This window comes from Acipenser ruthenus, chromosome 27 (assembly GCF_902713425.1).
Source record: "Acipenser ruthenus chromosome 27, fAciRut3.2 maternal haplotype, whole genome shotgun sequence".
Classification (NCBI taxonomy): domain Eukaryota; kingdom Metazoa; phylum Chordata; class Actinopteri; order Acipenseriformes; family Acipenseridae; genus Acipenser; species Acipenser ruthenus.
In genome coordinates this window covers 22,457,730-22,529,818 of record NC_081215.1, presented here as the reverse complement: position 1 = coordinate 22,529,818, position 72,089 = coordinate 22,457,730, and the positions used below count along the sequence as shown (strand labels likewise).

General features: G+C 37.2%; 2 protein-coding genes across 2 annotated transcripts; one reads left to right on the top strand and one right to left on the bottom strand.

The window, feature by feature from the left end:
- The first annotated feature begins 26,864 nt into the window (after window positions 1–26,864).
- LOC117431934 (reticulocalbin-1-like) lies at window positions 26,865–36,155 on the top strand. The gene is made up of 6 exons (XM_034053222.3): window positions 26,865–27,380; window positions 28,488–28,681; window positions 29,306–29,484; window positions 31,486–31,546; window positions 33,935–34,134; window positions 35,507–36,155. The coding sequence occupies exons 1-6, from the start codon at window positions 27,160–27,162 to the stop codon at window positions 35,612–35,614; spliced, it is 963 nt and encodes a 320-aa protein (XP_033909113.3). The 5' UTR covers window positions 26,865–27,159; the 3' UTR covers window positions 35,615–36,155.
- Window positions 36,156–37,976: 1,821 nt separating this feature from the next.
- LOC117431918 (uncharacterized) lies at window positions 37,977–69,596 on the bottom strand. Its single transcript, XM_034053181.2, has 3 exons — window positions 69,453–69,596; window positions 54,033–54,280; window positions 37,977–38,520 (listed from the first exon to the last, which is right to left on the bottom strand). Exons 2-3 carry the CDS (start codon window positions 54,260–54,262, stop codon window positions 38,142–38,144), a joined length of 609 nt encoding a protein of 202 aa, XP_033909072.2. The 5' UTR covers window positions 54,263–54,280; window positions 69,453–69,596; the 3' UTR covers window positions 37,977–38,141.
- Window positions 69,597–72,089: the final 2,493 nt, after the last annotated feature.

The window sequence follows — 72,089 nt, the reverse complement described above, 5'->3', positions numbered from 1 at the left end:
TTCATTTATCCATGGCGTACTAAATCAACACATAAAGATATAGGGAGATTCTTTTTTGGCAGAGAAGATGTCACTCTGCCCTTTATGAATGGATTCACACAATCCCCCGTTTTCTCAAAACACGATGGGCCCTGCAAACATCTGCGCACATCATCATTTGAAGGGGAGCCAAAGTAGTAACATTTAAACTTTCTTGTCTAATTTGTATAAAGTAACACGGTTCGTTTTCAAGGAGAACGCCACATTGTGTGCGGAACGTCTTAAAAGCAACTCAAAGGCGCCAGTTCTTAAAGGTTCACTTCCAACTTTCTACTCTTGTTGGAGAATTTGTTACCTTGTCGATTTTTTTTCCTTTTTTTTTTAACTAAAGGACTAACGTATTTTACAACCTTAACGCGTTGTGTGGCGACCCTCGGTGTAAGTAAAGGTTTCAGGCACAATTTTTGTGAAAATCACAAAGAAACAGACTCTAGCTTGACTAACAGCAGTTTTTTCTTTCTCGCCTCTATACATATGTAAAAGAATGCCAATAAAACGGTGGAATAAAAACGCCACTGCTAGTAAATCTTGGATAGACAAAAAAAAAAATCCACTTGTGATTCTTCAAAGCTGCTGAAAGCTACCAGTTTACCAAAATAGTCTCCCGTCAATACCACTGATTGGAAAATAAACATTTTTGTGGATAAAAAAAAGAAGAACTCACTCCTATTGTCGCAGCTTTCCTTGACCAAAGAATCCTACTGTAAAATGCCCTCTAAACCTAAACAGTTTGTACTTCTTATGCATCGTGAGCAAGACGTGTTGTTTTAATATTAGTCAACTGACATCGATTTACAGAGCATGGCATGTTCACTTTTAACAGACCTACTCTCTTTTTCAAATTCAGGTTGAAACTTCAAAAATTAAAGGACTATGATTTGCAAAACAGCTACAGAATTGTTGTTTACAAAGTTTACAAAGTATATTTATTTGTGTTGGAAACTGTTGAGAATTATGCCCGACTTAAATACGAGAACATTTTTAAGCATAACAAGAATGCTGAAAGCAATACAAATAATCATTTAATTTGAACATTTTATAATCTCTCTTTGTACATTGATTTCTTCACTTTGTAGAGAGTTGTTATTTAAAATAAGCATCCCTTTGTATAGAAATAAGAAAGCGACAGTGGTAACGTGCAAGAGTTGGCCTATTTGTTAACTATGGGGTGCACTTTTAATTAATGCCGTTTAAGAAATCAGATGAATTAACAGAGAATCGGTTACTTGGTGGGGAAATAAGCTATTTCGTGTGCTGTTTCTCACAAGGGTTAACATGGGTTATTTCTGAATAAGATTCCAAACATGCAGACTGTGTGTGCTGTACCTAATCATATTTAAAACGCGTCTGTGTTCATCTTGCAGAACATACAAGAAAGAAGTCACTGTTTTATTTTTGTTAATTTCTTAGTGAACCATCAACCAAATGAAATGAGGAGGCGTTGGTGTTAAAACTGCAGTACATGATTTCTCGCTTCTTCATATCAGTTGTCCACAGTGTAGAACATGGACTCCCTCTAGTGGTCACAGAATAATTGGTTCATGGGTCTGGGCAGTTTTTGTTCAGCACTGTAGCCTAGTTTATTCTTTATGACTTCTCGGCACTAAAGACTACTATGTATTGTATATTGTTAAAATTCTAAGTATGGTTTCTGAATTATTTAGTAATTGCAGATAAAGGTCTGCTTCATACAAGCTACTAAAATGACACTCATCAATAAGTGATGTTTTCATAAGCAGTATATTTTTTAAGTTGAATAATTAAGTAGACTGTCGCAAATAATACTAAACAAAACATAGAGATACTACTACTACTACTACTACTACTACTACTACTACTACTACTACTACTACTAATAATAATAATAATAATAATAATAATTTGTTAAATGATCATGCGTACGTTTTTTAGAAACCACATTCTTCTCACTTTACTCGCATTAAATTAATCGGTAATCACTTCACCATAAAATATACTAATCTATAATTTGTAATAGCAACCGGCTAGCTACTGACTATCTTTAATAGGCAATATCTATCAAATACAGTATTTATCTATTCATCTCTTTTTTAGACGTACAGGGGCATATTTACAAAGCGTTTAGCATCGTGCTAACAAACAGAAAATAAAACATCGATGTGAAAAAGATTCAAACAAATAACAAGGGAGATTAATTTAACAGCTCCTACATGCACCACAGTTGTTTATTGCTAATTCTGTTACATTATCAATTTGTGTTTCTTGTTATAAAAAAGGGGGTTATCATGGTGGTCAAGATATTGTGAATATGGCTCATCATAGTGTCAGTGTTTTGAATTTGAACTGAGAGGCCAAGCAAATACCCGCTGGCTCCTGAAAGCCTAGCGAACCTTCACCTCACACACTGACCAGTGGAGATGCAGCACCACCAGTTGGTCACCGAGACACAATCACTACCAGTAATCAGTGTAATACGAGGCCTGGTTTTCAGTTCTGTAGTTCAACAATAGTTTAGTATCTAATATATCCAATTTATTATATATATATATATATATATATATATATATATATATATATATATATATATATATATATATATATATATATATAATGTATGCTTACCAGTAAATATAGACTTTCAATGTGAATGGTGAATGGTTGTTTTTTAAAACACATATATGATCCGCGTGGAGTGGGGTTGCGGGGGTTAGGTCGGCCAGGGTGTCCTCGGCTCACCGCGCACCAGCGACCCCTGTAGTCTGGCCGGGCACCTGCGGGATTGCCTGTAAGCTGTCTGAGAGCTGCGTTGTCCTCCGACGCTGTAGCTCTTGGGTGGCTGCATGGTGAGTCCGCAGTGTGAAAAAAGTGGTCGGCTGACGGCATACGCTTCGGAGGACAGCGTGTGTTCGTCTTCGCCCTCCCGAGTCAGCGCAGGGGTGGTCGCGGTGAGCTGAGCCTAAAAATAATTGGACATATCAAATTGTGAGAAAATAAAAAAAAAAAAAAATTGGCAACGACTACATTTAATATATATGAAGCCCTAACAAGACTGACGGCCGTCCCAAATTTTTTAGGTGTCTTAAGTGGGGCAAAAGTCGTTTGGCCTACATGCTTAGCGTTCAGTTTGCGCAATTGTTTGGGGAATTTTATTTTATTTTATTTTTCCCCCAAAATTGGTGCAAACTGTACAGTAGACTTAAAAGCTTTAAGATTGTGTCTGAAATACTCAAACTGGTATTGTGAAATACCAAATGTGAAGGTATTAAAGCCATTAAAATGTGCTTTGAAGATTGGAATACAAACATAATGTTAAATAAAGAAACAAATAAAATAATAATAATTTTAAAAAAAAACTATTACATCTACTTACCATCCCTACCTTTATACTTCTCCCTGCTTGGGGGTTTCCAAAGTCTTTTATTAGATCTCTCCCCATCAATTGTTTTTCTATGGAGTGACTGGCAGGCTTTACACACAGCCAACACATGTACAATTGAGACAGTAAACACTGTAAGAACATTTGGATGGTAATGCCCAGTCAATTACATTTCTTTCAAGACCACTAAACACAAATCTGGCTTGTATTTTAACAAGACTGCCTTCGTATTTAATGAGGGTCAGAAAAGGGTAGAAACTTGCTTTAAAGAGGCATGTTTTCACACTTTATATTACTGTCCTGTGTGACAGATCATGTTATGAGAAGCCTCTCAGGGGTTCTGTATGTGTTCTCCCCATCATTGCCAGACCAAGGCAAACCTTTCCTTCTTGTCCACAAAGTTGGTTAACTCTCCCGTAAAGTTCTGTTCCCTTGTGTATGAAGCTAGCAAAATCGTGACTCTCTTTTTGCATATCAGTAGAGTTCTCTGGAACCCTCCGTTTGCTGAGCTTTTGTAAGTAACCATTACATAATGTGTAGATGGGTTCCATAATAGGCTTTTAAATCGTGTGTTTGGAACCTTTTAACCATTCTTTGTCTGGTCTGTAGCTGTTAAAGATTCCACTGACATGATCACATCCCTCTTCGAAGCAGAGCAGGGGTTTTGAATCTGGTTTCATGCATTAATCTCAATCAAGGTCAATAAACTATTGGCCTGACTAATTAAGTCTCAAAAATCTAGGCTTCAGTTCTGCAAATTTGTACTTTACCATGCTTCTCCCATTAAGCATGGGAGTCATTTAGCTGGTACGGTGCCATCACAGTATGAAGATCGAATTTGATAATCTTTCTTTCTCTGGTTTTAAAGATCGTATTTGGGAAGAACCAGATCGTATTTGGGAAGAACCTCCTGCCAATGCTTCTCCTCCAGTCCACAATAACACATGTTTACTCTGTTCTTTGATCTCTGTACGCTGCTGATTAAGTTTGGACTTAAGTTTTAATAGTGTTGTTTGTATATTGTAATTGTCTTTTTATACATTGTTTTCCAGGACCCCCTAGTAAATGAGGCCTCGTTTACAATGAGTAAATCTTCTAGTTAAATAATAAAAAAAAAAATGTGCATGAGTTGTGTTTTATCATGTTTTTCACCTTGCTTATAGGTTCTGAACTTCCAGTGAGATGCCTGCCTCTTTTGTGCAGGGGTTAAGATGCTTGTTTGTTTGTTTGTATGTGTGGTTGCCAGTTCGCTGCCTGTTACATGGTTCTTAGCCTTGCTGTGTTATATTTTTGCAATGGTATACCATGGTGGAAAACCCATATATCACAAATACCAATGCCATTGATTGTGCTACTTATTTCTCTCACTTAACACTGTTTTGTAGATACCATTTTGATTTAGTATCTTTTATGCTCCAAGTGCCTGTAAACTGTCAACCTCAGAGCCATCTTCACTGCATTTTTATGTTCTCTAAGACAGGTGCTTATTTATTCTGAGATCAGCATGATGTTTGGGTGCTGCACACTGTGTAACTCTGATTTATTCCTTCTTCTACATTGCCCTCGATTAATATTATGTAAGGATCTTTTTGCACACTCTTAAGAGCCATATAAGCAGTTGCAGCAATTATTGCATTGGAGAAGCATTGTAGAGAGCATGTCAGTATTGCCATTTATTTAAAAGCCAAATGATAAATCTAGCAATGGATCCATGTCAATGGGACATGATGGTAATAAATAATGCTCATGACCATTGCAAACATCACAAACAGGGACGGTAAGTTAATACAGGTGACTGTTCTCCTTGCTTCTCCTCGTTTACATCTCGCATTTGATTAATGCATCAAGACATTTTCTACTGTCTCCTGCAAACCCTCCCGGGCTAGCCTTTTTTCAAAACAAGATGACTTATCTGTGAAAAACCAGAAAACCAGCAAAATCCATCACATTACATAGTTCTGCTCCAAGGAATTGGAAGTCTCAAGTTAATGGTTACCCATGTAGTCTTACCCTGATATTAGTTTACCCCAGCAAATTAGCATTTGCAGTTTTCCCATGCTTTCCCAGTGGTTATACTATGGATTTACCACAGTTCACCATGGTTTGCCATCATTTTTAATATGCTTTACTGTACCTCTCTGGGCTTAAAAATCTGCGTTTTGTCATGATTTATTACACTGTGCTATGCTTTTAATATAGGCAACTTTTATAAGGGTACTTACCCATGTTTGAATAAGCCCTTCATGTTAAACATTTTATACATATAAAATAATTAAAATGCTGTAGTTTGGAGGTTCTGTTTTTTTTCTTTTAATTGACTCCACTGTTCATTCATCATGCTTACGTTGTATTAAGTGGTTGAGTAGAGCAGAGTTATGCTTCAATCAGCTCAAGTCACTGGCGCATGTTGTATTCTAGGTTGTCTGTTTAAGGAAACTTTGCAATCACCAGGTACAAAAGACGAAGGCAAACCCAATGTATGCACCTAATACAATCCCAGATGCAGAATGCTTGCTGCACACTCATCACATTGTGACACTGACAACAAACAAGGGCAAAACAACAAAAATGAAGCAGAAAAAGAGTCTTGACATTCCAGACTCTTGTTGAAAACGACATTTATTGCAGGTACAGCACTCCACAAAAGTATCTGCAAGAAATGAGTTTTTGCTTCAAACACTGGTTACATTTAAGTTGCAAACTTTGGGTCATCACTATCAGACTATCATAACTTCTTTTTTGTTTATTTTAAAGAAACATTAATTATGTGTACATAAAAAAAAAAAAAACACTTTAACAATGTTGACAATATAATGGCAACATATTATAGTTAGATATAGGTTGTTAAATACTGTATGATTAGGTGTGGATAGGGGTCATAATTGTAACATGTATTGATTAATATATTAAATATGCTTGACAACTTTTTTTCTTTTACGAAATATTCCAGGCAAATCAGATAACAAATTTTGGGGCATTGTTAAGGGTGTGCGTTACTATAAATGGGGTTGAGTTGTCTTGCATGATACAAAACCTTTTCAACTCCCCTACGATGTTGATTCCTGAAAAAAAAAAAAAAACTGATCTGCTGTTCTTTTAGAGTTTTTAACAAATTACAATGTCATATAGCAGATTACAAAGACTGGAAGTGTTACCAATTCTCTATGTGATGCTATTTGGATAACATACAGTACAGAAGTTAGATGAAGCCTTCACTTACTTGTGCTCATTCAAACCTGAATTTGCCATTCCTTTGCTACCTGATAGCTACTAATTGCTGCAACTACATTTCTGAATTGCAAATGTTCTGCACTGATAAAAACTTTGATTGCCTGTCAGCCACACATAAGGAAAAGATCACCAGTGCTAAATGAGGTGTTCCATGCTTGGATAATAATGCCTAATGAATTATTCAAAAAAGAATGCTTGAATGAAGCAAACAATTTGAAGGGTTAGTAACAGCCGTAACAGTTCAACAGCCAAAAGAACAAAAGTATCATCCTGTAAATTATACTAATGATTAAAAAATGTGTATTAATTCTACATTTGGAGCAAAAAAAAAATGCCAGTGTGATTTTAAAGGTTAATCATTATTTTCCCCATTAATGAGCTCATTTTGAAAAAACGCAATTAAAAGACCTCAAACAAATGTGCAGGACATATTTAATAATGTATGTATTAATTTGGTTCTGTGTTATGTTTGCAGTTCATATTTTCTTAATAGGATTTTTGAGTACAGCATATGCATTCCAAAACTCAAGGCAGTCTTTTAAATCTGAAGAAAACAGCGTACTATATAATAAAACAAAGTTCTGTTCTTTTCCTACTAAGATAATTTCAAAATGCATGCATCTTGCTAGCTGACATTAAATAGAAGACGTGAACATCAAAGATTGTTTACAGGATCAATTTATATCTAACTACTAAACTACTGTAACTTAATTAATCACGACAAGGACGTATATATGTATAGTTTACTGTGGTTTGTAATTGTAACTGAAGTATGCTCTTCTGGTATTTCAATATGTCCATGTCTGTGGATTCTGTTATGTGCTGTAGTTTGATTTAAGTCTTTCATTGCATAAGAGTAATTTCAAGAAATCTCTGGGACCTCGCACAATGAGCTGTGCTATGCCAGTTAGCTTTCCTGTTGAAATGAGATGAAGCATGTTGTTAAAAGCATCAACAACATTCACAATCAGCTGTGCATCATCCAAACTTCACGTATCATGTAGAATCATTTCAAATCACATGCATTATACTGGCAACACTAGTCACTTCCTATAAAGAGAACAGAATTCTATGTTTGTATTTGTGACTCTTCACCTTCCAGTGGTCCCTGAGCAACATAGAGGACTAGTAAAATGCAGTAAGGACTGAAACTTGAAATGTTGGCTTCTGACAAAGACTAGCCATTCTAACCTCGATGCCAACGGGCATGTTGTGTGCTTTGCAGTGCTCAATAAAAAAACACATCTGTCATAATTCTTGCAGCACTAACTAACTTCACGGGAAGACCTCCCAGAATAAATAGTTTAATAGTTTCAGTGACTCATACTAAAATACATTTAAAATAAATGGACATAGATATACATATTAGTATATTTATTTAATTCACACAAAACATGGTTTGTAATAGCATTAATACCCACATCACATCATGACCTCACCTTGAACTTAACCTCTGCCCCAAACAATTATCTAGCAGTTCTGCCCACCGTGCTGGACATTACTGGTTAAGTAACTTAACAAGTAAGATAAAGATGTTTCAATGTCAAAATGAGATTCGTGGTGGATAGACTTTAGAAAAACATTGCTGACCATCTGCTTAGGCATGCTCACTCATTGATGACTAATGCTTTCCCAACCCTGAGGACTACATCCCTCTGGATCTCTTTCGCTGTCTTTTTGATGTCACAAATTTAGGTTGATAAACACATGTTAATGTTCATACAGTAACTAAATGGCATTAGAGCTGACCAGTTAACACAAGTGATTTTAATAGAACACTGCAGTCATCAAAGCTACAATATGTTTCCTGTAACGTTTGAACCTGCAAGCTTTACAAGTGTGGAAGCGGAACTGCTGTTTAAAAAGCTAGCCGTCAAAACCCTCTTCTTCCTCTGCGTAAAGAGAGAAATCTCTTGATGAGAGTTGAGGTATTAGTTTGTATTGAATGAAAAGCTCTTTTCACGCAGTAGCAGATCACATTGATGTTTTCTGGCTGACAATTTAAGTGTTGAAATACAAAAGAAAATAGTGGGTCGCACTGAAACCTTGCAGTCGTTAATTATAATGCAAAGTATATAAAATGTGTATTTTATTGTTCAATATGATTTGGGGTATTAAAGGACAACAGTGGTGACCTATTAAGTTAACTTTCAGTTAGTATGGTGCATTTTACATGGACACACAGTGGGGCTTAAAGCAAGTAGAAAACAGCAACGGAAATGCAAGCAAAGGTTTCATGCATTCAATGTAATAGAAGGAATATAATCAACTGTACCAAGGTTTTGGAAGGGGCAACGCGCCAGATGGGAGGTACAAGGGGAATTATTCATTTAAATTACATATTTTCTGCTATACTAAAAGGTTTGCTTAGTTATTGATTTCAGAGATGCAGACCACCACACAGAAATTATGGTGTATCCATCCTAGCAGAAGTAAGGTAAACAATGGTCTGGTTAATAGAGTGTTGGGGGCTCAGTAAGTAGTACTGGGGTTCAAACTCAGCCTGCGGATAACCTGGACATAGTCAATCCACAAGGTGATCTCTACCCTGAAGCACTGCACACAGAAAAGCTAGTGCATTCACCATAACATGTTGTTTTCCTCCTTCTAAAATCTATTATATGTACTTTAGAAATTAGCATGTCAGATTTTTTTTCTGGATTATCTTTCATTTTATATATTACAATATGTATGTATGTATGTATGTATGTATGTATGTATGTATGTATGTATGTATGTATGTATGTATGTAATGCCCACCCTAGTAATAGGCTACTGTACTCTCAATTAAAAACAAAAATACAGATTTTTTTTCTCCAAGAGAAGCAACTTACTTGGACATTTCAATATGTCAGGATATTATCCCCATTAAGCAATGAACCTTTATGTAATAGAAATTTTGACATTAAGTGTCCGACTCTAATCTCAGAGTCAAATTTAATTAAACTGATTTTTCAACTGCACGCTGCTAATCCAATCAATTTGGTTTTTAAAGATCTTGAAAAACCTGAGTTTTACATAAAATAAAGCAGTGGCTTGACAGCTGCAGCAATTACAGAATATCAAAGTGACAGTAATTGGTATTCGTATCTACTTCTTTTTCTTCTTTTTTTATTAGAAAGCAAAAGACTTTGTACATTTGTGTTCTATGATACATATCTTTTCTGTATGCATTTTTGGTTTTAGTTATAAATGATTTCAATACTGTTGTCTTTTATTTTGTTTTGTTTTGTTGTCTTTTCCAAAAAAAAATCTTTAAACAAGAAAGAGGGGTTGGTAAAGATGTGAGGAGATTTCAGGTTTCCCAGCTCAGGTCATCATGAGTTTTTGCAGCCCTTGCCAGTGCCATATGCACAAAATGAAAGTGTAGCTTGGAACAAATGTCGTTTTACCTGCCAGGCAGCATATGCCTTGCTGCAACTAAACCCAACGGGCTTTGGAAAAATCAGAGACAGGTGTGCAACTGTTCTACTGCCTTCTTCTAAAAACACCATTCAGACCCAGTCCAAAATACTGATACGTTATAAATGAACCCCCTTCTGCCTTTCACTTTCTTCCTCAGGTCAGTTAATTCCTGGCAGGGTTTACTATGTTATTTTTCTTAAATGTTTCCCACCTTGTTTGCAGCTGTTTAATTTTCTTTGTTAATCACAGATGTAATGAAATCATTGTATTTAGGTTTTTTTTTAATCACTGCTCAGCTGAGAAAATCTCTGGAGACACCAATGGTGGTTGAAGCCACATCTGTAAGTACAATGCTGGGTAATGAACTGAACTGGATATTGATGCCTTTATTCCAGCTTCATATAATATTCACTTTTTTTTTAAGAACATTAAAACATACTTATGTGTTTCCAGCCTTAAAGAAACATCAGTAATTCTGTATTTTAAACTCGTCCACCAATGACCAATGGTCATCAAGAGCTGGATGTTTGCGTTAATGGTTCTTTCATAACACAATCAACGATCTGTGTTTTTTGGTTGTTTGTTGTTGCTAAAGCATTTAACACTGTGACCTTTGAACCCTGTTTGCTTTATCAGCTTGCATACTAAATCAAAAAGCAGGTGACTTTAATGGTCACAAATGAACCAAATATATATATATATATATATATATAAAAAAAAACAACACAGGCATGCAAGCAATGTGGTATCCAGTTAGACAGGGCAAAATTATCAATATTAGAGCGATGGAACCATTCTGAACGATGACAAAGATCATGAAAAGGAAAGTGAGGGGTAAGACTTATGTCTTGTGGAATGTTTATTGTTTAAAGGCACCTTTGAAGACATTTTGCTAGATGGATTACACTACAGAAATAGTTAACACCTTAAGGTATCCAGATTCAAATAATAGCAATTAAGGAAAATATACGGCAAGGTAACTAACTATTGTTCCCCATTTTTAAATAATGTGTGTAGATTCTGGCAGACTGCTGATGCAGTAGGCGGGCAATGCAGAGAGTGCTGAATATAATGCACACCACAGCTGTACCTGCACTTGTCAGAGTGCCAGTCAGTTCTATGCCAGTCTGTTCTGTATTCCTTCCCGGACATTGGCCATCTGCTTGTGAGTTTGTCAAATGCACCAGAAAATACAAACATCTCAACTTATTGTAAGCGACACACTTTAATTAAAATCTGGCTGTGAAGTTTCATTTGAAGTGGTACCATAACATTTGTGCACATTCCAAATCCATCAACAAAAGCAAAAGGGTTTTGCGTAATAGGAAATGGGAATGCAGAAGTATCTGCATATGGTGCATCTGTCCCTGATACTTCCAGCGGTATGAGAAAGAAACAACACTCAAACCCATGGGAAGACTCTGGGACAGACAGCCAAGTAAACGGAATACAAGGTACAAGTTCAATACAAAGCAAGAAAGCTTTGAAACAGAGTAAAACATGCCCTTTGCATACTGTTAAAAACAAGACAAACGTTCGTCAACACAACAATTAAGTGAAGCTGACTAAGTTGTTATTTTTATTTTAGTTTATATACATTATTTACAGTGTACTAAGCTTTTTTTTACATTTCATTTCATAAACGTTTTATCCAATAGTGTCTTGGGTTGTTTTTTTTTTGTAAACTTTTACCCTTGTAGTGTACACTGTTACAAATTATGTAAAAGTACTGGAAAATGCAGTAGTATAATTGTAACACACTGTACATTTACAAAATAAAAATATTGTTAACTAGTAAAGTTTTATGAGCATGACCTAATATAGATATAATAGTCTACGGTTTCACTGCTGCATTTTACATCATTTTGCTGATTTTTTTTTAACAGTATAAAAAAAAGAATAAAAAATTGTTAAACATAAAAGTTTTTTTTTTTACTGAAACCAAACCTACTTGAAATTGATTTCTCAATGTCATTTTTCTGGAAAATAAACAAACTTACAAAACAAAGGATTATAACATTACTCAAGGTAGAGATGGCAGGATTTATAATAAAGTATAAAGAAATTTTTGGCAGGATGGTTTACACTATTATTTTGTGCATAAATAGGTAATAATAAAGAATCAAAGTGCCAGTACAATATAATTGTACAACATATGTGAATGCTGTTAAATGACAATGCTTATTAGATAGCTATGTGCACCAAATGCAATTACAAGGGAAAAGCAATATGTAATATAACAAAATGTAATGATAATGATATTCCTCAGCAAAACATATGCTGAATGAAAATTCATTTCAAGCAAATCTAAAATGTCACCCAGAAACTACCACAACTACTGTAGCCATGAGGGACTGATAATCAAGTCAAGCACCACTGACTGTGAGCAAAGTGAATTGTAGATCATGACTCCTCAGCAGTGTGTGGTACCACTGCAAATTTGAAATAACGTCTTCATTAATCAGATCTCCCATTTGGCAGGGGAAATAATGTTCTTTGCTACCAATAGTTTCCCAAACACACTTTTAACAAGACCCAATTTGGTATAAGACTAAAGAGACCGAAAATGTTTTTATTCTACATGTTTCTAATCGTGACTTTATATGTTTTTGTTTTTGTTTTTTTTTGTTTTTAGCTTTTCTTATCCTGGGAAATAAAAAAATATAAATCAAATTTTCTTAATTAAGTTAAGATGTTCACGTTTAAAAAAAAAAGGCAATTTATTTTCGACAATTCTGTGCAAAAAAAACATGTGCTTAAGGAAGAGAAAGCAAGTGTCTCTGTTGATTTGTATTGACTTGTACACATGTAGCATAATACTGATCTCTTAGGCTTATAGACATGTCTTACCTTTGACTGTCTCGTGGTTTATCCACTTTGATTTAGAGGATTAACTGCTAATCCAGTATCTAAAGTAATGCAAAAGATGACGGTGGCTTTCAAAATGTTGTGTGACCATTTAGGTGTAAGATCTATGTGCTTCAAAGAAGATCATCAATAATGGCAATTGTACAATTAACCTTCATGGACTCATGACTTTTCAGTGGGGAAAAAAAAAAGTTTGAATAGTTGTGGCAAAGTGCCCCGCCCCTGTGTGCATTTGTGTGTTCTGTGTTGTGTATATGCGTGCGTATGTTAATGTTGGTGTATAGATTGGTACACGGGATATAAACGGGTCTGTGTTTCACGTGTGTTTAAAGTGTATAATTATATTTAGGCACGAGGATGGCACATCACTTCACGTGCAGATAAAATGTGTATAATGTGTGGCACGGGGTTGCACGTAATGAATTCACGTGCTGGGATTCAAGTGAGTAATTAATTAGTAATTGAATCCCAGCACAACAGTATATATAGATGCACAGTTTCACTCAGTCGGGGTTGGGTGTTCGGAAGAGGAGAACGGGTGAGAGAGAGAGGAGAAACTAAATAGTGTTAAATCATAATTATAAGTGTTTTGTACTCACCGTGTTTGTTTGTCTCCGTGCACCGTTTGTTAAGTGTTTAGTCGTTTTGTCTGTCTGTTTATTTTGGCGTCAAGTGCCGTGTCCTGTTTTGTATTCCATTGTTTAAACCTTTTATTTGTTAATAAACGCTGAGTGCAGCCATTGCACTCAGCTCATCATCACCACCGTCTGTCTGTGTTTGAATTCCTTTCTGGTCTGACGCCACCCACTCTGGCCGTCTTTGTGACACGTGGTGTCAGAAGTGGGATAGCCGCGCCTCCAAGCGTCAGACCAGGAGGGGTCTGGAAAAAAAAAAAAAAAAAAAAAAAAAAAAAAAGGTCAATGGCAGAAGACGCCATCAAACTGCGGGGCTGGTTCCTAGAGAATGCTGGGCTGGAGGCCCAGTCTCTGCCCATAATCGTCCGGGCCCTGTGGATGATGGACAGTGAGAGATGGGAGGCCTATCAGGAGGAACACACCCCAAACACCTTGGAGGAAGGTGTGGAGTTTCTCCTCAGCTACCTGGAGGCAACGATAAAAGGAACAGCAGCCCAGGTAGCAGGCCCACCAGCAGAGGGTGAATGCCTGCTGTCCCCATCTCCACCAGCAGAGGGTGAGTACCTGCTGTCCCCATCTCCACCAGCAGAGGGTGAATGCCTGCTGGTTTTGCCTCCACAGCCCAAATGGGAGGAGCCTGAGCGTCCACAGCCCAAATGGGAGGAGCCTGAGCGTCCACAGCCCAAGCGGGAGGAGCCTGAGCGTCCACAGCCCAAGCGGGAGGAGCCTGAACGTCCTACGCCTGAGTGGGAGGAGCCCGAACATCCTACGCCTGAGTGGGAGGAGCCCGAACGTCCTACGCCTGAGTGGGAGGAGCCCGAACGTCCTACGCCTGAGTGGGAGGAGCCCGAACGTCCTACGCCTGAGTGGGGGGAGCCCGAACGTCCACAGCCCAAGAGGGGGGAGTCGGTGCGTCCACAGCCCAAAAGGGAGGAGTCGGTGCGTCCACAGCCCAAAAGGGAGGAGTCGGTGCGTCCACAGCCCAAAAGGGAGGAGTCGGTGCGTCCACAGCCCAAAAGGGAGGAGTCGGTGCGTCCACAGCCCAAAGGGAGGCAAGTCGGGGCTTCCACAGCCCTGGGACCCAAGCCACCAGCAGAGGGAAAATGCCTGCTGGTTCAGCCCCAAGAGCCGGAAGGGGAGGGGTTACAGGCTCAACCCCCTGAAAATTTTTGGGGGGGAGAAGGGCAGGATGCTGGTGTCCCCCAGCAGCCTCTCGCTATGCTGCTGAAGGCAGCACGGCGCGCACATGCCCAGCCGCCACAGCAGAGGGAGCCAGCACCGCCAGGAGCAGAGGAGCAGGAGCTGCCTCTGCCTCCGCCACCACCACCGCAAGGAGCAGAGGAGCAGGAGCTGCCTCTGCCTCCGCCACCACCACCGCAAGGAGCAGAGGAGCAGGAGCTGCCTCTGCCTCCGCCACCACCACCGCAAGGAGCAGAGGAGCTGGAGCTGCCTCTGCCTCCACCACCGCCAGGAGCAGAGGAGCTGGAGCTGCCTCTGCCTCCACCACTGCCTGGAGCAGAGGAGCTGGAGCTGCCTCTGCTGCCCGTACCTCCGCAGGGAGTACGGTGGCCGGAGCCCCAGAAAGGGGAGCTGCCGGCCACGAAGAAGGGGGATGAGGTCTGGAGACCACTTTCCCCAGCAGCAGTTTCGCTGCAGGAGTTCTTGTGGCCGGAGCCCCACAGGAGGGAGCTGCCGGCTATGAAGAAGGGGGAGGTCGGGGGACCACCTGCCCCCGCAGCTTTTTCGCTGCAGGACGGGACCAGCATGCTGTCAGCCGTGCCACTACTGGCAGGGGAGCTGACAGCATGTCCAGCCATGGGCCCACTAAAGCCTCCCTTCCCAGCCCGAGACTTTGGCCGGGACTGCTGGGTATTTAAGGGGGGAGGTGGCCGTTGAGGCCATGTGTGCTGCGCACAAGGGGGGGTATATGTGGCAAAGTGCCCCGCCCCTGTGTGCATTTGTGTGTTCTGTGTTGTGTATATGCGTGCGTATGTTAATGTTGGTGTATAGATTGGTACACGGGATATAAACGGGTCTGTGTTTCACGTGTGTTTAAAGTGTATAATTATATTTAGGCACGAGGATGGCACATCACTTCACGTGCAGATAAAATGTGTATAATGTGTGGCACGGGGTTGCACGTAATGAATTCACGTGCTGGGATTCAAGTGAGTAATTAATTAGTAATTGAATCCCAGCACAACAGTATATATAGATGCACAGTTTCACTCAGTCGGGGTTGGGTGTTCGGAAGAGGAGAACGGGTGAGAGAGAGAGGAGAAACTAAATAGTGTTAAATCATAATTATAAGTGTTTTGTACTCACCGTGTTTGTTTGTCTCCGTGCACCGTTTGTTAAGTGTTTAGTCGTTTTGTCTGTCTGTTTATTTTGGCGTCAAGTGCCGTGTCCTGTTTTGTATTCCATTGTTTAAACCTTTTATTTGTTAATAAACGCTGAGTGCAGCCATTGCACTCAGCTCATCATCACCACCGTCTGTCTGTGTTTGAATTCCTTTCTGGTCTGACGCCACCCACTCTGGCCGTCTTTGTGACAATAGTATATTACTATTTCTTGCTCAAAGATGAAAAGTAGCTCATACTGTATCATTCACAGACCCCTTTGTGTCCTGACATTATCTAAAGACACAATGTTGACCTCATTAGCGGCATTCCTTAACATTAACATCCTTGCTTCCACACCCTTGGACTCAATAAGTTGCCTGCACGCTTGTACTATTTAAAATGATAACACAAAATTACAATGCAAAATTGAGAAAACGGATAGTAAAGATCAAAAGGTCTTGTAGATTTGTTTTATGGTGTAACCATGCTTAAAAGACTGAGGCAGTTAATGCCTTTCTGGTGTTTGCTGTTACTGTACTAGTCACCACATGGGACTTCTGATTCTATCATTCATGTTTACCTAAAATACCAACATCACATCTGCTCCCGCCATATTGGATTTGAATATTTTAGCTGAGCATTCCAAACCCAGATGTGCTTCTATGACATGCACTTATAATAACCTTTATTGTGCACAAACACAACACAAAACATTAAGCTGGGGGCCAATAATAATGCTTCTTGAAATGTGTGCTCTTGTATAATCAAATACTAATACAACAAAAAGGACCTTATTATTTGTTCTTATTGTTCAGCTAAACTCTTTGCTGATCCAGAGTGCTCATTGGTTGTCTGGCTGTTTGAGCAGCGTTAGTTTTTATGTGAAACAACAGGCAGGTGATACTAAAGCCAACTTCTCAATGGCACCTCACTTGTTAGTCTTCATTACTTTGGAGTGTTGTAAGGCAGTCATGATGAGTTCAGTATTGCACATATGGTGCTTCTGCAGACAGTGCCAGCTGGCGCACTTTGCCACAATGTGGATAGTTCAATTTGCAGGTTTTCATGTCAATCCTAGTTGTTTTATACAGACAAGAAATAAACAAACAAAAGTTATTGCATTATATATTATTGCACACAATTCAATTGACTTTTTATCTAATTTTTTTGGGGGTGGGGGGCGATTAAGGGATTGAGTAAATAATGTTCATGATTTGATTAAGAGATCATCTATTTCTATGATGTAATAATTCACTCTACAGGATAAATGAAACTCAAAGCAGGTGATTTGCCGTATCAATTACACAAACTCACTGCTGATTCAGAGACAACCTAAAGGTTTCTAGATTCCTCTTGATGGCACAGATAAAACTAATCTGGAGACCTTACAAATCAAGTAAAACTGTGCCCACTGATGGACCTGGCCTGGTGACAGGGTGTGCGCTACAGGGGGGTTACCAAGTTGTTTTGGGGAGGCACATTCTGGAAAAGGTCACCAAGTCAAATAATTTGCACAACAATATGAGACTCTGCCCTCGAAATGTGCAGATTAGGAGACGTCACATACTGCGAGAAAAAAGGACCCCACGAAGGGGGTTACTATTGGGGGCATTACTGGTATTTATTTGTAAAAATATACAACCGTGGACATTTTCCAGAAATCACATATATTATAGTTAGATTTTTTTTTGTTTAACTTTACTTTTATTAATGATTTGTTGTACTTTTTTTTATCTCAATCTAGGATCTGGACTGGATGAGCACTGAGGCACCCTGAGAGCCCCCTTGGCAGAGGCCCAGTGATCATCATCCCCAATATTTAACCTGGAACACCCAAAGACTGGATTTAATTGGGCATCCACTGGACCTAAATCTCAGCATCTATAGTTGTACTTGAACCTGCTGAAATTTTGAATCCAACAAAGGAATGAAAGCTACAAATGGTCCAGGTGTCTGCTACTGCACCTGCTATGACTCTTGATGTTTGTCCTAGAGTATTGTTGTCCATTGTCTGGTGCCAGGTAGTGTTTCTCAGTGGTTAAAGTATTTCTCAGTGAAACCAAATGATGAAGCCAAGTGATTACATTTTATATAGTCCCCCATTCACACACAAACATAAAACAACAAAACAAACTTCTCTAAAAAAATATATTTCATGGAAATGATTTCGATACGAAAAGTAGCTTCATCTGAAGTGGGCCCACTCTGCCATCACCTGCACTCTGACAGCGTACTTGAGTGTAATCAGGGTTGACTCGGTCCAATATGCCTTAAAGTATCCCTGACAAGTGTAATGCATGTAATGAAGCAATCTACCCAGTTCTAATTGGTAGTAAAGAGGCTTACAAAACATGTATATAATATGTTGCATCACTAACAAACTACAAATCCTCTTCCCATTAGTGCAGATTATTTAGAAGAGGATTTCCTGCTCATGTACATCTTGAGCAATTACCCCAGTTCATTAAGGACAATAAGAAGAAACTGCTCGGTCTCTCATAAAGGACCATTACAAGAAAGAAATGGCTTGGTCTCTTCAGGGTTCAAGGGTTCTATATAAAACTCACAAAGCTGTGTAATACAACTCCAGCAGTCTGTATGTCAGACTGTCCGTCTGTCTACAAATACAGTGCTTTTGAATAAACTGTCAGAGAACTAGTAACAAAATATACAAGATATGATATAGCATTTGGTTTTGAAAAAAAATCACACAGTTTGGCGGTGGTTATGAGTGGCAAAGGCCCAATTTACTCCCCATGCATCATTAGATTTATCATTTTAAATCCAGTTCACCTAGCTTTACAATGTGTCAGCCAGACAGTAAACCAGCATTTCCACATGGTTGAAAGGGTTTTGGACGCTGCCTTTTTGATCCTCCCAGACAATTTACATGAAAACAACAAAAGTAATTAAACAGTAAATAAAACAATGCCACTTCTGCCAAAATATTTATTGTAACCTCATATTTCATAGATCTAATGTTATTCTAATCATGAAACAGATTTCACAGGCGATTTGCTTATGAATATTCACAGTGACAATTACAATATTGAGCCACAAAGTGGAGGCTATGATACCATCTATTAGAAGGAATATATATATATATATATATATATATATATATATATATATATATATATATATATATATATATATAATATATATATAAATCAAAAACCCAATGGAGATTATCTTAGAGAAGGAGGGCAACACAATTTCGTGGAGAGTGTGAGAGCATTCTGGTTAGTCAGAAATAGGAGATCGCCCAGTTCTGGGGTAGCCCACAGCCCAATGACCGTATGAGCACAGCGTTCTACTGGAGTTGGCAGGCAATAGTTGCAACGACATCTGTTGGGGAGTAGAGGGCAGTGCAGGCAAGTGCGGCAGGCTGGTCCTTGAGTAGCCCTTATTTGTATTGTATAAGCTGATGGTGTGACCATGCTAGAATTTCTGCTGGCACAGTAAAAGAAGGATTTGTGTTGCTGGGGTTTTTGTTTTACTTGGGGGATAATGTTTAGTGGGAAAAAGGGGAAGCAGCTTCAATGAGCAGGGCTAGCCCCACTTAAATCTATTGGTACAGGAAGGATTTAGACATGGTCAGCACTAACGTTCTCTACTGTATACAGGTTTGCTGATTGGCACTAAGCTTATTGAATACACCTACATTCTCATTTAAGGAGCGTCCTGTTCCTTTATATAATATGGATGAGAGCTACTAACAGATCTTATAATGATTATAGACATGTCTTACCTAATAAATGTAGGTAATCATTATCATTTAATCTAAGATTTTTTATTTATTTATTTATTTTTTATAGGTAGCATGCCGGACATTTGACATATATCTTATAGATCATATTGATCAGACTCAGTACTTGTACTTAAAATGTGTTTGATTGCATCAGAATAATATTAATGTCTTGTGCAATGTTACATTTCATGTAAATCAACCATGCAATTGCAATAATTACAGTACAACATATGACAAAAGCATACATTTTACATAATATAACTACGCAAGAACCATGTAATATGCTTAACACTAGGGTTCAAAAATGAAATAATGTAATGTCAATTCTTAAATTCAATTCTGACAAATTGCATTTTTTTTATTTAAAAATGAGCGTAAGCTCATAACAGACTAACCCTGCAATACTTATATGCTATCTATATTTTATCTAGTGTACCTACCTGTCTATCTATTTATTATATTCTCCATACCTAAAAATAAATACTTTTCTGTAAGCAGACTCTAATTATGGTTTGTTATTAATATTAAAGCTTTCAGTTGAGTCAAACACATGGAAATTTGATTGAGACAGACACAGAGATTAAAATGACAAAGATTAGTGTTATACCGGTACAAAATGAATGCAGCATATCTTACACGACTCAAGCAATATTAATATGAATGGTAATATAAAAACAGAAATAGAAGTAAACTATTACATATCATGTGAATATGGATTAACATCATGCTTATGTAATTCATTTTTATTTTTCTAAAAACCCTGTATTTCTAGCTAAATGTTTGTTGAAGTGGAACCTATATTTTATTAGCCTTAGTAAATCCTGGTATTCAATTAGTAACAGACATTAGAAATGCTAATATAACTCTTCTAATGAAGTGTTTAAAAATGCCAAGTTTTATTACACAAATTTCCATTGGAAACATATTTATGTAATCTAATGAATGTCATATTCCCACAGGCCACTAAAACATAGAATTAACACTGTTCGAACGAGACAATTATGCAGCTTTTAAATTATACTACATGTAGCAATACAAAAAAGCCCCAGGAACATTTTAAAAATAACAGTTTTCAAAGTAGCCCCACAACGCAATAATCAATGTGTAGTATGGATAGCAGAGGTTAGTTAAATACAATGTGAAAGCTGTATTAATGAGCCCCACTGCTGTCCAGAACTGCATTTAATTTCCTTTTCATAGGCTACATAATTCAGTGCCTGGGAATAAATTTGAGATGAAACGCCATCATATGTTTATAAATATACTAACATTAGCATTTTAGTTCCTCATAAATCTACGCTCAACAACAGTAAAGTGCAAGAAATAAAGGCTCAGTGGAACAATGATATATTCTCTCCTTGCCAGCCGTGACTAGTGGCCCATTCATTTTACAGCGCAGTTCTTCAAACATTATTTCCTCTGCTGATGCCCGCTCATTTAAAATCCATTTTAATTTAAAGATGCTTGACGCAGACCCAGTGGTTCATTTACTTATCCTGGTTATACATCACAGAGCAGGGAAAAGAAAATGGTTTAATGTAGAGATACGGTTCAGTGTGGTCACTGCCAAACAGTGGAGTAATTACCAGATCAGCTCCACTAAAAATGCACTGAGGGTGTTCTGTGACCTATCATCTTCTAATCTGCATAGTGAAGTACGGCTTCATAGCTATAAATTGCTGACTTAATTAAAACCAGGACCTTTCTGTCATTTAATTACAGGGAGAAAAGGTTATTGCTAAAATGCAATTTTCCAAATGTGATTTTCTTAACAGTTATTAACTGCTTCGCCATCATTTATTGTTTCAGATTTTTCAATTTGGAAATGGTCCCGGTGACAGAAGTAATGACTTTATGTGAAAAACTCAATCTCGATTGAGCCGAGCGCAGCCATTTGTTTCTCGCAAGTGAAGCAGACAGAAACTTGAAAATGTCACTGGAAGGGCCCTGTGATTGCTGTTACTTTACAGTCGTAATTAAAAAACGGATGATTTTTTTTCTCCCACAGAGGTGATGAGAAGTTTATTAACATCTCTCACATTTTTGCTGCCGAAGAATTATATCTTTATTAAATACTGTGTGAGTGCATATATAAATAAGCAAGGGCATGGGGTTACCAAAACAGTTGGCACAGCGCGTGGTTGAACGTTCTGAAGAATATCTCAATTGCTGGCCTGTCTTAAAGGCACAGCCCTTAAGTCTCATAATTTGTGCTTGCGATAGCGTTGCTGGTGCGGAGAGCAAGTGGCTTTAACGTTTAAGGGTTATTAATGGCTACCGAAGGCCTCAAGCTCTGGCAGCAGCCTGGTTTATCAGTGGTTAGCAATTACTAGGCCACGCATTGCCTATTAGGTCTGTGAATTGATTGTCAAGAGGATGGGCTTGAAGGCCTACATAAATATCTACTTGCAAGAGGAAGCTATAAATAAACAGCCATTTTGCACTGCCACATGTATCCTAATTATAGCAGCCAATGGATTTGCCATGGGATGCATTGCTATGTAGGACTGGTAAGAAGCAGGAATCCATACCTGTAAGTATAACTGCAGCATGGCCTCAACTGGATACAAGTCTCTCATGAAAGCATACTTGCTTGGAAGACCTGGTTCAAACATTTGAATCCTAAGCTCAATCAAGTTTACGTACAACAACCAATTAAAAGTGAATATTACCAGACCATTCCCAAAGTGAACAACATAAAAAAAATAAGAAAAAAATACAGCAAAGCTTTAAGGATGGGTGTATAAGGTCTAATCTGTGTCTGATTGCAGCACCCCATTCCAAAGACATGTGTTTCCTCCTTGCTAGTAAGAACAGCTGTTTGCTGCTATCTGGAAACAGTGGCATACAGAAAGGGATGATCTGACTTTAACTTTAATATACTTGCTGCAATTGCAAGCATAGTGCTACTGGTGTGTCATGCAAAACTCTTACATTAAAATTAAGTTCCTCCCAGGCTTTTTCAAAAGTGGTTGATTTGGGGAGATATGGGTGACCTTCATTTTAAGTATATATAACTCATACACATTTGTAGAGCTATTACCCTTTACTGGGGCACATTAGATAATTCTTAATACTATATGGTAATATACACCCAATCCGATTATTTAAATATTGTGGCAGGCATGCCTTGCCTTTTAATCAAGGATTTTTTCAAGAATCCATCAAGAATTCATCAGAGTCTATCCATGCTTCACATGTGCGATGGATGACCCTTTACTGGACTTCAGTTATGTTCTTGCTCTTTTAATTACACCTGATCATCCAAGTCCCAGTCAGCAGATAGTTAAACCACTGGGCACTGAATCTACAACTTTCCAGATGGTCTCCTGTCTGATAAGGTATGTGAAAAGTTTTGAATTGAGCTTTGCTATTGAGAGTGGTGGGTGACGCTTTGATGACATCTTTTTGGTACTGCACCTTCCATAGCAATCAACTATAGCCATGCACCACCTCTGGTCACATGATCACCACCTCATCTCATTTTTCCTTGGACAGGACAGTGTATGTGTATATACTGTAAACATTTTTCTGCGTTATATGCCTTCCAAACATATATCCTCACGCTCAGCTGGGTAGCTTGGGGTAGCAGCAAATTTGATTTGAAATATTAACAATTTTATGCCTCCCAACATAAGTTTTCAGAATCAAATTAGCCATATATATATATATATATATATATATATATATATATATATATATATATATATATTCTGTGGTATATGGCTGTAGTCATTCCTCCCCAATTATATCTAGCATGCTAAGTAATGTCACTGTCGGTATTGTCCCTTGTCATACTCTTAATAATATGCTCCGATAATAAAATTGTATTCATGTCCTCACATTCCTCGCTCTACTTTAGAAGCACTGTCTTTCGCTGAAATTATTAGCAATACTTTACGTCATATCACTTGTCTGTTTGACAGCAGGTGTGAATGAGCTAAATTATAATAATAATAATAATAAAAAAAACTGAAATAGCTTTGAATTAAATTTAAATCGTTTATAGGCTATGATGTATTAATTAGTATACAGTAAGTTGTACACAAAAGAATAATGTATTAAAGTATAATATTCATTTATTTTCTTCACAAATTCGACTGAACACTAATGTAAAATGACTGCCTAAACCTTATTTAAATACATTACCAATTCATTAAAACAATATAATAAAAGGCAAGTTGCTCTGGGCATATTTTTATAATCATAAAATGTAGCACACAATATGCAAAAAAGAGGTTTGGGTGCCTATCATGTTAATGTTATAAGACAAAAAAATTGTAATGCATATGAAGGTGGACAAAAAATGATTTAAAAGGGTTATGTCTTTATATATGCTAAGTAGGCTGCAAATAATGTACTTGTGATATTATATGAGGGCAAAATCAATTTTCTTTGCATAATTAAAGCCTGATATAAATCATATATTTAACAGCAATCACATTAAAAAAAAAAAAAGAAAAAAAAAATGTGTACAAATGCATATAGGCTGTTCACAAAATATAGAATATTCTTATATCCTTCCGAAATATTCAAAGTAAAATGAGACTGAACATTGCAATTTTTAAAGTAATGAATTTTCCTTTATTATGAGTCCTGTTAATAAACTCTAGAACTGGAACATCAGCACGTTATACATAGCTTTTCTTTTCACCTCCTGTACTTGTGTGGGTATTTCTTATACAGATGTGGATTGCCAGCAAGCAGATGAGCTTCACTTATGAAGTTGCATTATGCAATGCCTTATTCTTCCTCTCTTGGTTGGATCAGAGCAGATTATCACCCACCTAAGAATTTACTGTTTATACAGCCTGTTTGTTAAAGGAGAGCAGACGACAGCAATTAGTGTCTATGTTATCCTCCATAGGGTAGTAAACAACAGAGCCACTGCCAAGAAAATTCTAATATGACAAATAACATAAATTAGGGACTAATGCTGGTTGAAACTCTAAAACTGAGTAACCTAATCTGGGTACCAGGGTCATTTTAATTTCACTGAATTTATCAACTAACAAAGTGCACTTTTCCTATTGACATCTGTTGTAGGGTTGTGGTGATGATTGTATTTGACTTATGCCCAATTATGTATGCAATAAGGCCCGACAGGGTGTCTGTATCAGAGAGTTTGAGAGGAGCGGAGTGGAGAGTGGAGCGCGCCAGTTTTATATGGAGCAGGGGAGTGGACCGCGGAACGGACATTTCCGGCCTGCTCTTTCACAGCACTGAGAAGAACTGGGCGTGGTTTTATTTTTCTTAAATATATGTTCGGCCATGGAGTTTTAAAAAAGAAGGGTGACAAATACAGATGCAGTCACTTTACAGTATTCTCCATCATGCCTGTGAATGTTAACAATTCATTTTCCAGTTTCAAACCAAAATTAGTCAGTTTTATGTTTTGCAGACTTGAGAATTGCATTTTTTTTTTAAAGTGCTTATTTTCTCTCTTTTATATTCAATGGGATTGACATTGCACTTTATAACTCATTATGGAGGGAAATATATATATATATATATATATATATATATATATATATATATATATATATATATATATATATATATATATATATATATAAATATTGAATGATGAACAAACAGACAGGCAGACTAAGGTATGACTTTTTCAGGAGTTTTTACTACCGGCAATATAACAAAAATGTTTATAATGTACAAAGTAGTACACTTTTGACTAATTGCAAAAATGCTGAACAATCTAAACATGGTAGTATTCTCATATGAAGGCTGGAGGGCACCATTTATTTTTTACTTAACAAGCGAAGTGTACATTTTAATTTCATATGCATGATTAGATTTTATGTGGCGATCACAACCTGTTTCATGGAATTGTGGCCAGGGGCATTTGATCTCTATACAGGACTTTTCTGCAGAGGTCTTGCCTGATTATTTATTTTTAATCTGACAAGAACAGGGACTCTGGTGTATTTTAGCCCTTCTGATTATGTCTTATGCGAGAAAGGGAGTCAATTTTGGGAAAAGACCATTTCAGAAAGACCATCTCTAATGAGAAAATTGTCAAAAGAGGATATCTGGACACCAACCGTTTTTTAACAACAATCATATTTCTAAATCAGCATAAGGCATTTTGTGCACTTACCAGTCTAAAGCCAAGTTTAATGTTTCTCTGCCCATGAAAATAAAAACATACTGTGGTTTTACCGACATGGTCGTCAAGTAGCAGGATCAAAATTCACAGTAGTTCACAAACTAAAATGGATCTTGGTTTATTGACATCTCTAAGTGGGACAGGGCAGGTTCTACATGAATGTACAAATTATTCATTTATTTTTTTTTCCCACCCTGCAACCCCTAGGTTTGCTGTTGACACTTTTAGACTTGTTCTTTTAGACAATTAACCCCTGATACTCCCTTGGCATTTCCCTATGAGAGCAAACAGTGATGGAAAATGTGTCCAATGTTGAAGTGGCTTTGCAGATTCATCCCACTGAGTCACGACACAGGCCCCCAAAAGTGAGAGACTGATTTACATGGAACATTCATCAACGCTGAAAACATTACCAGCTTTACTGAATATTGTGTCAAATTACAAAACATAGCCTGTGGAAACTGTCTAGAATTATTAAATAACTAATTCCCTAATGTTTTTATTTTTAAATATAGGTCTACTACACATTGAACACACACACACACACATATATATATATATATATATATATATATATATATATATATATATATATATATATATTAGCTCAAAGAGCCAGCTGCCCACAGCAGCTGTGTGTGTGTGTGTGTGTGTTCAGTATATATATATATATATATATATATATATATATATATATATATATATATATATATATATATTAGCTCAAAGAGCCAGCTGCCCACAGCAGCTGTGTGTGTGTGTGTGTGTTCAGTATATATATATATATATATATATATATATATATATATATATATATATATATATATATATATGTATATATATATATATATATATATATATATATATATATATATATATATATATATATATATATATATATACTGCCAACAGAGTAGGCATATATTTTACAGGCTTTATAATACATACAAATATTCAAATATGTGCATCCTATCACGATATCACGAATAACACCTCTCACAGTATCAAAAAGCCTCTCACAAACCCAGCTGGTTCATTCAATCACTTGCGCGTCAGCTTGCAACGTGGCGCTTCCACTCCTCTCACGTCACAGGCACCCCAGCGACCAATAGAAAACGCTGTAACATCAAAGCACGGGGAACGAATGTTATGTTAAAACATAGATCAGTGGCGGGGGTTGAACTAACAAGAGACCCAGAGTTTGTCATGTTCTGCGGAAACTTATAAGTGTACCGGTATGTTTAAGCATACATCCAGGTGATGTGCAGTGTGACATAGTAAATCAATATATGGGAGTAGAAATTGTAAACGTTACTTTTGTTTTAAAGCACTTGTCTGTGGCGTAGTTTATTTAGTCGGTGTTTTTAAACTATTTTGCAGACTTAGTAAGCGGATATTTTAATATAAAAATGGATATCTACTGGTTAACGTGTTTGCTGCTGTTGTGCGTGGTAGAGGTTTTTAACAAACCTACTTATAAAAATGAACGGGTTCATTTTGACCCAGTATTGAGCCGAGATCCTCATGAAGACAACCAAAGCCACCAATACGACCATGAGGCCTTTTTAGGAAAAGAAGAGGCCACGACTTTTGATCAGTTAACTCCAGAAGAAAGCAAGGAAAGACTTGGGTAAGGCAGCCTTCACTAACACATATAACATTGAAGAGTTAAGGAAAATAATGATTATGTGGCGAGTTCAATTCATATTTGACATACATACATTTTTAATCCCCCAACACCAGTGTATATACACTGTAGTAGATACCGATATGTCGCAGTTTGTTTTAAAAATGTTTTACATAACACAATGTCTGGTAACAATAAAATAAAATGAACTATGTAATTCACCGCACAAAGTGTTTTTGGTTATATTTGGGTCCTGTTACTCAGTTTAGCAGAGGAAAGTTTAATTTGGGGGTTTACACAGTTTGAAGAAAGTTTCTACACAGTAAAATGGCTTCACTTGAAATGTGCCCCTGGATAAAATGTGGTTGGACTCAAGATATTATTACAGACAAAATGTTGGCAGTTGAATAGCTGTTTCCTGAATTACCTGTTGATGGCATTTGATATTGTATGTAGGGATAACAGCGCGGTTATAATGTGAGGTTCAAAAATGATAAAAGCTCAAGAAATGACCCAAACAAAACATTCTGTATTTTTTGTATCCCTAATTAACCCCCAATGCAAACTCAGATGAATCCCCCCCACAGTCTTACCTATGCCCCACGTTATCCTGCCACTGTATGGTGAAGGGTGCAGTTCTAGCGGAATCAATAAGTGGGCGTGTCCTATAAACATAACAACGTGGCAGAAGATCTGGTAATGACTTGGGAAGGTTTGTTTCTAGAGGGTGTGGGGTGGTGGGTATGTCTCCACCTTCTGTTTTAGAGAATAATGTATTTTGTTTTATTTGTATTTCTTAGAGGAGACACAAGCAATTGTGTTTCACAATTGAGTGCATACAGTTTGGATTTAAAATACATTTATTATGCCATTCCTGGGTGACTCTACGTTGATCACATTAATCCATAACTTGAAAAACACTCAATCATATAAATGACTAGTGAGGAACAGAATCTTGCAAGTAAAGTTTTTAATCTTATGTGGTTTGTGGTTTCCCCTGCATTTAAACAGATCCCTCTTTTAGAAAATAACATTTGAATGGCAACACTTGATTTAGGTTTCTAAAATCAGATTGTGTAGACCATTAACTTTTTTTTTTTCCCCCCTCAGGAAAATTGTTGACAGGATTGATGGTGACAAAGATGGATATGTTACTACAGATGAGCTAAAGAGCTGGATAAATAGAGTACAGAAGCGCTACATTTATGAAAATGTAGCTAAAGTTTGGACGGACTATGATTTAAACAAAGACAACAAGATTTCTTGGGATGAATACAAAAAAGCCACCTATGGCTACTACCTTGGTAAGACCAAGTTGCAACTACTTCGCATTAAGTGTTAGTGCATATTGATTGATGCATTTAATATTGTATGCCACAGTCCTCTGCAGCTGCTGTCTTCCCTCATCAATCACCACTTAACTCCCATAAACCGATCAGGAGTTGCAATTGGACACCCCCTGTAATGTAATGTCCATGCACGCACATCTTCCTTCGTCCTGCAGAGCCTTAAGCAAAATAATCAATCAAATGTGAAGTCCAGTCAGCCCAAAGTAGTTGTATAACCAAACTTTTATTTATTATCTCGCTGTGATGGAAACAAGACTTCCATTGCATAGCAGTGTGATCCATTCCTGGTTTTACTATCAGTTGAATAAGATACACCTGAGCTTGTTGCATACATGCTGTGGCTAATCATGCTTGTAGTAAAACCTGGAATGGGTAAAGCTGCTGTGCAGTAGGAGTCCTATTGTCCTCCCTGGCTAAGATTCCACAGCATATTTATGAATTGTTAATCGTATGTCTTGTTATTTTTATGTATCTTATACATATTTTACTGCTTTTGGAAATGAAAGCCAGATGCATTATATTGCCTCCCCTGCTTTTTATTTGAATATTATAATGTATGTCAATGATTTTTAACTTCAGCTAATCCTGAAGAATTCCAAGATGCCACAGACCAGTTCAGTTTCAAAAAGATGCTCCCCCGTGATGAAAGGAGATTCAAAACTGCTGACCTCGATGGGGACACGGCAGCCAGCCGGGAAGAATTCACTGCTTTCCTTCACCCAGAGGAGTTTGATCACATGAAAGACATTGTTGTTCTTGTAAGTAGAATTCAAGCTTTTAAATTATGCACCGGTATGCGGTAGCCTTCTTTTTTTTTTGAGGGCGGGGGGGGGGGGGGCTCTTCCAATTATGGAGGACCAACCTGGCTGTAGAGATACAGCCAGGCCTCCCCTACACCTTTGTGCAAATAATAGGTATTGGAGTGGCTTCAGACTTATGCCAGTTAACTCTATATCCAGATATTTTGGAAAAAGATTAGACTGTATCCAGTAGTGGTGGAATGGAAGCAACTGGGTCATTGATCAATGACAAAATGTCATTAGTGTATAGGAGCAACATGTGTTCCTTGTCACCACCCTGAATTCCTTGGATTGTTGGATTCGTTCTAATTGTGGCAGCCAGAGGCTCTAAAACAATGGTGAAAAGTAAAGGTGAAAGGGGGTAACCCTGTCTAGTGCCCCTTGATAGTTTAAAGACAGGAGAAATTAACCCATTAGTGAAGACAGCAGCTCTTGGACCTGAATAAAGTACATCCACCCATTCAGTAATACTTCCTATCCTAACCAGATGAATGTAATGTAATTCTGCATTCTAACTGAAGTGGCGAGAACCATTTATGCATTTTGTCAATCACAAAACATGTTTCCTTTCCAGATATAGAAGATTCATATTTTTTTGTACACTATAGACTACTTGTCAGTGTTAAAGGGATACTTGATATACATTTTTGTCTTAAATCACCTGTTTTAATGTCCTGTGTGTGTTTGCACTTGTCATCTATTGTAGTTACTGGCCACTGCATTCCAGCAAAAATTGCTTCTGAAAAGTTATTTAACTGTTTGAGTGGAAAACAGGTGGGGAAACATATTATCTAAACACAAACAAAAATAGACGATCACGTATAACACACATACTAGGAATATTAAACAGGTAAGAAGTGACATATTAGGAAAATGAAGAGGATGTAATGATATAAGGTATTCCTCTAAAGCACATTGGGCTAAACCATTAGCATGCTGCGAAGTTTTATGCATGTACACCTGCCAGCTAATACATTATGATAGACCACTTGTGCATTCTGTGTCCAGTGTGGCAGAAAGTGTTTTTTTATTTTATTATTTTTTTTTATATAGAGTAAATGGTTTTGGTATTCTAGATGGTCGGCTGTTTAAACAATTTTTAGAACATGTGTTTGGGGACAAAACTAACCACCTACTAGTTTTATTTTAAAGATGGATCTCGCTGCAGCACACAATGAGTTGTGTGCAAATGGAAGAAGCCACGCACAAGGCATTTAACTTCATAAAAGCTGGAATACCCATTTTACTACATTCATTTTTAATGTCAACTAAAATATGGTGCTGCAAAAGCCCAACTCAGAAAATGATGTCTCATGGGCCTCATAATATATCTTTTACCTTATTTCAGAGAAGCACTTTCTTCAGGTGAAAAACAATCCAATTACTACAGAAACCGAAACTCAGGGTTGCAGACATTACTCCTTTTGGTAACATTACCCCGTCTGCTTGGTTACTGAGTGATGTAATTTGAGTAGTTGCAATGTAAGTATATTTCAGCCATTCAGATCAGAGCTGTAGTGGTTGCTTTGCTTTTTAAATTAAGCTATACTGTTTTCAGTCAACTGCTATCCAGTGTTGTCTCCATGTGTATCCAGTGAACTGTGGAATTCCATTGAATTTACAGGCAAACATGCTGCCACTTACATGTGTGAAAGGCAAGGTACAAAAACAAGGTTATAAAACTAGCAGGAAACCACTTGGGTTTAAGTAGAAGCAGTTAAACATTTGCATTGTTTTGCCCTGGTGCAAACAGAACATTGGCCCACTAAGGTCAGATCGTACAGCTAAAAATGCTTGCAGATACTGTCGCTGGCACAGCTGCTACTGTGAAAGCTCATTTATTACAGAAGTAAACACAATGCCACAATGCTCTGAGCTCTATTGTACATTGCGCATCATAAAAGACAGACTTCATTTGACTTTGGGTGGTTTTACAGCTCATTTATGTCTTGTTTTTAGGAAACCCTGGAAGACATAGATAAGAATGGTGATGGGCATGTGGATGAAGATGAGTATATTGGTATGCCTGGTATTTTAATTACAAAAATGTATATGAACCCTACTTGATTTCTGTGCAAACAAATGTGTATCATCTTGTCACATCCTATTGGTTTGCTCACTGATGAGCCAGATTAGATCCACAGTTAGGGGTTCAGGCACAACAAGCAGGGTTTCTTTATAGTTCAGTTCAGGAACAATGATCTCCTTCTGTAATAGAAACTCAGTTCAAGTCTGATTCATAGACTAGATGTCTGGCTTCAGCCAGTGCATAGTGCAGAAAATCCTGTGTGATTCTATTTGCTTCTGACTCGGGGAGCAATGATACACTGATGTCACAATGTAAAGAAAGTATCCCGATTCTTCAACGCACAGTGAATTGTTACACCCCCTAATTCAGACTAGAATTTTATTAGTAAGAAGTGATGCAGTTGGTTAACGAAGGATTACTTACTGCAGTCATAGATTTTAGAGTACCATGTGAAAATATTTCTGACATGTAAGCACATTTGACATCTTGCAAAATCTTTACAGATGCCAAAGTTGCCTGTAGATATATAAAAATCATCAACCAAGGGGTAAAATCGCAAACATTACATCAAAACCCATTAAACTGAACATGGTGCAGCAGGCAAGTATAGAACCAAGGAACTTCACAGAGACTACTGAGTAAACCTAGGTCAAAAAAGATCACACAAGCTGTCTCAAGATTCAAGTTACTTAAAATATTTACAAGATGGTGAATGCACAACTCGTTCAGTTTCTGGAACGAGAAAATTTGTACTGAATCGAAACGTTTAGTTAGCTAAAGAAAAAATAAATAAAGGTTTCCTAGTGCATTATACTGTACCAATGTAGTTACTCTATCAATAATGAATCGTACCAGCTCCTCTATATGTCCATGTCAGTCCTAGTTTCATTTTTACTACAGAGATGTTTTCCCCTTCTGTAGCCAAAGATGTGCACAAGTTAAACTGTTAAATACTCTTCAGAAATTTGTCATCAATAGCTTTTTGTGCAACAGAGACGTTTATTCAGTTACAGGTCTTGAATTAATTACGACACAGATTCTACTCAAAAGTTCTGCTGAGTTTTCTAACACGTCTTATACTTGAATTGCCTTTAGTGGCAGCCTGATGACTACATCAGTCAAAATAGTGCAGTTAAACTATTCAAATGCAGAGTTATTATGTGAATTCATTTTTTCATTTTTCTTTGTATAAGAAACCATACACCATAGCCTAAAATTATTGAAACAGTTTCTGTCTGGCTGAGAATAGTATGTATAGATAGTTACTATATGTCCTATAAGCCATTGCCAGTAGCTAATTAGAATTATATTTATGCACAGAAATACAGTTAATTGCTTAATACAGGTCAGTGATTAAGAATAACCTATTAATGGCCCATAGTAGCACAGTGGTAAAAGAAGAAAAAATGACAGGTCTTCTCTTTTTTTTTTTTTTTAAATAATTTCTATTTAGACCTCCAATTTGAATGCTTTCCTATACAATAGGGAAGTACAGTTTCCACTGCAATTAAAGTCCATTCAATGAAATTACCTTCATGTAATTACTAGGTACAGTAGTTGTCAGCATTTGTTATACTATGAACAGTGTTGTCTGCTAGCTTGAAACGTGGGCATGGTGAATGTTCTGTTACTGCTGTGTGATGTTGACAATTCTTATAAAATGAACTCTGGAGGGGTCAGGCCCCATTATTTTCAGTGGCACTGCCTGTTCTTTCTGAGCTTGGGCTGATTGAACACGTCGACTTGTTAAAAATAACACAGTGGAATGTTTGATTCAATTAAATGCCCATGCAGAAAGTCTGCATGCACTCTGCACTGGTAAACAGTTAAAAAATAGCATGTGCTTTGACTAAATAGGTGGCTCAGGCTGGCATGTATAAATTAATGTGGCAATTGTCGTCTTTGTTTTTCTTTTAGGTGTAAGTGCCTGAATTATTGTTTTTTATTTAGCTGTCAGCTATTTTTTATGTAGCCCTTAAAAAAAAAAAAAAAAAAAAAAAAAAAAAAAAAATAGGATATCTATTTTTATTTTTTACCACTAACGTAACACTCCTGAAAAGCTCATCTTTACACTTACAAAGTTCAGATACAGTGGTTAATTTGTATGGCCACTCAAACTGCTGTTTACTGCAGTAATTTGAGTACTATTTCACACACACACAAAAAAAAAAACGTAATCTTGTTAATCCCAAATAGAACTAAAATGTTAGATTGCCTCGAAGTGGGTGAAATTTACTGTCCTAAAACCATTTGAGTGGTCATTGTTTTATTTTTTTTAACATTGATCCATGTGTCGGTACTGTAAATCTGGCAGGATTTTTTTTTTGTACAAGAATACACCTGTATGTTCTTGACTAGTAAGTTACTGTTTTCACGCAGCTGACATGTTTGCTCATGAAGTAGAAGGACCGGAACCGGACTGGGTGAAAACAGAAAGAGAGCAGTTTGCAGACTTCCGGGACACCAATAAGGATGGAAAGATGGACAAAGAGGAAATTCGGCATTGGATCCTTCCTCAGGACTATGATCATGCACTGGCTGAAGCCAGACATCTAGTCTATGAATCAGACTTGAACAAGGTACTGAGTTTCTATTACAGAAGGAGATCATTGTTCCTGCTGAAACAAACTTAATAATAATAATAATAATAATAATACACAGCACAAACACAACTAAGTATTACTAAAATGTACATGTATTCCGAAGAAAGTGTAAACTACAGCTGTGGCCAAAAGTTTTGCCTCACCTAGAAATGTTGACATAAATGAGATATTTTATTTAACATCATGTAATCAAAGAAACTACAAGATATCGCAAAAGTGTACCGGAAGCCATAATACAGTAAACCGTCACATATCCGCCCTAACTGTTTATCCGCCATGATCAATCTCATCAGCAACGGTAGTTCATTATTGAACAGAGCAGATTAGTTCAGAGATTGTAGATCCTACAAAAGTTTTCGTACACTGTGTTGTATGTGCTCTGTGTGCAACCATTGCTGGTAGTGTCATGTGAGCTGTTCAGTGTGTTGATATGTAAATAAATCCTGTTCGCCTGCGGGGTGCGTATCAGCTTCAACCTCCGTCTCGATTGCCTCAGCAGTGAATGCACGCACTCACAAGCATTAATACCCTGTATCTTTCTAAACAAGGGATTTAGGGGAGCTCCCTAATAAAAGCTGAATCTCAAAACAATAATTTCGTGAATGTAGTAATTGTTACAGCTGTGTATTTAAAACAGGAATCATTTACCGGTATCCACCTTTTTACATATCCGATTACTGTAGTACAGTTTTTTGTGTTGGATTTAAAAATGTTAAATTTCAGTTTTTTGTATATGGGGAAAACTACAAAGTGGTATGTAATTCAATATGTTCACGTAACATTATTCATCAGGTTCCATTCAACTTTATGTAGTAAAATTAGTTAATTCTATAGGGTGATGCAAAACTCTTGGCCATAGCTTTAGGCAGGTATTGGAGATAATACAGAGCAGGGCTGCAGAATGTTTGCCCACAATGTACGCCGAAGGATTTGGTCGAGAGACGAAGATTGTCCATCCGTCGTCCCCAGCACGAAGTATTCGTTTTTCTCCGACATCCGAAACACAAAAACACTTTACTATTATCGGGATGGTGAGTTGTTGGATAAATATGTCATACCTTTCTATATATTCGTTCCATCAAAGGTTCTCAATTATAAATCCAGTATTTTAAATGTATAATTCCCATGATAAGCTAGTTTATTTGCTGCGTAATGGCATTTAATTAGGCTGTCGTCCCAAATCTATTTTTGGATGTCATTTACACAGCACATTTGAGTTGCAGTAACTCCCTCCCACCCATGTGAGGGTGTTGTAACGCAGACCTCTCTGGTCATTCGTTTTACTAGCTGCAGGGGAGGTAGGGGAAGTTAGATCTACAATTCATTTTAGTAATTTTCTTAATTCCAGGATCAACTATTGACCAAAGAAGAAATCTTGGAAAACTGGAACATGTTTGTTGGAAGCCAGGCAACTAATTATGGAGAAGACCTCACCAAAAACCATGACGAGTTGTGATCCGAATTGCTGCGGAATATGCAGTCCTTTTCTTGCCAAAAACTTGTATCATAGTTTGAAAGAAATGAATGAAGCCACTAAAACTAAACGTTTTGCTTGAACAGTGACTGAAATACCTGCACCAATATTGGGAGACAAATTGAGTGTATGTTTTACCTCACTTTTTCAGGGGAGTGCTGCCTTGTAACTGTTTGCATCAATGACAGGGTTGTGCCTATCTTGTATATATGTATCTTGAGTGCTTCCAATCAGTATTTTAGAACTTTGGCTCTGAATTCTATTCAAGATTATTTTTCAGCTGCTTCCATTGTGCCTGCATAAATACGTGCACAGAACAAGCATGTTCTACATTGCCGGAGTTTCTCTTGTCAGTCAGGCGTTTTTGCCATTCTTAGTTTCTGGTCTTTTGTCAGTATTCAAAATGACACAACCAAGCTCTGAGGCATTTCAGTAATATCCTGTCGTCTCAGTAGACTGTTGCCCTTTGTTACTTGTGCTGATTATTGGACAAAGTATACATGGACAGCAGAGGTATTTAAAAGTGCTGTCCTGTGTCGTGGAACTTGAGCGCAAATTAAAAAATACTGATGGCTTCCATTTTATAATTAAACATTTTTGTGTCCAAAATTGTCGTTATTGTCAACCTAATTTTCTGCAGTTTTTGTTAGATATTTTGACAGTTTACCTACTTCAGCTCAACTTCATTTATTAGGAATGTGTTTTAAATAATGATGCTTTGTACAGTATTTCAGGGTTGCATGTGTAAAAGAAAAAATTTCATATGTATATTTAACATGTCTTTAACAGTTTTTTCTTAGGGTTTTATTCTTTGAGTGAAAAGTAAGTGAGCTGTTTCATAACAATGTTCTATCACTTTTATGTGTAGAAAACTTTTATTCCACGACAGGGTTAACGTGCATGCAAAATGTATCCCAATTTATTTCTTATAAAATGTTACATTTTCACCATTTTTGCTTTCCTTTTTTTGTGTGCTTATTTATATAAAAATGTAAGGTCAACAGTTCTTGTGATAACACCTTCTGCTTGTCATTATTGCTCAGTACTGTGGTCCGTGTTTGTAACTGCATGATCTGTTCAGACTTTTTACTTGTCGATTAAAATGTTTTCCAATGTATGAAGTCCTGATGTGCTTATTTCAGGTTCACCTTTTAATCCTTGCTTTTCTAAAAAGACTCCTTCGAATTACCACTGAACAAGATCAAAGGTGATGTGTAGTGCACTCACTGCTATGAACTATTTAAATTTGGTAGCGAAAAGCACATATCCTTATTTTTTTCTTACCATCTGCAGCAGTGGCGAAGCTAGGGGGTGGTTTTAACGACGTGGGAAAAAAACAATGGCAGCCACCTGCAACCCTGAACCCCCGTCCCAACCAATGTAAGCTCTGATCCTGTGAGCTGTGTGCTTCACTGCCCGTCGAAGCACACCAAAAAAAAAAACCCTGTCAAACGCATATCTAGTTGTGATTGGGTGTCCTGTCATTTTACACCAGATTCTGCCTTCAACTGCTTTGATTGAACAGTATGTGCACATGCGTTGTCCAAACTGATGTGCGATGAGATGTCGCGGTCGAAGATTAATCTAGAAATTCTGGCCTCAGCTAATACAAGCATTACGAGAAGAACACACAAATATCCCCCCTACAGTTCAGTAAAACACAATGATTGGGGGTGGGTGAATTTTTTTTTAGTCCTGTGCAAATCAGGCTGTTTTAAAACCGAGACCTATAAGTACTCGAAGTTTGCAATGAAAAACAGGAGGATGGGCCTAAACTGTTTAATTTGTATGTTTGATAACTGCAGTAGTGGTTCTAAACGTGCTTACAAGGTGAAACATCACGGTTATTAATAAGGCTATTTCAAGTTCATTGCAAGTTTGGAGTGTAGTTAAGTATTACTTGCAGAAACATTTTTAGAAATTATTACCCATCTGCAAAAATTCCCCATTCCCCACCGAAACAAAGTCTTGGCTACGCCACTGATCAGCAGGTGAGGCTTTGTAGCAAATGCCACATTTCCAGCTGCATAATGAAACTAGGCTGTAAAACAAAAATGTGTTCCTGATCAAACTGGGTCTGATGTCCCAATTCAAATCGGTTTGATCTCGGACAGCTGCCCGTGAAAACCAACGGGGCTGATTTAAATTCAAATTGCTTTCAACTCTGTCCCAATGGCAGATAGAAGTTAAGTATAAGTGCTTCTGTGATCATTGTATTTGGTTACATTCCAGCATTATATATACACACAGTATATAGCGCCACAAGGCTGATAAGAGTCCAGATAAACACCAAACTTCTTATTGTGACAGGTGACTTTAGAAATCAGCACTTGGAAGATGAGGATGTGTGTAGCAAACATTTTATTCTTGCAAACCCTGAAATTACATTTTTCAGAACCCCCAACTAAAAACAAAATGCAGATGTTGACTAAACATGCATTTCACATTATTACTTTGTTCTGTAAGCAGGTAAATGATCTAACATCCATAAGATTACAAACATTTATGATTAGAGGGGTATCATTATTTTCTGGAGACCTTTCTTAAACCCTTCAGGCAGTTCCTTTGGTTTCTCAGACATGGTATCCACAAAGACATGTGTTGACATGGCAGTAGTGCACGCCAGGCTCTCGAATCCTTCCAGCGCAGACCAGTCAGAGAAACAACCATCGTTAAGGATGTTGAAATGAATGGAGATGGATTTCTTGGTTGGAACTTGATTAAATAAAGCCATTCTGTAGTGGACACTTGAGCGTCCGATTTTCTCCACTGCTAATGATGCCAATGGGTTTTCAGGAAACTTCACAGGTTTGTGGAAAGAACACTGATTGGTCACAATAAATCCAACCATTGAGGAAGACCGTCTGTTTGTATTCAGTCCGCAGTACCTAGACAATGAAAAAAAAGACTCGGAATTAACACAGCCCTCTAACTGGAGAGATGTTTATGCTCCTGTTCATAGCACCAGTTTCTGCATGCGTTTTTATCATGTTTAACAATCTGTTGTCATCTTCTTTAAATGTGACGCTGGAGCTAAATCGATTCTCCTCGTTAAAGATAACTACTTCAGTGTATTCACGCTGCATGCTTCACCTCTGTATCACACCCCCAAATGTAGCCACTTTGATGAATACGGTTCACTCAAAGTGCTGGATTTACATTAAAACAAAATGTATTTATGGAAGTAAAATCCTACTGTTGCAATATGTTATTTTCCAATTAAGTGCGATATGTAAAAGGGATGTCAAAAATGACATTAAAATCAGTTGCATTTATTGTTGCCTGTCAAATGGATTTATTAAAAAACAAGAACAGAAAATAAAACAGATTTTCTGGGATTAGCACCAAAAAATACTATGCAGTTCACTGCATAGGACATAAGAAATCAGTGTCATACAGAATTTGATAAAATATAATTTTAAAAAAAGAGATACAAAGTGTGGTTTTAATTGTAAAAATTGAAAAAACTAAGATAAAAAGCCAGTTTTTAGAAAACAAACAATTAAAAGAGTCTAAAATAAAATTTTAAAAAATCATAAAACTGGAATTAAAACAAAAAGGACAAAAAGAAAAAGCAGTTTTGGTTGTAAAATAGGAAAACTAAGCTAGAAAAGCTGTTTTATAAAAATATGTTTTCAGTCTTGATTTAAAAACAGTAGGCATCCCAGCTTCTCTGACAGAAGAAGGCAGAGCATTCCAGAACTTAGGAGCTTTACAAGAAAAAGGTAAATGAAAAAGCAAATGCAACTTTTCTGAACAATGTTCTATAAATCTAGCAAGAGATAGCTTTGTTGGCGGCAGAGGCAGGTAACGTGTTTTCTGAGTAGTTTCTTGCCAGTCTTTCACCGTTAACATGATATTATTCCTCTCTGTCTTTGTGCTTGCTTCCATACAGGACTCAAAGTGTTTTTCCATGAATTATACTGGCAGCTAAATTTGCTCTCTAAACAGCCTTTTCAGATCAAAGCAGATAAAGGGTAAGGACTTCCGCCTAATTTAACACAGCCAGAGCTTTACTAAATTTGGAAACCTAAGGAGTTGAAGAAATGCCCATTGAACGTCGATAAGAGAACCACAGGAACTTGAGTGCTTTTCAACTATATATGCATTTAAACACTACGAAACCCCCCAAATAAACAACATTGACATCTTCTTCAAGTAGGCGCGAAGCTATCTCCATGGCTGTTCACTAAGTTAAATGTCAACCCCTAATTTTTCCCAACACGTCTCTGAAATGGTCCTAAATTGTCTGTAATTGGTCAGTCTTCCACCCATATTTTACAGGCTTCCAGGCCAGCAAATGCACTCAGATCTACAGGGCAACATATAATTAGAATATACAGTACTGTATTTAGTGTAAGTGACAATAGGATGAATTCCTGCTGTTGTGCAATGAGTTCTACTAATTGGGTGACAGGGCGGTCACAGGCGACTGTATGTATTTGACCATTTCAAGTTGTAATTTGGAACTCCTGGAATCTCTAGGCAACTGGCATTTTAACTCACGTTGGTATGACTAAAAACGTGACAGATTTCAGTAATACAAAAGCTGAAATTGTAGAAGCGGTATAGAGCATATGATGTTTGGTATGACAGTGATGATTTAGATAATATACAATATAAAACAATTATGAGAAAGAAGGGTGCCCAATGCGACCAGCTTTGGCCAACTTTAGCCAACGTGTCCATTAAGAGTCTCCCTGAAATGACAACATGACCACTGGAAACCACGGCTCAGGTCATAAGCTGGTCATGATGGATTAAGCCAGCAGTGGGCCAAAGAAACCTTCATCACTGGACAAGACTAATCTCTTTTGTAACTCGGTAACATTTTTTGGCCCGTCAGAGTATATATAACTGTATTCCTTCAGATAAAGGACAGTTACAAAATGCTAACATATTGTATTTCATTAACGAACTATATATGGCAACTCCACATAAGAAACAAAAATGTGCATAACTTTTAAGGGGTGGATTCAGTCCTGCGTTATTTCCTGGTTCTGATGCAAAATTCAATGAAACATCACCATTCAAAATGGTGTACAGTATATTTTAAGGTATTACTTCACATTAACATTTTAAGCATTTTGTTGAGGCAGTGATGTGTTCTGGATGTCAACACCCCTTGAAATAATCCCATGTCAATAATTGAATAACTAAATAAACACGCTAAACTAGAGTTTTGCCTCAGTTGTGTCTTGTATTGAATGATTCTTCCGAGAACAGCTCCAAATATGGGATTATTGTATTGGAAATGTAAATAAGGACAATAGTGCTAAAATGGTGTTTCAGACTTTCAAGTTTCCTCCAGACAGTATATGTTATGTCAGGTGTCTAGTTTTAAATTATGCACGTAGCATTAATAGAACAAAACGTGCTGGGTTTAAACATCTCCATATAGTTGTGTTTTAAATGTGGCCCTTAATTCAAGATGAGTATCAAATTATTCAGACTAGGCTAATTTAATGGCCATGGACATGTCTTATATGAAGGGCTATGTAAATCACATGTAATTGCTCACATAAAAATTAAAGAGTCAGTCTGAGGAGCAAGATAATGTCATAAATTATGTTTTAATTCGAATATTAATGTTTGAATGCTGCAGTCTACATAGAGTGAAGCTTCTGTTTAAATCAGGATATCAGGATAATTTTGCTGATGGGTTTTTAAATCTGGGAGAGGGGAGAGGTGGAGGGGGAGGGGGTCTATGCCTGGAGGCCTGTTCTGCTACAGTCAAGGTCAATTGACTAAATTAGAAAAAAAAACTAACAAGGCACTCTTAACATGTCTAAAATGAAACTCTGTTTAGAGACAGAGATAACCAGGTCTTGACAATTAAATATCAGCTTGGTATTTGGAAATGTGGGACATACACTTTACCGATGATTCAAGAGACTTAATTATTGTTGTGTTTGGATTGGTATGTATGCAGCAATCTATATATTCCTCTCTCTATACGTCTATAGACTGTACATAAACATCAATTATTTCAATGAGGTTTTATATACAGTTATTTTCCACTCCAGTGTTAAAACTTTTAATAAAAATAAGCCAACCATTTTTGCTTCATTCTTCAGAAAAATAACATTGGAATTAATAGTGCGCCAGTATCAATGGAAATAACTACATTTGTGCAGCATGCTTGAAAAACAATCTCCAGCACAATAAATAATCTCCTCTAATGGTTTCGTTAAACAGTTATGACAATTCATGAAAGTTCCATACTGACACTGCTTTAACCAATCAAAATCAGAATCACAGTCATTGTTGTTCCGTCTAGTTGATGCTTCGAGTCTGCCTATCCAATAAGACTTCAAAGCAGAAATTCCATCTATTCCATCCGAGGTTGTAATTAACCAATTAGAATCATGGTATTGCAAAACACGCAACTAGACTATTGCACTAATAGAAAGCAAAGCAAAAAAAAATAAAAAATCAAAAAATGCAAAGGTAAACAATAACACCTTAAAAAGGACATTTTTTTCACCCATTTTAAGAGTAGAATTTAAACACAGTTTTAAATCATATTATATTCTATATAGACTTTTATGCAATGGAAAAACAGAATATTCCGATTTAAAAAGAAAAAAAAACACAGTTACTGTTAACTATTCTTTATATAAAAAAAAAATGAAATCATAATTCACTCAGGTTTAAAAAAAAAACAAACTCAAAGTAGGTCCTAAATCAAAGCAAAAATTGTTAATTAAAAACAAGCTATCTGACTATTACAGCCTATATATTAACACATTAATAATGTTAATAGAAATGGTGGGTTATTAAGGCATGCATTTTTTATGGTGATGACTTCGATGATACAATAACCTATCATGTCAGGCTGCATCTTTTCCAGCCTTTAAGAAATGGCCAGTTTGCAATGAGTGCAATATTATATTGAGCCACGCTCTTTAAAATATTAACAAGCATGCAGTGTAATTACATTAATGCTTTATATATATATATATATATATATATATATATATATATATATATATATATATATATACTAATATCAGCAAATCATATCCTGACAGTGACACCACTATCAGCGCTAAATGAACCTGCTGCACATTGGCCTGGTAAGAACCAACCCAGTGTGAATGCTATCATAAAAACAAAACAAGAGCCAGAAAGGAAGGCCTTTCATTAACACAGCTTCTTAATGTTTGGTTTCCACGACACACGTTTACCAGGTGGGAATACGGTGTACACATCTGAGGTTTCAAGTGCTTTCCAAATCTGCGCACTTCATAGAACAAACCATTAGATGACACTCGGATGAAACAAATATTGACATGCCTCGGTCTTAGACAACCTTTAGATGTTTTGAAATCTGTAGGCTTCTTTTTTTTTTTTTTTTTTAATTATTATTACTATTTATCTCCATTCAAGGTCAGTGGGGAAATGAGAAGAATATAATATTTAAAAAAAAATGTTTTGTTGGATTCAATAGCTTCAAAGCCTGTCTGCTAACAAAACAAAAAGAATGCGTGCAGTGCTCTGTTTCGGCATACTTTACGATTAATGCTTCGAAACCAATCCAAACCCATCCAAATACTGTAAGTATAAAATGAGGATGTCAACTTCATCTGAAAGTGTAAAGGTAAAGGCACATCCCAAACAATACAATATTTTGAATGACATAAAACTACTCAGAATAATGATTTAACCTCTCCTTACAGAAACAAAAATGTTTCTGGCTAGTTTATTCTGTGCAATTGCTGTATTCTTTATTTTCCTTTGTGCTTTAAAACAGGCTTTTCCCGTTTCCTGTTCAGAGAAAACCTGACAATTGTCAACAAAAACGGCCAGTTAATAACCAGTTGAGTATGGATATCACAAAGCTCAAACCATGTTAAAAGATGACTGCGGTATAATATATATTTTTAGACCTAAACGATGTAACTCTTTGTTAAACTTTGTGTAACCTGTACTGTTATCGAAAAAGGTTATTAATATAGAATTGTTTAGTAGCATTAGTGTAAGACACTATAAAATTCTACAGAATATTTTCAAGGAGCTACTTCACTCGGGTCACTTACGTCTGTCATGTAGGAATATCTTTCAGCCACTTACATTGAAATGTCTGTAAGGTGTGTGTACTTATCAGAGGGTTAGAGTGGGGGGACTATAATACATCTTTAATGAAGCCTCAAAAAGAGATACTGCATTTTACAGCAAAATAAAGGTATTATTATGGATCTCTACACCCTCTTGTGGCGGGCTGCGGTATAACACTTGGATTGAGTGACGGAGAGAGTTCACCACGGTGCTTGTCGACCACAGCAAATCTCTCTTTTTACATCATGAATTTTGATATGTCCATTAGCCAGCCATGCAGCCAGGAGGAGAATGCCTTTCTCACTTGATGACTACACAATGAGGGGTAATATATTTTAATTTAAACACCATAAACCTATTGAGTGCTTAATTAACTTTAACAGTCTTTAGGGGAATGAAGCCAATTTGGAGAGGGTCAGAAGGATTTGTTTCAATACCAAACAGTTTTACACAGTCAATCCATTCAGACGGCCTTCAGCGACTGATTAACACACAAAATTAACATGTTAGTAAAATTCATATCCGGATCCCTGGGGAAATTAATATGCACATGCACAGAGCATGATTAGCACAACTATTGTCTTATTTCAACAATATCATTTAATGGGTTCTATAACTACAAAACAGAGTACTGAGCACTGTATTAAATTGATTGCATTTTCCTTAAATGCTTTGTGATGCAGAAAGGATTCAAACAACAAGCAGTTTTTTTTTTTTGGCATATCAAGTAAAACGGTTACTAAATACATATTTTTTAAAAAATCAAAAAATATTACAGTTTTCTTTATAATATGAGGTACATTATTCCTCACAAGAATACTTTCATTTGACTTTACAGTTATATATAATGTATAATCCATGTGTGCTCTAAACCAGCTTCACAAAACAGGAATTGATTACAGTGTACATGTTTATTAGATTTGTTTACTCTAAGTCCTACGAGAAGATGTACCAGACATACCAGTAATGGTAAATATAATACAGATAAAATATCTATAGTATACAGTGTAAGTGCAGAAAAGACACACGAGGAGAGCTCTACTCTGTTTGATCATAGTCACTAATGATAAAGCAGATTTCAAAAGAGGTAGTAAATGCATACTGTTTATTAATACATAATAACACAAACCCGAAGCAGGTGTATTTGAGGGACAGGTTATATAGCTTACATAACACATTGTTTGGAATAACCAGCTTCAGAAGGCCTTTTTATATTGCACCGGGATGGGTATTCTGTGATTGCATCTTAACTCAATCCCACAATGCACCGAGGAGTTTCCCTGTCTCTATGGCTCTACATCATCATCCTCAGGTGGGGAAGTTAACTGTGATCTTATCTCTCACGTGATGTTAACTGATGTAATCCATTTAGGGTTGGGCTTAGCTTAGTATAGACACATTGTATGAAGATAGTGCCCCATTAGTGTATCATATATCATTTATATAATGCATTTCATACTGTATAACACCCTTTCAATATGGCAAAAGTGTCAAAGTTATCATTTTTCTTCCAAATAGTTCAACTCTTATCTCAAAAGGAATAGAGAACATTCAGTCCTCTACAAGTTGCCCATGGATTTGTTTGTAAGCATGCCTCCCTTTAAATAATGACCATACAATAATCAGGAAAGCACTAAAAATAAAAAATGCACTTAATCATATTATGCAAGCTCTTCCGAGGCCACTTAGTCACGCCCCGTAGGGTATAGCATTAAAAACCTATGTTTTCATTTGCCCACCATACTTCTGCTAAAACAGGTTCAAATGTAGGTCAAACGGTGGCAGAGAGTGTTTGTGTGAAATCTCTAAAGGGTTAGATAAAAATAAAAGCCCTGGTATTCTTGTTCTTAATGTAGCCAGCAGCAGCCCAAGATGCTCTAACCCCTGTTTAATACATTATCAGAGGATGGCTTATGCATTGAAACTCCTGGTAGAAAGAAAGTGCCCAAATGTGCAGCACTGCCTACAACCCTCATAAGAACAGATAAAAATAGCACATACAGAAGAGATGCTATGCAATGACCTAATTCAGATTGCATGCTAATGGCAACTCACCACACCAAAGGGTACACTAAGGACAATCCTGTCCCACCTGCATTTCAGACACATTGTTAGAACATCCATAACTTGTATAAAAGACAGGGGCTGGCCACAGGGCCATGAAGAGGTATCTGTGGATAACAAGCCTGCTTGACTGTGTATGCAGTGCTGGTAGCTGAGCGTTCATGCCTCTGGACTAGACAGTAATTAGCTATACACACACACTGTGGCTTACACATGTTCATGCATTAGAAGGGTGGTTGTTCTCTTCAGTGTTTCTCAGTCCACATGAACTATAACAGGTGGGCAGTTCGTTGTGCAGCGATTGCAAAACGGAGTGACCTACACTGACATGACATAGATGTGACATAACAACTATCGATTATATCAGTAATAGTGCCCTTTCAGACAGCTCCTTCTTTTGCTATTTACCAATCACAGTCACGTCAAATTGTAAGCAGTTAAATACAAATGATTAAAAAAATAAATAAAGCAACCACAACAACAAAAGAGAGAACCAGTGGCTAGTACAACGCTAGTATATAGCACACAGTGCTGAAGAAGACCATGGAAAAGGTACAACGCTAGTATATAGCACACAGTGCTGAAGAAGACCATGGAAAAGGGCCATACTGAGCATAAATAAGATGGCACTTATGTACGGTTTACTGTGGAAGCAACAGAAAGGTAACCAAATGATCATGCTCAAAGTGACCAAGTACAACTAAGGGTCTACTATCTTTAGAGAAAATCCTGCTAACAATCTATAGATATATTCTGTTTAGAGTAATTGCAAAGTCAACCGATAGGAATTTAGAGATTAATCCTCGATGTTGTTATTAAACAACTGACAAATGGTGTTGTTCTGTCAATGAATTATTTGCCATCTGCACCTGGTGAAAAACATTTGTTCTTTTAATGTCCCCCCCCCCTTGTTATCACTGCTAAATACACAAAACATGTGATTTTTTTTTTTATGTGTCATGAAATATGCTAGCTTGACTAGAAGTAAAAAGCAATAGGAATGTAGCAGTCAAATTATCATTTCATGCGTCTTTTATTATACTGTCAGTGACTTCTGTTTTTATTAAAGGTTATAAATATGGCCCATCAGTATTAGTATTAAGTGCACACAGATGACACCTACAAGCAAACAGAAACATTGGAATTCATCTCAATATGGAACAATATCCATCAGTATATGCAGTATTAAATGGACGGTCAGGTTGCCCTACCTAGTGTGAACACTACAATGGGAAAAGGGGTCTCCTTCAATTACAAAATAATTGCAGCTTTCCACAGTGAAAAGTAAATAGATTTTTAAACATGTTTACATATTGATGTGAGCCACTACGCAGCTGGGGCTGGGATTTAGAAAAAGAAACAGTATGATATAGAACAGAAGTTGTTTTTAACTGATGCCAAAGGAAGGGAGAAAATGAATGTAGGTGAAGTCTTAGATTGAATTATATCCCCAAACAGTTTGTCACAGCCCTTAGGGGTAACACAGCAAGAAGCAAGGCTTTTTACATACACTATCACAAGAGGGATGCGCTTTCTCTAAAGAGGACTGAAAAAACACACTCACACACCACACAAATAAAGATGAATAGAACCCAGGCCACCAAAGTAATTAAAAATGTATTTTCCATATCTTAGTAATTGAATTGTGTACAAGCTGCAAGTTAATGAGGTCATCCACCCTCCAGCGATGACAGGAAAGCAGGAATAATTATCTCTCATTTTTTCCTTATGTAGCAATTAATTTTAACCATTCGTGTGTGCCCCTTCCCCCCCGCTTCCTTTCTGCTTCCCCGGCCGAGTCAGTCAAAATCACCGCTAAGCGGAATTGACAAGCGATTGATACGGCAGCGCCGCGGCACTGCAAAGGCAGACGAGGTAATCAAGGGGCTCCAGCTGTTGTGGGCTAAGCGCTTCCAGGTGAATGTCACCTGAGATTTCGCATGCTGCCACTCGAAGGACACAGGGCTCACAGCGGTGGCTGACAGCACATCTGGTGCCAGGTGGGCTGGGGAGGGCTGTACCGCCTCTGCTGTCTTGAGGAAGGAACAGAAGGCTGGACAAGATATTCAGAGATTCGCTACTGGCTCACACACACACAAACACAGACTTAGAGAGCTCCTGGCAGCTGACCAGACTGTCAATCCTGTTGACTCAAAAGCCGACTATTAAAATCTAGTAGAACAAACCCTAAAAACTCTCCTGGGCTCGGTAGGTATCTAAGTTATGCATCCCTCCAGAGTGCCTCAACAGTAATGAAATCAACGGAGAAGACAGGTTTTCTGCAGCTAGGCAACCATTTCTGCAGTACGTACCTAGCCCTTATATACAAACGTACTGTGTGAAGGGTGTGCAAAGAATTTGAATATTTTATGGAATTACAGTATTTAGCTACAGGTTGGCATTGTGTGCTATGTTAGAATCCAATCCAATCGTAAGACAGTAAATAAATTAAAAGTCAATATATTGGCTTATATTGTTATTTTGTGCAACATTCCCCTTTAGCACTCACTTCAAGCGTATTGACCCAAGCACCTGGCTGGAAGTGTATGCTGAGCTAACATGCTTCAGCACCCTGTAACTTAGCTCCTACCTCGACATGATTTCTTAAAGCACGGAAAGTGGTTTGTAGCCTAAGATTATGACGCACGCAATGCTTCAGGGATACCTTGGGGAAATGTACATAAAGCCAGCATGAGTTTGTTGCAGACTGTACGTTGTGCATTTCACTTTCTTAAACACTGTTGCTATGCTTGAGTATACTTGAATATTAACCAACAGGCGCAGAGGAGGCTTGTTTACAGATTTAAAGCACAGGCCCACATGGTACACAACACGTCCTTTTTCTTTTGTTTGCTGTGACCTGCACACAGCCTACTGTACCTGTTACTCCATAAACAAAGGTTTCCACAAGCGTTTCAGAGATCATTTGAAATGAATGAAGCGCCTTGCATCAAACATGTTGACTTCTATTCATGTTTCCACATGATACTGTTTTTAATTCACATTCGCTTCCAATGGGATTTAGCTTTTGCACAGACAGATGGACGTGATCCGCGCAGAAGCGGACACATTTTGAACAAGGGGAAAAATGTTGAAACAAAACAAAACTATTAATGGTAGAACCAGAGTTGTCAAGAACATACAAAAAACAGTCTTGATGTACCTTTTAAAATCCAATTCACTTCTCTCTCTCTCTCTCATATATTATTTTTTAAAGCATTATTTCAATTTGGATACCTCCCATTTGTATAGCTTTGAAACGCTCATCATCCTGATGACACAAAGGATTTGACTCCAACATCACCCTTTCACAGCACAGTTTCATCTCATGAGTAATGGGTTAATGGACTACATGTCATCAGAATGCTTGTTCATTATATTTCCTTTACATCAAGTAATTCAATTGCAGTGGTGTAATAAGGGTATACCCTTATCTAACTGATAGCCTCAATTAAACGGCGCTCTCAGAGGGAAGCGCTCTGCAACAACACACCCACGACCCCTGACCTTGCTTTCACACTCTATATTAAATGACAACCCCGCTGTCAAGCATTTTTGTCCCAGTAAATTAGGCCTAACTCAATTTGGTTCACATAGAAACCTTCGCCAATTCTTTTTTTTTATTATTATTACAATCAGGCCTGTTGCCTAAAGCTATGCTATTATTTCACTTAAAAACAGTTGTCTAATGATATACACGACACATCAAAGAAAAGACCTTTCCCCCTCACATGTGGTTATAAAGGTATGCCATTCATACTTAAAGTAAAATGCACTGAATGATGCCTTATAGAGATTGAATTATTCAACAGAAAACCAAATAGTATAGCCATTAATGAGCAGAGGTACAGCCAGTTTTGTTTTCTGTGAATGAAATTAAAGACCAAGCTTTTAAAGGGTATGACAATGGTATTCTATCCTATGTAACTACGTGCTTAAAAATGAATGTAAAAATGTATTAAGACACATTGTGGAAAAAGTAGTTGCATTGCAGATCTATGAAATATTGTCAACTAGAACCTTCTTATGGCTCAATTTATTTCAAATGACAGAACGCATCCCACTCCTAAAATAAACTTTTTTTTTTTTTTCATAAACCAACTACTATGAAAAAAATATCACCCCCCACAAAAGCTTTTCACCCACGCCAGTTAACGGTTGTTATTTATTCAGTGCATACAAGGACTCCCACAGAGCCATTAAAATGAGTTCCATGAAATTACCTGATACAAATACAAATGCCTCAGGGACAAGTCCCATCGGGGAAAATGCGGCCATGTTATAAAGGCTTTAAAATCATTTTAATGCAGATTGGTGACATTGAATTAATTGTGCATCTGAGATATCTCAATTGTAAACGTGGCATAAAAGCACAAGGAATGAACGATAGTAAAAGGTAAACCCCAATATATATATATTGATTTTATCTAAACCAAATGGAAAAGATTATATCTAAGTATAAAATGTGTGTTTATATTTCTTATTATACATTTATGATTTTGTGCATGCAATTTTTATGTATATATATATATATATATATATATATATATATATATATATATATATATATATATATATATATATATATATATATTTAAAATGTTAAATTAAGAGAAACTATTAAATGTGTCTCTAAATCTACTTGTTACTTTCATGATGACTAATACCACATGACATTCTGCAGTATGGGCCTATTAGATCATAGGCTATAAATGCACCTGTGACCCATTTATCTGGCCTAGATAAAGCTTAAGCATGTTTGGCCTTTTCTTTCCCAGCCTAGGTGCAGCACACAAAAAGCCCATCCTTCCTGCTTTCATGTGGGACATGTATTAAGACTGGACTGGGCGTTACCACAATCTCTTCTATACTAGACAAGTAGATCTCCTCTATTTGACGGCTGTTCTGTGCTCTTCATCATCTGAAACAATCCACAAGCATTAGAGAGTGCTTTTCCCTTTACAAAGGTGATAATTAGATAACAAGCTGAGATTAAAGTAATTACAGTCTGACAGCTGGCAAACTAGCATAGCTACGTTGAGATACAGCATATCCACCGGCATCTGGTTCTAATAGCGGCACAACTAGAGAAATGTCTTCATTAATTACAGCAAATAATTTATAATAAACACATTTAATTGCACATTTTAGGAGATAAACTGTTCAAAGAAATGAAGCCCTTATGCACTTGACTTTTATTTAAGGATCATTAAGTAGGAAATGCTAATGACACTAGTGCTGTATCTAGAGTATGGATTATTTTATTTATTACAACAGTATTTGTGAAAGTGCAAAATTATTATCATTGTTATTTTTTGTCTGGCTAAACAATGGCATTTTCCACATTAGAGGATAGGGTCATTCCCTTTCAGACATGTAAATGTAGGGTTTGAATATTGGAATTCTCTATGGAAATAAATACTGATTGTACAAAATATACAGAAAGTAAACTTAAAGGATGAAGTAGAAGCCACTAGCTGCACAAAACATCAAAAATAATATGAAACTTAGAGTGAAAGAGCAAATACACTAAATGAGCAACTGTGTTTTTTACCATTAAGGATGTGTGAAATAATGCATTAATTAAGGAAATGCTACATACACTGATATGTACCATACATAATATCTCTAACACCTTGCTCTTCTTAAGTTATTAATTCATGTTTAAAGGAATACAACTGTATCTGCCTCATTATCTATAAAAGGAAGTAAACTTGATTTTCATCATATATATATAGATATATTTATATACCACAAAAGTGGGTATATCTACCGTGGGATATATTTTTGTTATCTCACTTGAGTGGCTAACATGAGTGGGTAATATGAGTGGGATAACATGGTTACCGGTTTTAAATGTGTCTTTGTTTACATTCCAATCCAGTGCGGTGCTGCTGAAATTCAGGACGGAGCTGCGTGTCCGTAGTTCAAACAATACTGCCACCTAAACTTTAAAATGTCTGAAATAATTTCTATTAATGTTTGGATATAGACCCCGATTTCCTTGAGAATGAGTTTAGTCAAGAAATGCCAGTTACCGATCTGACTGCATCTGACTTACCCAAGCAGCCTGTAGCCTTTTCATTAATACCGGTAACGGCAGGAAACAACAGAGAGGATGTAAATTGACAGAAGGAGCTCAAGCTTCTATCTAAAGACGGTTGAGAAGAGGCCATAAACAGGGTTCAATTAATCCGAAGAATAGTCTGTTGACAATGAAAGTAAAGAACTGAGAAACTTAACATGTTCGCCATACTCGGCTGACAGGATGCTGAAATAACTTTAGATGAAAAATGTCATTACATGATCCCAGATTGTATTCACAGGATGCACGTGATACTTGTAAATCGCTAGATAAAAGCATGTCAGTTAAATTAGTGAGTGTATTCCTTTTTTATTTTATATTTTGTCCTGCCTATCAATGCATATTCTCCCCCAATGTGTGCATCATTATTATTGTCTGCTCTAATAGGTCATCAGAGTATTGTACATCGAACTGTAATAGCCAAACAAGCTTTCTGTTAATAGCAACTGTATGTAGGTGACAATATTACGCTAACTGACACATCTGTAGATACAATGTGAAAATATCAAGTAATAACAAATCTAAATGTGTTTTGCTTCATATACTTAAAAAACATTACTAATGACATCTCTCTGTAGACCAAAGCAACTGTGTTCTTTGAATTCCAGTGACATGGAAGGAAACAAGATTATAAAGCCAGAGATATAGGAACTATCGCTTGAAAGAATACTTGAATCCAGTCTGAAAATTGGGTTTGCTAAACTTGCGTGTCTGATGTAATTGCTTTCATTTAGTCTCCGTTCACAGTCACATCCACTTATCATGAGTGATTACAACAGTTTTTCTATATATTTTTTTCTATTTGTAGTTGTTAGGATCAAATCTATGAAGACAACATATTGGTTCAAATTAGAATATTAAAAAACAAAATCATTTATTCACATTAACTAAACAAATGACCTTATTAATAGTTGATTCATTGTAGATTACAAAAAAAAAGTGTAAGCATGTATTTTCAAGGAGGATGGAAAGTCTGAAAGTATTCAGAGCCAGTATCATGTCCATATAAGTTATAATAATACCTGTAATATGTATTGAACCATGCTGTACTGTTTCCTATCTTCCCCGATCACTTGAAATAACTTTCAGTACTTTTTTGGCACTCTAACTTTGTCGGGTGACAACGATCTATCCTGAAGCTTGGTGGTACGTTTACATTTTTGGCTGCAGTCTTGAAAATAGCATCCTCATTCCTTCCAGTCAGGTAGTTGTAGGTGTGCCACAACAAAACTCAGTAGATGAGGAGGATCTGAGGGACGCATCCAGTAAAGGCGCTCCGCGTGGAGTGCAGGATGCGCCCTATAGCCTGGAGGTCGTCGGTTCGAGTCCAGGCTTTTCTACTGCCAACCGTGGACGGGAGTTTCCTCAGTGTCCTCGGCTCACCGCGCACCAGCGACCCCTGTAGACTGGCCAGGCACCTGTGGGCTTGCCTGTAAGCTGCCCAGAGCTGCATTGTTCTGCGACGCTGTAGCTCTGGGTTGGCTGCATGGCGGGCCTGCAGAGTGAAAAGAAATGGTCGGCTGACGGCACACGCTTCGGAGGACAGCGTGTGTTCGTCATCGCCCTCCCGAGTCAGTGCAGGGGTGGTAGCGGTGAGCTGAGCCTAAAATACAATTGGATATTTCAAATTGGGAGAAAAGCTGGGTAAAATCAATTGGCGACTACTAAATAAAAAAAATTAAAAAAACTCAGCACCTATTATTCTCACTCGAGAGTTCCCCACAGCTATCTTTTACAGACTGTAGCTGCTCAGGTTGCTAGGATACGGTCTGCTTCGCGTCACGTGCCGTAGTGTCATCTGGGATGAATTAACTCAATGCCTACCGGTTTGTACATTTTCATAAAATGGCTACGCAACGGTAATTATATACAGTAAATGAAATCTCTGGATGTGAGCAGAGGATGTCTTTCCATGCCGTTCCTGCAGAAGCCTCGTCATTCTGAACAAAAGCTACCAATAGGGGGATACAAGTTTGACCTGTATTTTCTCCAGAAAAAAGAAGCTTTACTATAAGAACATCTGCAAGGGGGGGGGGGGGGGGTTGGATGGAAAAATCAAACAATACTGACATCATATGCCTGACAGCGTGTGCTAAGGCCATATAAAAAGTATTATAAAATGTATAATTGAATTCAAACTTCTCAAAGTAGTTATTAAAGAAATTGGGGGTGAGTGAAACGTGTTTTTACCTGATCAGATAATGGTTGATTAAGGTGTCAAAGTATCCATGATAAACTGCATTGTTTACATGTCCATACTGATCATTGTCCTGCCAGCGCGTCTGGATTGGGAGGAAGTAGGAGTAAGTTGTACGCTGTCTGTAGAAGTCCACGTTTCTTGTAGGTTGTGTAGAGTTGACCGCATGGCGTACACTGATATAAGGAAGTCTTAATGTTCTTAGATTGACAAATAACTTCATTTTAAGTCCCAAAAAATCCTGCAGAGACCAAAACAAAAAGGTAATAATTATGAATGTTTTAAACTGTAAAAGGTCACGAATTTTTAAAAGCAGTGCATCACACGCACATTTTTCTTAAAAAAACCTTTACATCAAATGAATATTAACTGACCCGGACTAAGAGGGTCAAACGTAATCTTCAATTAGCTTGTCATGTGTCCATTTTTAATCTGGTTACACACAATAATTTTAGTCAGGTGGTAAAGCACCCTATTCACTTTAGATGGAGCTGGATGGGAAGAAAACAATGTTGCAGATAATCAGATGTTTGCAGTCCAATATCAGTTTCAACAATTTTCCCAAAATAAATCATAAAAAAGTATTATTATTATTATTATTATTATTATTATTATTATTATTATTATTATTATTATTATTATTAATAATAATAATAATAATAATAATAATAATAATAGTTACATTAATGACTGGGATAATATTTAATTTAATGTTATTATTTCATTTCCCATTTGGTAAAGATTTCATTTGATATGGAAAATATTATAGGTACAACCAGCAACCAATTTTCTAACAACAATTAATGCAAAATAAAAGCCACGACGAGCAAAAATCGATGAATCGATTGATTTGTGCATCTATAGAAATAACCAGCAGCGTAATTCCAGTACTATTTTCTATAGGCAGCAGTGATCTTAAAGTTAAAAAAAAACAACTTTCCTTTATAGTTTACTTTGATATACAGACAAACATCAGTGTTATGTCTTTACCTGACCTGTAAGATTTACAAATTATAGCTGACAAAAGGCATAATTACACTTCTTATTTCTAACACTTATATCTAACATTATAACATATTTTAAACTGTACTTCAGTTATACACAAGTATTGTGAAAACTTATGTGAAGCCTTATAGGACAGATAAATGGTATCCATGATTGGGTGTCATCTTGGTCTGACTGTGAGCCAACATTTTGGTATTGTGGCATTGTCAGTCACAAAGTGACGACCCGTTTCCAATGTTAAACTTTCCAAAGTACCAGGGGCATTTCAAAAATATGTTTAAATACGATAGCTGTTTTATGCCTACACAGATTACCATCTTTGACCTTCACACAAAGAACCAAAATGACAGAACCAGCTTAGCTCACTCGTGATGCCAGTCACCAAGAATAAAGGTAAACCACTCTCTTCTTTATCTGTCCAAGGTCCTTACTTTAGCTACCCAATCCATCATGCCTCCCAGTGGTCAAATGACTTCAAGTTGTACTTCACTGTGTGTTCAAGCAGTAGCTACTCCTCCTGCCCAGTGTAAAATATGGATATCCCATTAACCTCTGTTCTTGATCTTGGACTTTGTCCAACTACTCATGTGGACATTAGTCTTGAGCCTCCAACTGAGTGAGAAACTGCTTGCTTATTTTTATTAATCACTGAGGTTCAGTGAATGTCATATGAGCCTTATTACCCAGGCTTGGCTTGATCTGGATCATTTTCAAACTCTTCATGTTTCTGAGAGTTATCCTACTGTTACTAGAGCCCCTGTACAACCACCTCAGTGATGGAGACACACTTGTTCTCATTTCTACTGCCTGGGACTGTGACGCCATTAACCCAGAAATAGTGGCAAATAAAAGGATGCCAAAAGTGCTCCATTGAACATTAAACCCTAATCCTGTTAGTTTTTTTTTTTTCCCAGTTATTATTCTGTGCAATGGAATTAATTTCACTTATTTACAAAAGGTTTGAAATCAACAACAGTCAGTCAATGCAAGTAACCAGTGTTATTAAATAAAGAAGCATTTTATTGATTCATTATCCCCAATCACATGTGAATGCTCACAATGTAATCCAAAACCTTTGAGCTAAAGCATCCGCTTTCATAACATAGGAGATTTTTTTCTTCGTTCAGCCCTTTTGCTGCTGAGCTGCAGGATGAAATGTAGCCGCGTGCACAAGTGGGGTGTAAAGTCAATGGGATTACATTTTACTAATTATCTTCTGATTGAGGTTTACAACACAGACATGGAATGGGATCAGCCGTGACTCACTGCTTGGGAGAAATCAATCAGACTTAAACATCACTTGGATAAACAAATCAGCGAAAGAAGGGGTGAGCACGCTGCCTCCTTGCAGCTTTGGAGAGAGAAAAGAGGCTGGAGGGGAAAGAGAAGCTGTTGGACCGCCACCAAATCTTCCCCACTAGAGACCGGAGCCCATCTGCTTAGCTCCGCAACTGAACTTTAACTACCATTCAGTGTGCCTCTCCACAGAGATCACTTCACAATGCTAGCAGATGGACCCGTCTCCCTGCACCACTGCCTTATTTGTTTAATAAATTTAATTAATATCCAAAACTATGCTGGATCATTCCCAGAATAGGGACTAGGTTCCCCCCCCCCCTCCAATCACTGTCTTAAAAACGATACATCCTGACTGATTTAACATAAAGAACTAGATAACAGTGCCACGGAGCCATCTTTAAATGAAAAGCGCCATGTGTTTTTCATAGCGTTATTTGTATTAATCATCTGTGCAGATATTATTTAAGACTTGTTCTGAATATCTAAACCTTTTTTTTTTATATTGGCTATAAATCGATAGTCTGCATTTAATGACCTAGGGGATATGTGCCATTCACGGCAAAACGTCATTTGATTAAAATAATAAATAATAAATAAATAAATAAATAAATAAATAAATAAATAAATAAATAAATACCCCAGGCAGATAACCATTGCTCAGTGTTTCTCACAATTGACAGGATATATTTCTAAGCCAATCTGGACTGTGAATCTTTTCAGTTTAATTTGTCTGCAGGCTGCGAGCTGAAATTTAGCCAATCCAAGTCATTATTGTCCCAATTGTATACCTTTTAAAAGTGTGTTCCGATCATAAAGACATCAAGACAAATGCCTTTGTGAAATCTGACATCTTTTCACATTAAATAAAATGACTAATTGGAGATGTGATTGGAAATAGAAAGGTTATGATGGAGTCGCATTTGATTTTCACAGACACATACAAACACAAAAAAAGTTAAACAGCCCCAAAGGTAATTACATACAGTTAAATATTTATATACAATTACAAATATATACATTTACCTTTGACTTTAATAGAATATTGTCATGCTTTAATGGGGCTACAGTCATTTATCTATGCCAGGCTAAACAACTAAACAATAAAAAGATTTTAGATTTTTGGTCCGATGAATGCAAAATGTATCTACTGTAATTCTGTCAAATGCCTACTGTATTTCAACAGGATGACGTATAAGTATACTGTATTTCTTTTAATAGCCTTATTGTAAAATTAATATATTCTATTAAAGTCAACAGTAAACACCTTACACATAAATACTGTAGCTGCTGTATCCACAAATAATGTTATGTAAATAATATATAATGGGATGAAGACTTAGTTACCTGTAAGAATTACTTTGACAGGAGATTAGACATCTAAAAACCCACAGTTAACTTAATAAACAGAATCAGCTTTTAAAATTGACACCGTTATTGTGTAATAAGATAAAATATCTATAAAAATCAATTTTCACAAGATTAAACTTAACATAACAAATGACAGCAAAACGTTTGGAAACAGAAAGTTAAAATATAATGCTTGTTTAAACATACATGTATAACACCCATCATTACAATCATAATATTAAGTTAAACAGCCTATATAGTCCTACTAATCTCACACTTTGGTATATTTCCCATCATATCTATAGGTGAACGCTAGCCAGCCTTTCAGAATTACTTTTAACAGTTCCTGTTTTCAATAAGTTAATGTGATACTTCTCTCAAGGTTTTAATTGTCAGAAAATTGCTGTCATCATGAAGAAGCTTGGGTAAAGTGCATTTTGAGGAGTTAAGTATAATGTAGAATTTTGCTTGGGGATAACAAGCAGGCCAGAGTCGGAGGACCTCAGCTTGCGGGCAGGGACATAGCGGGTCAGCAGGTTGAGGAGGTACTCGGGACCTGTGTGATGAAGGGCATTGTAGGTGAGCAGGAGAGTTTTGAAAGTAATCCTGAACTTTACAGGTAGCCAGTACAGCTGGGCAAGACGGGGGGTGATGTGATCATGTTTTTTACATCTGGTAAGGATCCTGGCAGCGGCATTCTGAACTAGCTGCAGTCAGTTTATGGTGTGTGCTGGGAGACCACCATATAGAGAGTTGCAGTAGTCGAGTCGAGAGGAGACAAATGCATGACAAAGTATCTCCGCATCCGTGAGGGAAAGGTAGGGACGTACAAAACAAAGGAACTGATGGCTGCCAGGTCCAGTAGAGATAACAACAGGATTGTATATATACAATCCTGTGCATTCACATTATCTGTATTGTGTGTGTGTATATATATATATATATATATATATATATATATATATATATATATACACAAAATACAGATAATGTGAATGCACAGGACCAGATGAAACAAAAGTCTGCCAACCTGAACTGACTGGGTAGCTACAATATATTGAACTTACCCTCTAACCCACCCCTAATACAAAATTAGATACACTAAACCAGCTGCGATATAATGCAACCTATTCACTGTGCCCGGATCTCCAGTGAAGAGCAAAGCAACACCAGTGAGGCCAAAGCTTAATGCCACAAAAGTTAAATTACCATAAAATCAGCGAGTGAAGGTCGATTCCTTTGACCTATTGAAAAACATTTAATTACTGGAATTCAGGTCTCTGTTCACCTCACCACATGAAACCACTGCTCAATTATAACAATGCTGTATAAGCCTATAAAATGGCCTGTACAGGCTTAAAATCAGCTTTGACAGCACTGCTTTTGGCAATAATACTATCGCTTATTCCAGCTAAAGCTCTTAATATGTTGGGTTAGATTAAGGGACATTAAACACATGTGGAGCTTGAAGCACAAAGCTGCTTCTTCAGGAATGAACATTTAAAAGCAACAGTTTCTCCTGTTAGTGATTAACATTAGCATAAAAATGCACTTTCATCCATAAAAATCAACAAGATCTTCTCGCATTTGAGGAAGGAAGGAATTTGAAATGAATCCCCTTAAACGCAATGGTTTAAGTTTTACATCAATAGCTCATTGGGCACACATATAATGTTATTTACATTTTAAATAGTGAGCAGATAGGTTTGTTGATTGTTTGAGTAGTATTGTTCCTTGGGATAACAAAATACTCAAGTCATGTGATTTCATAAAAACGGCAGGTGCTCTGTGTTTGGTATTTGAGTTGAGTTAAAATTGCCTAAATGAGTTGATTAAGAATAAATAGCCATTCAATTAATGCAAGAACAGCGAAAGATACGACCATGCCCCGCTTGAGTAATGAAGATCGTCTGGTTGCTATCGGCATGATTGAAGGCGGCCTGTCTGTGAGATAAGTTGCCCGGAGAATGAGATGTTCTGCTTCAACAATCAGCAGACTAGTCCAGAGAAATCAGGAAGCCGGCTCTGTGAGGGGCAGGCCACGTCCTGGAAGGCAGAGGGTCACCACACCAGCCCAGGGCCATCACGTCCGACTGATCCATCTGCGTAATCATTTTCAGACTGCAGTGGCTACAGCACGAGAAATTCCAGGAAGAAATAACCCGTGCATCAGTAGAATGACTGTCGCTCGCCGTCTGCATGAAAATGATTTGCATGCTCGGAGGCCGTTCAGGGGTAACATGTTGACAGCAGAGAGATGAAATGGCCGTCTTCTGTGGGCCATCTGAGGTGGTGGCAGAGAGTGGTGGAGTGTTTTATTCACCGATGAATGCCGTTTTGCCCTTGACAGACCTGATGGAAGACAACGTGTGTGGAGATGTCGTGGTGAGCGGTGGAAGTGTGATGATGTGGGGAGGAATCTCCTTTAACACCAGAAAGCCTTTGGTGCAGATTGAGGACAACCTTACTGCTCAGCGATACATTGACAAAGTCCTTGAGGCAACAGTTTTTCTGTTCCTGCAATCTGGAAGTGTCAATTTTCCAGCAGGACAATGCAAGACCACACAGTGCTAGGATTACAATTGCAAGAAAACAATGTTGCGGTCTTGCCGTGGCCAGCTTTTTCTCCTTACCTGAGTCCAATAGAACAGGGGTAGGCAACCCTGGTCCTGGAGTGCCACAGACACTTCTGGTTTTTATTTTACCCAAGCCCTAATTGATTCAACTGATTCAATGATTGGCTTAATTGGTCAGAATTACCATGTGTTCCAGGTATTTAGCAATTGATGATTAAGAGTTACCTACAAAACCTGCAGGATTGTGGCACTCCAGGACCAGGGTTGCCTAGCCCTGCAATAGAACATCTGTGGGACCAAAGATGTTCACAGGTCACTGCAGTTTTAAATTTCCAAATAAGAAAGACCTATTAGTGTGCTGGCTGAAGAAGGAAAACAACATATTTTCTCAGTCTCAGTTATACGTAGTAACAATTAATTTTATCTGGAAAGGAACAGATACAAATTGGAATACTCTGGGTATGTGGAACAACAGTAAATGCTACCCCCGGCTTCAGTTTCCAAGTATCATAACACTTTGTACATTCAAACTTCCCCTTGCACACTGGTTCTGCTGTCAGATTGAATATTTTAGCAATGAAGAACATCTTTGAAAAACAATATTAAAAACAAATCATTATCCAAATAGGAAGTGGAGGGATAAAGCCAAGAAATGTAGCTTCCTGCTTAATTCCAGATGAGACACTGCTAGCTCAGCTTGAATTACTCCATCATATAAATAAACAAAGCTAGAGCATGCTTCTCTAGTTGTTTTCCTAACATCTGTACTATATACAGCAGTATTGATAATGTAATCAATTAAATAAACAAACATCAAAAACATCCAAAGTGTATTTCAAAAGTCCAAACTACTTAAAAACAAAGGGGACTTAGATTACATTGTGTGAATTGTTTTTATGGTGCCAATAACATTATTGCCTTGAACAGAAATTACATTCCTGTTAGATTGATAGGTAACCGATATAATCTCAAAACCTCCCAATAACAGTTTTCAAAATCAGGTTTAAGGGTAACAATTATAAACAACTAGATATGATGAAACAAAACACACAGTAACCAATATCCTGTAGCACTTTGTGCATTGAGCTGCACAAATGTGTCTATAGTATAACATGCAGAGAGGCATTTCTGATAGGTCAGTTGGACAGTGTTTATCCATTAATCTAACAGTATGGGTCTCCCGTACTTATATGATTTATACACTGCTCATCATATCGGACTGCTTTTTTGAAAATATGAAATTTTGTATTGGTTTTTAAAGAAAGATGTCTTTCAAAATGAACATTCTGTCTATTCTAGAGATTTGCCAGGACAGTCATCTTTAATTCTGTTAGTCCAGTTAATCTGGTACCCACTGGCTTGTGTGCAATGTGAATAATTTGCTACCCATGGCCACTTCAGTGATATGGAACAGACCACGGGAATCCATTATAAAATGTATAAGAACTAATTTAAGGCTTGTAATTACCCCTCAGAAATCCTAGTTTTTAATTGAATTTCCACCTGTTTACATTGTATACTGCAAGTGCATATTCACTTGATGAAGTCCTAGAAACTATTTCAAAATAATAAACCCAGAATAGTATGTATAAACTAACACAAAACCTAAAACGATTTCAATTTCAAAATCATAGCCATGATGTGTTAGTATATTCTAGTTCAACAGAAAAATGCCGGACCATATAATATATACCATTATAGACCACTACAAAAACCGCACTGTATGTCATTTTGTTATAAGTCGCTGTCGCACCATATACCGTATATGTCACAATGTAAACCCCTCTCGCCTCCACTTCAAACATCTACCTCAGCTTGCACACTATCACTGTACGACACAGCAAGGAACTCTATTGTTTCTGTGTATTCCAAATGCTACTACATTGATGCACGCAGAGACTATTGTAACCTCTCAAGCAAATGCCAAAAGGGGTTACCCTAAAAAAAAAACTTCAAAGCCATCTGCTGGAAATTTGAAACTTTAAGCTCAGTGAAAATATTTTTAAAAGTGTTAGCAGATCCAGGTGTCAAACAAGTAATTCAGAGAGCTGGGTATTACCCACATCTCCCCATACAAAATCATGCATGGTTTTTTATTCTGTTTCGGTTCTCCCATATCTGCTCTTCCTTTCCTGGCAAGGTGCTGTCTCAAGAAATGTCATTGCATTGCATTACTTTGTAAGCTGTAGGCTACACCGAAACTTGCAATGTGAATGTCATTTTGCCTTATAATTGTTTTAGTTGCTACGCGACAGTGAATATGGATGGTGGTGGGGGGGTGGGTATTCTTTTATTGTGTTGCATGATGGAATATGGGGTCATTCATTTCTATACATGTAATCCACTGATAATTAAACAGCACACTCTGCATTTCTGCTCACCAGAGAACACACACTCCCATAGCCTACAGTGCAGCTTCATCCAATTTCACTTGTCAACCGATGACATGAACTACTAAACAAAAATACAAGAAGGTTAATATTATATTACAGCTTTATAAAGAGTGGAACACAAACATATGCCTGAGCATCTGTCAAGCTGTCAATTGTTTTCATGTATTAACTCATGTGCACGTACTACTCTTTTACATGAAACTAGTGAAGCTAGCACGATAATGGCAAGCTGTGGGCAAATCTTTTCCCAGCATACTGGAGTGTGTGAAAGTGAATGACAATAACATTTTCGAAAGTTTTTACATCAATTACTGCAGAATAGAATTACTAACGCTTTCTTTGTGCATGTGTCAAGCACTCACTAATGCTACACCTTCATTGTGTGCGGATAACTGCTGTGAATCCGGTCTTTCTCGGCTTACCGGAATTGGCTGACATGTTTAATCAGATCCCAGACGCACTGTATTTGTTCTTGGTCTCTACTATGTACAGTGATCTACATTAATGGGCAATTTGTAAGACTGGAACTTAAATTTCTATCAGAGACCCTTTTTAACTTTTGCAATTGCAGTGGTGTGTTCGGAGTATGCTCTCCTGTGTTTGGCAGTTTTTAAAGCCGGGAATGGGCCTATATAGAATTATTTCCGCTACATTATAATCAAAATCATAAGCTGTATACCTTCCTTCACAAGCCTCCAATGTGTAGCTTAACAAACATAAAATAAAGCTGCTATATACATTTTTTTTTTTCTTAAACTCTGCATCCATAAAGTTACAACTTAAATAAAATCTGCATTCAGGACAGGTAAGCTCCAACACAAATCCACACTTTGGCAGTGTTTCTTATGAACTGACACTGTGATTGAACTTAGTGCTTTTTAAGTTAAGACGTACTGTATATTTTAGGTTATTTGAGCCACAATCACTTAGGGCAAAGATTGTCATAATTTATTGACATGTGTATAGCTGAATTATTCATGTATTTATTGAACTGAACACAAACTGACACATAACTCTATCCACTTCATGTATTTTTAAAATTCCACTTTCCTCCTTCGACTTATTCCACGGATGCAATCTACAACAGACTGCTTCGACATCTAATAAATGTGTCATCCCCCGTCCCCATCCTCCACTGTTTATGCCTTGCTGCATGTCATCATCATCAAGCTCAGTTCTGAAAAGCAGCACCAAATGAAAGCAAGCCAAACAGCTCCACCACGTGGAGATGTACTGGAATTACACCACGAGGGAATTTCACTGATCAGATAAAGTTAACCGCATGGGCAAAAGGCAGTGTGGATAAGCTCCTCCCCCAGGACTTAACCAAATGGCACAGAGTTAGTAAAGCATACAGTAGGTGCTCCGAACGGGGAGGATTGAAATCCCTGTCCAGGTTTGTTGACGCCAAGACAGAAGTCTTCAGCAAATTCCTGAGGGCAGCCTCTTGTCAAGAGGGTTGAAAAAATGTAATTGGTTGGAAAAGGGGAGGGAATATGGTTACCCACGTAGCCCCATTGCTCCTTCTGGACTAGAGATGGGTGCTGGCAGCAGTATAATTCCACTGAGGCCTAGCCTGCAAACTGCAAACTGTTTAGGTCACAAATGGGTTTGGAGGCTTCAGTCCACCTCTATCATGACAGTCTGCCTTTAACCATTTTAAAGACATATTGTTGAACCTTCAATTCTAAATGCAACTTGTTTAAGCTTTGTTATATGTGTACAATACACTGCCTATGTTGTGGTTTATAGCAGTTTTCTCAACTGAAAGTTCCTGTAACATGTTAGCTGATCTGTCTTAATTATAAATAATAATAGATGCATATGCTTATGGTTCAGTGGCATCCACAGAACACATTTTCTTGTACACTGCCATTTTAACACAGCAGACAGCTAATAAATACATGGTTCTGACACAACAGTAGAACAATCCTTCATTCTAATAGCTGTTTCTTATCAGCAACTTGTCAACAAGTTTGATCTGCCTCCTTGATTGGGATAATCCTTTATCTTAATGTTCACTTTTGCAATTAATAAATGAGGAAAACACCAAAATCATTACCCTTTCACCTACTAAAACACTGCTGAATGCCTCTTGATGTTTTTCCAGTGACACACTGTTTAGTCAAGTGTAGCTGGTGCCCGATGTAACAGGACACTGTTTTTAAAGCTTTTCCGGTTGTACATCAACAAATGAAACTGGTCCGTGCAAACGGATACCAAACAAGGACAGAAAAGACTTATTTATTTGTGTGCGTCAAGCGGATTGTTCAAGCATCCTAACTGCAACTTGAGTTATTCCCAAAGGTCCACTAAAAGGAATTTGCTTGAATTTTAATCAGTATTGAATATCCCAAGCTGGTGCGACACTGCAAAAGTTGTGTTTTTGGAAAAGCAATGGAAACAAGAACTTGTGTCTTTTAAATGATATATATATTGTTGTTATTTGGCAACAGCGGTGGTAGTTGATATGACCTCTGTGTCATTAAAATTGACCTTATTTTTTTAATGCACTGTAGTTTTTGTTAATATCCAAAAGTTAAATTCAGCATTTATGCATTTAGTTAATTGCACAATTAAATTCAATCCACAACGAGATTAACTGGTAACTTTCAGAAAACGGAACTTCCAACACTACCTACTGTACATTTGTCATCAAAATGCAGAGAGTATACTCCATGAGTGTCGGACATGAGACTCAGATTTTTAAAAAATCATTACAAAACCATTACAGATTTAAAAAAAAAATTTTTTATATAACAAACGATCTTCTGATAAGGATCAGACAACGGCTAGTCCTAGATTCAAGACAATACACAGTGACTGGCACCAACCACGTTCCCACCCTCTACTGTAGTTTATTGTACCTGCGAAAACTATAGCAAGGTATCCTGTAGTAGAGAAGAGTAAAAGCACTGAAAAATCAAGGCAAATTACAGACATGTCTGGGAAGGATTATAAAAAAAAACATGGTAAAGCATGGTACACACATGCTCTAAGCATTATAAAACTGCTAAACGACTGCTAATTTAGAGTGGGTCACATAACGTTGTTGAGCTTAACAGCTTTCTATTTATTTTGCAACTTCAGATGGCTCGTTTCTTCAAACATAATATACAGTACTTGTATCTTAATTTTCCTTTTTTTTATTTTTTTGTTCCCACCGATACCTGACACTGCAGTGGCAAGCTGAGGTGTTGCTGGGCGCCACACTGATGGAATAGGGAAGTGCTAAGGTCTGTTGGCTTCCATCATCAATCTGAGACCTGTGTGAACGAGCCTCCTTGACTGCTGGCTCCAATCACATTCCTGAGGGGCAGCCACTGGTGACCACAGGGTCTGGAGAGGCCAAGCGCTCTGCAATGTGAGCCCATCAACTCCATTGTTTTTACACTAGATACTGTATTCCTTCAAGCATACAGACTGATTACAAGCCATCCTGTTTCCAGGGGAAAAATACACTTCACAACTGATTGTAATAAAAAGAAGCTATCCTATTGTATCTCCGATGATGTGTGGCAGAAATATCAGCAACAGTAACATAGTACCAAAACAGAAAGAATCCACAGCAAAGCAATTTGAGCTGTTCCGAGGTTTACTGTGAAATTAATTAGTCACACCAGATCATAATTAGACACACCGTAGATGTCACCAAATCATATGTCTAATTAAGCTCATATAAGAACGCCTGTAACGGCTCTGCTTTGCATTGGGTCAAACAGAGCGTTTTAATGGGGCTTCTAACAAAGTGAATGTAAAGTACGGAGCACAGCTTGCTTTTTGAGAGCTTTTCATACCTGCAGAATCTTCTGCACTACTCTTTCAAAGAAGCGAACACAAGTGAAACCTATCTTAGGTTTCTACCTTAAGGAAATACAGTAATGTAACACGGTGTTGAATGAAATCCTGGATATCTTGAAAGATATCTTGTTTCTGAGCACAAAAAGTTATTTGCCCGATTTGAGATTTGGTGCTGAAGGTCAATTAAATTACTACTATCAATACCTGAGGTGAATGTCAAGTTGCAAAGCTCTGGAGCGTTATTGGAAAGATGCCATTTAAGTTCTAGTGCTGGTCAAAGTTGTGGTTTATAAAAAACTATTTCACACAGCATGCCCTTCAATCTGTAAATCATCATGATGGAAGTAAACATCTGAACACTGTATTGGAATCTACCATCAGAAAATAAATAAACTATGATGTTTAAAAACATTAGGTTTAATTTGACTAAACTGGTAGCACATGCCAAATCTGGCCTGGGGAGGGTTTAATTTGGTGATATATTTAGCTCTTTTTGTAATTGTGCTGCTGCAGACACTAGAGGGCAGAGCAGACCATAGTCAAAACACATCTGCTTAAAAGCAGACCCTTTTCTATCATACTGTGTCCTTCCTTAACAAATAAAAAGCAGCGTTGTGTTCACTTATATGACAAACAAAAGACATATGCAGTAATTTTATAATCTTTTTATTTCTAAATATACTGCAAAATATAATAAGGATATTAAAGATGTGGTTAAATTCACAAAAGGATGCTTCTAATTTTACCCATTTTTAACATTTTGTTAAATGACTGATTTTCAAGCATATTGCTCGTGCTAACATTTACATTTTCTGATAAAAAGAAAAGACTGTACAGAAGGTCATTGCATTCCACTAAACTACAATATCCCTTGCCAATTTTAGAATATGCCAAAAAAGATTGTTTCTTTTGGAAAACAATACAATTTTGGACAATGGTGATGGGTATACATGTAAAATAACTCTGGTTTTACACCAACCAATTACAACAGAACAGCAGGAAAGATACCCTGTATAGGTATCATTTCACATAATAGACACAGTATACATTGTACAAAATGCAGCCATATTTTTACTGAACTGAAAAAACAATATCAAGCATGTAACCAGTTTTTTTTTGTTTTTTTTTCAAGACTAAAATGTGCACAAGCCATATTTTAAACAGAAATTCAGCACTAGAAATCTGCTTATAGTACTGTGCTAAAACAGCATTCATGCTGAACTATTTCAAGTGGGGATTTTAAAAGCCATTAAATCAAAGTTAATTTCTCTTTGTTCTGTTATTGCCTCTAGGGTAAGTTATTGGGTCTGTGTATATAAAATAAATACAGCTGCAAAAAGTAATGGGCATGTCTTCCATTTCTGTTCCATTCCCAGTCAGTGCCCTGTGTATTCCAGTTATATATATATAGAGAGAGAGAGTTCTAAGAGAATGACTGCACTTTAGCGGTCTGTAAGGTGCACATGAAACAAAGCAGCCACTGAAAGTTCAGACTAGCTCTGTCTCAACAATTAGTGCATTTCTTTAAAATGTTCTATGTTATCTTGTACATGTTTGCTTTTATCTGTCAGAGTGGTTTATTGTTGGGAAGTGTAGTATCAACTCTCTCTTTACCCACCATCAAAGCTACCTCATTAAAGTTAGTAGTGTCTGACTTGCAAATAATCTTTCACCACAGTGACAGAAAAGGCCTTGGACTCTTTGTAAACGGGGGAAAAAACCCCACAAGTTTATACAAACTGTATGCACGTTGCGGGTTACTTTTATACTCTACATAGTGACGGATCTGAATTCCATCGCTCTTTAAATCTGTATTAATCCTGCTGTTGTTTTCCCACAGATATTTATTGCCACAACTATTAACATACATACAATACAAATGCAGTGCAGTGTTTTTTTTACCACCTGGGTGGTAAATTATTGCCGTTCCTTCACCAAACAACCACGCCAGTGTCTCCTGGTCAGTGACAGGCATACTGTAAGTTGAAATTGTAGCTGGATAGTTGCAGTGTAGCGAAATATTATTATTACAGTTTGACTGATAGGATGAAGGAGGCATACATCGTGTGTATACAGTCGCTGCGTGCATAATTACCAAGTTTTCTGTATCTATTTTATATAATGCATATACAGCTATTTTTTATTTTTATTTTCAGTTTTGGCATGGTAACTTCTCGAACTCCATAGAGTTCACACAAACAACATTTCTAAAAATGTAAATAAAAACTAGTTTCCGAAGGGGGTGTAACAACAGCAAATATATTTATACATTTCACAATTCAGCAAATGCATGTGACTTTAACCGATGAGCAACAACTTGGGTTATCTAAAATTGAAAGCATATACGATTTTTTGGGTTAACTAAAGTTGGTCTTGTTCGAAGTGATTTCTGCAGTAGTCAATCGCAGCGGACGATTTTTTACTGGCGTTAAATGTGTACGCGTTCTGAACGTACCACTTTCTGGCCCTGCAGTAGATTTAAAATAATGTAGTATAATTGATTCAGTTATCCAGTGGTGTTCCTCACTGCATGTCAAACATAATGTGCAACTGTCATTTTTAATATTTTTTATTGCAAAGCAATGCAACCCAGTCTCTCAGAATAGTGTTCCTTCAGTCTACAGACAGCATTCCGTTGCACTGCAGTGACCCCCCCCAACAAATCGATCAACATGTCCTGGGCGATTAACTTTGTCTCTGCTCCTTTAATCCTATCTAGCCAGTCCCGACACAGAACTTCTAAATCACCTCATCTACCAAGGATAAATCATTTGCACCTAATTGCCTGCAGTGCAATTATTAAGACTTTGCTCAACGGGAAAAAGTTCGTGAAATATCTAACCGTTCGTCTGTGGTGTGCATTTACTTAACCTAGATTTTATTTTTTTAATGCAGAGTTTACTACATGAAAACATACGTAATCCACACATTTTTTAATGATTGAGACTTAAACCGCTAATGCCAATGTATCTACTGTAGACTGATTCCTTACCTGTATAGTTTCCTGTCTGCAGTTTCGGCCGCTTTCTATCACGTGATCTTACACTGCAGGGGAAAGCAATCAGTCATAGATCACTCAGACAGTAAATCGAATCCTTGCAGCTGCCAGTATGGTTTATGCAACATTTTGACATCTCCCGTTTTCACTTTCAAGCGAATTTATAAAGTTGCAGGAACGCGTGATTAGTTGGCTGACTGCTCTTATCAAAACAATCGATATACCTTGTCTTGATTATCCACATTTATATATTAAAAAAACGGTGCTGACTACAAAGCTGCCTTCTGTTCTTTTACAGTTTTTTTTCTTTGTGTGTTTGTGTTTTTACAGTCAAACTGCCTTGAGTTGTGCAAGTGCATATGTATCATAATGTTGTTTTGTGTCTACTTTGCTTTCAAACCCTCTGCCACCTCGATTGTTTTTATGAAAATCAATTAATAAATCATTGATGTCTGAATGCTGATAGGGTTAGATTTTGGTTGGTCAAACTGTTGCCACATCAGCCTTATCCTTAGCCACTTAAGCACTGTAAATAAATTGCAATGTACCCTGTTGCACCACATCTTATAACATGACTGCAAGTAAATACTGAGTTTACTGTAAAATGTGTGCATGACCCATTTTCACTATTATTCACTGATATTGTATTCCGTATATTACCTCGCACTACAATTTGAGGTCGACAAGTCAACTGTAACTTTGGAAAACACAACTATCAATCTTCCCCACATGACTGCGCAGCATGAAATACAGCTTCCAGTGAGAACTGATGAAAAGGAAAATTCAAGGATGAAGTAATGAGACAATGTAATACTAAGACAAACTTAGGTTCAGATGGTTTGCATTTCATTTGCTTGCCTTTAAAAACAGCAGATTACTGTATTTCCTTTCTGAAATCATGTGGTAACCAGCTATGTTGCAATAACATGATATTGTTTGTCTTAATCTACAAAAGCTATACAGTCTAATCAGTCACTGCAACACTGTCACTGTCAGATCTGCAAACAGATGCACCATAGTCCAGTAGCTGGGCCATCAGCTATGTTCCTGGTTATTCTATTAGTGTAAACATTTTTGTGTAGACAGTTTAATTGTGATTGTTTTTATATAATGTGTGCAGGCATTTGTAAAAGCCATGTTTTTAAACCAATCAACATTATCTGCTAGGTGACGTCATGGATTTCAAAATACAACTTGTTTCATTAACATACTGACGCTGGTTTCTGTAAAAGTGCACCTGGAGAGATTCAGACAACCCATCCAATGATTTAACTGTGTAGAAAATGACCTTGTCATCCAGATACATGCAAATGGCATGCTTATTGAGACAGGTAATGTTTTCTTTTTCAAAGACTGAGAACAGGAGAGTGTTGGGGAACCCCAACCCCCACATTGAACTTCACCTCATGAAAACTGCTGCTGTCAGTGGGCATGTTCATTGAAACAGCATACAGGAGCTGGGGACGGCTGTCCATCCTGCATATTTTAAAGGGGCAAAAGTACTTCCTTAAAATATTCATGAACAAATCCTTTAGCATCTAGTGATGATGGCTAAGAGGGATTATGGGCAACTGTAAGCATGTATAAGCATTTCCTATAGTTTTACCTTATGTTAATATGGTCCAATCATGCCACGACAGGACACCAATTGCAAAGCAGTTTGATCCTCCAGGTTTCACTATGAGCTTAATAAGACCCACCTGAGTTTGTTTCCAAAGTATTGTGATACTGAAGCTCATAATAGAAACTGGAATAGCTGTTGCTGTATGCAATAATAAACTTATTTTCATGCACAACAACACCATTCCAATATTGAGAAGGAAGCATCAACTAGGTCATCAATGAATGCTAATTGTAAGTGGCTTATAATCATTTCTCCTGATATAACAGATTATTTCCAGGGATCACATCAAACATGTCCTTTCTATTTGGAAAAGTCTTCACAAAGTGCGTCTCTCGAACATATGTCAATCAAACTAAGCTGGCATAATTCTTAACTGTTGTTATTTCAAAAGTAATAGCACACAGTGTACATTATTCAGTTGATATCAGTCACTATTCAGAACTCATATTCAGAACTGTTTAAACCACATCTTGTGCACCTTGCGCATGGTGATCAATGTGTATATGTATGTGTACATTTTGTCAGGTGAAGTCATTGCTTGGTACTCACTGGTAGAACACTGTAGAAGACAGATGTAAAGAAACTTTTTGCGATTTTGAAAGTCTGGCCAAGCAAGAGTCTTGACATTGTTTTTCAACAAGTTCTAGGTAGAAGCAAGTCTTTTAAGTCGATGTCAGCTCATGTGACTGGATAGGAAAGAATGCTGGTCTATTAAAATTGAGGAGAAAGCACAGTTTGGTACCAGGGTGATGAAATTGATGATTACAACTTCATTTTTGTTTTACTTAACAGAGGTCTACAATAGTACCTTGTTCAAACAATTGTAAACTTTTTATGAGCCAGTAGTTTTGTTTCAACTTACTGTAGTTCAAAAAATGTGTGCCAGACCACTGGTTTAATGCTGACAGATAGGAATTTCCCCTTCTATAATGAAGAAATAAATCATGTATAACTATTTATACTACATACAGACCGATTGATGCATTTCATATTGTCATAAAGTCTTC

Coding starts and splice junctions, on each gene's coding strand:
- LOC117431934 (XM_034053222.3), top strand. CDS start 27,160: ATGGATATCTACTGGTTAACGTGTTTGCTGCTGTTGTGCGTGGTAGAG. Junction 27,381..28,487: donor GAAAGCAAGGAAAGACTTGG/GTAAGGCAGCCT, acceptor TTCCCCCCTCAG/GAAAATTGTTGACAGGATTG. Junction 29,485..31,485: donor TGAAAGACATTGTTGTTCTT/GTAAGTAGAATT, acceptor TCTTGTTTTTAG/GAAACCCTGGAAGACATAGA.
- LOC117431918 (XM_034053181.2), bottom strand. CDS start 54,262: ATGAAGTTATTTGTCAATCTAAGAACATTAAGACTTCCTTATATCAGT. Junction 38,521..54,032: donor ATCAACCATTATCTGATCAG/GTAAAAACACGT, acceptor TTCATTGTCTAG/GTACTGCGGACTGAATACAA.